The sequence below is a fragment of the Lepisma saccharinum genome, chromosome 29 (genome assembly GCF_977018435.1).
Source record: "Lepisma saccharinum chromosome 29, izLepSacc3.1, whole genome shotgun sequence".
NCBI classification, from domain to species: Eukaryota; Metazoa; Arthropoda; class Insecta; order Zygentoma; family Lepismatidae; genus Lepisma; species Lepisma saccharinum.
The window spans coordinates 13,429,189-13,490,136 of NC_139257.1; the positions used below are offsets into that span (position 1 = coordinate 13,429,189).

Genomic DNA, 60,948 nt, shown 5'->3' on the forward strand with positions numbered 1-60,948 from the left:
GAGCACAAAATATATTTTTTTTGTGGAAAGGAAAACTTTTCTGGTAAAAATCCTTTACTTTAGAAAATTCCTGAACATGATGTAGAAACACAAGAGATAATAGTGAACAAAAGTTAACATCCGGACATTGAAAAGTGAACTATAATATGCATATCCTTTAATATAAAGGCAAACACCATTGTTACTTAAAACATACCAAATGTTAACATTTAATTTAAGCAGTTGTGGCAAACATAATTTTTGCAGTCTCCACATACAGATAGCAATGGGTATTCAACACATCTCCGTTAGTTAACATATGTACTTCTGGCCATATGTGGTTCTGTGAACTATTCTACCAGTGACTTAATTAAATCATCATGTTATTTGCTGATGTGGATGAGTAGTCAAATAAATTACTGATGAATTAACAAGTGAAATGCTCGGTAGTGCATAAAAGACAAATTGCAGAAACAATAACGCAACTTTCGACAAATTGGGGGTTTGCACTTAACTTGCAAACTCATATTTTCATTTGGTTGGCACCTCCAACCCCTCCCATAGAAAAATTCCTGGATGCACCTATGCTTACACATATGCTTAAAACAAGTACAACTTTCTTGAAGTTTTTTATATTTCCTTCTCCTCGATTGCTGACCTTCCTTGCAACATTTTGGTTTCATTTTAACCACAGGAATATGTACGCAGGACATCCCAAGCCTCATCAGAAACAAGGTAATATACAAGACCATCACTGAACAAAAAATAACTCAGACCTCCAACCTCAAAGGACTGCAGATAGAGAAGAAAAATGAGCCTAGAATATATTTATACTTTTTTTGAACAGTTGTGGTTTGACTCTCAAAATGTATATCACAAGATTTAAAAACAAATAGTGCCAGTTACAATGCAAGGAAAACATATGCATACTCTTCTTACAAGTGATAAGCAAATAAAGAATACATAAAATTAGGAATTAAGTTTTGCCACAGAAAAAAATTACCCATGTGGTGATTAATGATAAAAATATTGGAAAAGCTGACTTTTATCTAGTGACATGGTCATTATACATTTCTTTTAGAGAGGGTCCTTACTTAACACATTCACATAACTGCCTAACCTGATAAGCAGCATGAAAAAGTAAAAGAATACAATACAATCTCTTAAATTAGTGTGTCACTAACAAAAAAATTCTCATATTTAAAACAAAGTCTGATTGCATAAGTTTGCAAGAATGTGACATTTTCTTGCAGCAATATAATCAAAAATAGAGTTGCGAAAAACAGCTTGACCTGCCTAACCTATTCACATATTTATTTCTGCTATAGATTCGTGATTAGGTTATGCAGATCAGGTTTATACATACAAAAAAGGTCCAAAAAGTGTTTTGTTACATGTTAGCACACATCTCCAAGCTGGCATAGCTGTTGTTATCTATTCATCTAGCCACAGTGTATGTAATGTTTATAAAAAAATGCATGACAATGGTGCTGTCCTCGATTTACATATTGTAACGATATCACAGAATGAATTCGCCGCAACGTAAATATCTTTAGATAGAGGCTGGGAATATTAGAACTTACGGCGAAAAGTATTGTAAGCCCTTTCACTATACACAGGAAAGTTAGGAATATTTTTACAAAGAAGAGGGTAAGTTTTGTGCAAAATTTAGGGGGTAGGGGTATATAGTAGAGAAAAAGATTATATTTTTAGGCCACTACTACCTTCATCAGGTGGTGAGAATAGAACATGGAACTGCTATCAAAACAGCCCTACATCTGACATGTGTACCCTAACTACTAAACCTTTTGGGAATGTAATATCCCTTTATACCTACGTCACAGGCATTGTAAGGTATTTACGGAAGGAATTTTAATGCTAACAGCCATAAACCTGACATGCCTAACCTAACAATGAAAGCATTGAGGACTGTAATACCTATTCATACCAATGCCAAATGTCATTAGCAGTAGCAGTCTAGATCGGAACACCCTGCAGTATTATTCCAGCAGGTGGCTAAAACACTTTGTCCTTCGTGATTATTTTATTTATGCTTGCTTGAAATGTTCACTGCTACAGACAGCCATGCACGGCAGAACGATAACTTGACCCTCTGTACCTCCTAGAGAAATTGAAATATTTTGCATGGTATATGAAGATTCTGTTGTTTATGAACGTTTTCAGTTGACTTTAGCTCGCGGAAATGTGTTATTGTGAAATGAAGTACGTCTGTTACCTTAGCGTGTTACTTTACCATGAAGAACAGCACGAAGGTTTCGCGCAAGTGAATCTAGCACCCAAAAACGACTATTCATAACAGTAAATTTTACGTAGTTAGGTTTGATATCAATAGTTATTATCGACGTGTTATCTCGCTATTTGAGTGTGCATACAAAGGGTTCTAATAATAAAAAGCGGCGAAAGCACTCCGAAATGGCAGGTTTTTGCTTACGCTGTTCATACTTTGTGATCTAATATTTCCGTTATTTGCTTTTTCCTCGTGCTGGAACTAAATTTATATTACGTAAAACATCAAAATCTGTCAATTAATGCAAATTTCAACGTAATTCTTGAGGGAGTACGGTGGGTAATTGCCCCAAAACGCTGCATGCATGCTCACGTTGCACGTATAAATGGGAAATAAATGTTACGATACGTGGGTAGTTCTCTACTCTCTCTCTCTCTCTCTCTCTATGTGTGTGTGTGTGTGTGTGTGTGTGTGTGTGTGTGTGTGTGTGTGTGTGTGTGTGTGTGTGTGTGTGTGTGCGTGTATGTATGTAGTGCGTATATACGTATAAACACGCACTTTCATTATTAACAAAATGATACTTACTTTCGCATTATTCTGGAACCGACTTTGTTTCCAATCATGGAGGAAGCAGAATTGCCAGTACATTTATCATCTACATTTTCGTCGTAAGAAAGAGACTAGCCTACTGTTAAAAAAGTAAATATTAATACACTTACCTCTATCTTGACAATATTGGAAATTTCTCAGCCAGGAACTCCAGGCTCCACGCTTCAAGATGGCTTCGGCTTGGCTTCGTTGATGCGCAGTGTCGTAGTCACTTTGTTTGGCGTAGTGGATGGGAACCAACGAGATGGAAATCATAGGTACTACGCTGAGACATATCTGTGCAACAAGTAACCAGCGACGAAAATGTAAGCAAGACGTAAGGTCTGAGTAACCGCGACAGGGAAACTTTGAAGTATGTTATGTAAATGAGACTTCGTAACATGTGAGAAACATGATTCTGACTTCGTGTGCTGTATGGGTTACTGGTTACATATATGTAAAATATAACTATTTTCATGATATTTTCCCTATTTTTATGTAATTTTCTAATTCGGCGTCCTTTATGGAACACCCTATACAACGTAAAAAACAAAAGTAAAATAATAATGAAGAAGAAGATATCGACAAAATCGGCATATGGTTTGCATATATAATCAGGAAAATGTCTATTTTTCGAGGCCATGCAGCGTTGAAACAATGAGTCAAACAAACAAAAAAATGTTTTCTTTTTGTAGTAATAATCTCTATACACTGTGAAAGTTTGAACGGTATACCTTTTGTATACGTTGTATATTGTATACTATTTTCGAGATATGAGACGAGAACGAGAGCTGCCCTTCGGAACCAAGACGAGAAGGAGGCGGATGAGACATTTACGTGTGAACACGAGACAATCATTTACAACTCTCAACGAAAACGAGACCAAAACTGCCATACCTCGTCTCATCTGGATACGATCCCTAATGGTGAGGTTGTGAACCAATAAATTAACGCATTCGGGGTCAAGAGATGAGGCAGCTGTTTCACAGTACAAAATTAAATATATATCCTAGAATCTGATATAATGTTATATACAACTTCCTCGTAATAATTGTACATAAACAATAAAACATTGAAATGTAGGCCTACTGTGTAGCTGATGAAATTTTCTAAGGTGTATTTTCCCTTATCTGCACAAACATATTTGATCATAATTTGCGCAACAGAAATGAAACACAAACTGAAATTGCTTATGGAAAATATAGTAAAATATGCTCTATAAACAAAGTGAAGAATATGAAAATCGAATAACGTACTTTCGTGTCACTCTGATTTTGCACTACATAGGTAAATTTCGATAAATATAAGTTTAAAATATATTTTTGAAAATTTGGTCAGTAACCAATTTTACAAGCAATATTTTTCGCATGACTTGAGGACAAGCAAGCAGCTGTACCTTTTCATTTATCTTGCACGTGAGTAACAGGGATATTTAATAGAAGAATGATCATTACAAAGCATAGATGTCTCTTATACTGTCGCTTCTTCTTCCATTATTTAAATCTGCACAGATTTTGTAAAACTGCTGCACATGTTGGATCTCCGTGGGCTACCCCCAGTAAACTCAGGCGACAAACGAGCTCTCTCTAAGTCGTGACGTATTAACATGGTTAGGCATGTTTTGAGCGCAATGCTAGCCTCGTAACTTTGGAAGTCTCGTTTATGCCTTAAACTGAACGCAGAGAAACGCAATAACTTGCAGGGGTAATTTTTCCAGGGTGTAGTTTTTAAACTTCCTTTAAAGAAAATTGAATGGGAATGTACATTGTAACATGTAACATACTAACCTAATACTGTATTCCTTGTTAAAGTAAGTAGAATGAGATCTCCAATGACTTTTCTTACTGTAGTATTAGCATTTTACCAACTAGGACGACGTTTACAAACAATGAAGTCATTTACGGCTTGTAACCACACATTCGCAATTATCTCGAAAACGGCTCGTTTGTAGCCCTATGTTTACTGAGACTTTTTTGCTTCTATTATCGTGTACTTTCAACTGTGTTAGTTTCCGCTATTACTTTCAGTATGATACACCACATATATAGCTCTCTCTCTCTCTCTCTCTCTCTCTCTCTCTATATATATATATATATATATATATATATATATAATACACACACACACACACACGTATATAGCCTTTGTTATTTTAAATTGGAATTATACAAGTATCGTTATCGGCATCGGTATCGGTCCAAAGGGATATCGGCTCACCCTAGTTTTTATTTTCTATTTTTGTATCCAGGTGTTCCCAAAATCTTTCGTATTTCAAGATTTTCCGCGGCGCCCAAGTCAGAATGTAGGCCTACCTTACACTTGCCACGCTATTAGTGTGGATAGGTTGCTTGCTTTAAGTTAAAAAATAAACATATATTTGAAATTCAGAAATATTTTATGTGTAAAAAGTACTAAATAAGCATATACTGTGAAAAAGTGTAATTTCAGTGAAAATATTGGAACATTTCTAAGCGCCGCTGTATAACCAGCCACGGCGCTCCAGGCAGCCGCGGCGCGCACTTTGGGAACCACTGGTGTAAGCGAAACATTTAAATATATGTCCTGATTTTAATTTTATGATGGTACTTTTATAAAGTGTCATATTCAACGGCATTTTGATAAGAACACACAAAGCAGTTAAAACGTTATAATTTTATAACTGGAATGGAAGTTATGTAAATGTTGGTAATATGAAGGAAATTTTCAAAATTTCTACCATGTAGGCCTAATTACCTGGAAACCCTAAATTTCAGTACAGGCTGGTCCTTATAGAACCGGCCTGATGAATTTGCTAATAATGTTGCAAGTGATACATACAACCGCTCACAATTACGACATAATGATCCGTGTGAAGTGCTGAGTCGAATGGTGTGCGCATGCTCATGGTCTGACAGGTGGCAGCACTTACGCTGCAAGATTAAAGGACACACAGTGGTGCACTTACGAACGTGTTTTCAGCGTCTAGGCGTAAGGCCAGGATTTTTTCTTCTGTGATTTACTGAAGGACAGGGTGAATGCAAACAAACCGAGTACGTTACAAGCTTAAAGGACAATATTTCGGCTAAAATCAGGAATATCACCGGAGAAACACTGCGGAGAGTCACCGCGTATATGCAACCGCGGTGGAGGCGTGCCTTCTTGAAGACGGCGGAGCAAGGTGCCAAAACGGGGGGAGGGGGGGCAAAAAACAGTTTACTTTCTCTTGTTATATAAGGTTTAGCATAGTGCGGAGACACAAATAGCAAAAAGTAGAGGTCAACTGCACCCTAATTGCAGTTAATATCTGTATTGCAGTGAAATATGATAAATTTAGATTGACATTCATTTTCCAAGGAGGCTGTGCCCCCTTGCCCTCCCCCTGGACGTCCATGATGATGTGTATTAAGTCTTATAGTCCAAAAAGTTGTCATCTAGTGTAAACATTCAGATACACGTTGCAGTTTTATTGAACTATGTAGTGAAATTCAAAAAAATATTATCCTTGTCTTAAAAATCACAATTTTTGAACCTTTTCAATGTAACCCATGGAGTACAGTCATAGACACTTCTGGGTTGTAACGATTCCATTGAAAGTCAAGGTAGTGTTACAACCCAGAAGTGTCCGTGACTGTACAAAACATGTAGCACATTGTACCTTCCGTCTGCCACTTCGCGAAGTGCATAGCAACTTCGTAGAGGCACATATATTTGGTAAATAAAAAAAGCAAAATTTCGGTACAAAAACAGAGTCAATTTCGGGATCAAAAGCGGTAAATAAAATAATATTTCGGTGTTATAGCGGTGAATAATCACATCAAAAGTGCTATATAAAATGACATTTTGGTATTAAAATTGTGAATATATTCCTAATGTGATTTAAACTCTGCACTTATTACACAAAATAAACTTATCCCTTCTAATAGCAAATTTATGTAGTTACCAGCGTTTCCTGTGTAAAGGGGTCCATTTTTGCTTCTCAAATATTTACAGCAGAATTAATCAATTTTCCGTGAATTGCATAACTCACGGGATACTTCAGACTTCAGAAAGTGTTGCGTCGATGTATAAACTGTAAATTTCGTGTTAAAGAGTATATTTAGCATTTTTCAGTTCACTTCGATTATTTCGTGACAAAACAGGGTAGGAAAATGCACCTAAACATGAAAAATGAACATTACAGCATGTTATTTCATATTTCGTGTTTTCGTCAAAAACGAAATTTGCATGCCTCTACAACTTCGTCTTCGTTAAAATCCCTTCTGCAGTACTATCCCCAACAACGAACTGTAAAATTTCTTCGCGAACATTGGGCCTCTTCCTAACAGTTTTTGAAAAAGCCTGAAATTGTACGTTTACTAGACATGTTACTTGGAACAAATACACAGAACGTATTAATAACAAAACTATCCTTCACGTCACAACTCGCAATAAATAATTTCCCGAGCACGATTTGTTGATACCTCCAGTGTGAGGAAGAACAAGTAGGTGGAAAATAAACCGTTTATCAACCATGCAAAGAAGAAAAAGGAAAACAGAAACTAACATTAAGTTGTAGGCAATTATCGAAAACCACAAACAAACCACTTGAAGAAACAAAAGAAAAAATCATAACAACAATGCTGACGAAAGAAGAAAACGGCCGCTGATCTTTATAGAGGCTGCCTTCAGTACAGGGAACCTACTCGTATATCGACACATCTTTCAGAGTAGTATCAATGCTTGTCTGTTGCATACAATAATAACGGTCCTACTTCAGTGCTTAACATTCGGCGCTCAATATGACAACATGAAATAATATGACACTCTAATGGTTAGCGTTTTGAGTTGGGCTAAAGAGCCTTGAATAACGTAGTGTAGAAAACGGCACGGTTCTGGCCTCTATGGCTGGTTCCACTCGAAAATGATCCGCTAGAGGCGCTGGTGTTGGTCTCGGTGCATGTTATTCGTCTGCTTATAATGGAAGTAAATGGAGTTTTCGCTGCAACGTCTGATTCTTTTACATGAAGCATTTCTATTAATGTGATAATTGCTATGATATTTGGTACAGTGGTCGCGAAGATATTAACGAACATTCTAGACAGTCGACCACGTCCTGTTATCGTTATACTTTCATTAATAATGCGGGAGAAAAAATACGCGTGGAATGCTCTTGGTAACAAAATTCTTATGTATGAATTAGGTTCATAATTATTATCATCATCATCATTTCTTTTAAAGATATACACACTGAAGCATTTATATTTTTTTATATTTACTGTCTATTTCCTTCCGCTTTAAACTAATCACGGCAATGATGATAATGATGATTGCATGAAACGACAAGGTTAGTGCCATCGACATGAGTGTAAGGAAACTTTCAGACCAATAGGACACGGGATGTTCACACTGATGTGACAAGTGACACAGACACTTCCAGACTGTAAAATAGCATTCATTGCGCATTAGGGTCGAAACAGCAAACGACATGTTCATATGTCGTATTCGCATGCTACTTGTTTTTTCGGTCGAAAAGCTCCTTAAAGGAAGGGTGCTCAGACCGAAGCGACGCGCTACAGGGGGAGTTCCCAACTAAGTGACAAGCGACAGCCTTGAAGCGGCACTTCAGTCTATTAGCAAGTGTTTGCTGCTAATTGTGCGAACAACATATCTACGCAACACGATAAGCCACACGTGTTGCTTTGTCGCTTGTGTGTCCCTCAAACTGGGACATTTCCTCAATAGCTTGCAACGTGTTGCCGTGTTTTGTTGTTCGCGCATGCGCGATGCAATGAGTGTCTTGCTTTAGGGATATTGCGCAATAAAGCGGCACGCGACGCTTATCGTTTGAGGATTTCACCAACCGAACGCTGGCCTGTGCTGCCCGTCATGCCTTTACGATGTGAAATGTTGCTCTTGATTGGCTCGTTTCCAAGCAACATGTGTCGCGTCTCGCTTCGGTATGAAAGTTGCCTTGGACCGAAGGGCCCGTGTCGCTTTGGTGTGAAATCCTCGTATCGTTTGTCGCGTGTCGCTTTGGTGTAAAATCTCCTTGAGGAAACTGTTCAGTCAGAGCTTGTGTTCCTACGGTTCGAAAGGATGCATTGATTACAGACTGTTCGCTTTCAAGCGACACTTGTAGTTTGTCGCCTCGGTATGAAAAATATCTCTCAGGATACTATTTATATTCTAATAACATAGAAAAATAAACTCAGAAAAATAAACTCTAATACACAGTCCAAAACCTGACGTCCGGAATCACATTCCGATGTTTCTTCTTGTGTTACGCACGCATGCTATTTATTTATTCATTTTATTTTACTTTTCTTTCCAAATTAATGCCATTTCGTGACTGCAAATCATTCCACAAATATAACTGTTTCCATCAATTCACGTACCGCCTTTCAAGACAAACAAATCTACATAATATATTCCACAAACTAACAAAGCCGCATTACTTTCATAAGAAAATTAGCACCGACACTGATCGCACTGCCATCTATGTTCTCATCCGTCTGGGGAACTAGTTTCTTGGTTCGTTTTCTACACTACGTTATTCAAGGCGCTGTAGTTGGACGTAGGGGGTGCAAAAGAAAATTAAGGGTTGCCAAGCAAACCCCTCGCGGCCCCCTGGCGCCGCCCCTGACCTGAGTTATATCTATGTCTAGGTGAAGAGAAAATAATGCGTATAACTGAGAATTCAAATCATGTATGTAACGTATAGATATCATTATTAAAATACTGTAATTGTATCTACTTTGAGAAATAAGATATAATTAATACAGGTTATTTCTATCATAAAGTGGTAAATTAACGAATCTAAAAGTTTGGTTCTTAAATACATTACATTTGCCACTTTATTAGTGAACATTCTGATACTGAAATACTACAGAAGACACTACAGGTTTTTTTTAGTATTGCTACCCAATTTCAAAACCGGCTAAAATAGCATTTCTATTTTTAATGACTGTGCAAAGTGTGGTAAAAGCTATGACTAAATCTGAAAATATTCCAGGTTTAGTTTTATGTTGATTAGCGTCCACTTCCAGTAGTAATTTTTATTTCTGGTTAAGCGTGTAACTTTTCCTCCTTCTGTTGACCATGGCCGACGAGTAGCAACCGAATATTGTCACTTCTGTGACATTTTTGTAGCTTGCTTACGTACAAATCAACTGTATTTTATGAAAATTGTACGTATAACACCGAATTACGTTTAGATGCATTACGTACAAATAAGGTTTAATTAACTAGTTCTTAAATTATATTTTGGCGAAAATCCTAGGTTCGATTCCCCGCATCTCTAAAACATGTTTTCCTACCAAATGGGTGCTACATGATGTCTTTTAATATCGTCACACCAATTTCAGTTTGAAACTTTGTTATTGTTCACTTGGCAATAAGAAAATATTTATTGAAATTATTACTCGTTCAGAGAATGTGACTGTTACTCGAGACTACTTGGAATTTAGATTATTTTTTAGTTGGTGCTAAGCCTCGATATTTACAACAAGTGCTAAAAAAAAACATTAAAGTACTGACCAAGGCAGAATTTATAGTATAAAAATATATACACTAAAAAGGTAATGTGTCCACCCTCCAATAGGGTCTTCTTCAGACGAATATTCACAATAGATTGACTCTTTCCCCTCTTCCTGTTTTTTCTTTTTCTTTTCCTCTCTCTTTTACCTTTTCTCTTTCTCTTCCTTCTCGTTCCTTTCTTTCATTTCCTTATCTTAACTCTCTCCCTTACTCCCCACTCTCTCTCATCCATCCTTTCTCCCCCCTCTCTCTCTCTCTCTCTGTGGGGGTGTTCTAAGGGGTAATCAGGGACTCCCCTCCCACTTCTTTCCTTTTCTCTCTTTCTCTTTCTCTCCTACTGTCTCCCTCTCTCTGAGTGAAAGAGAGAATGAAAGAGGCATGGGGGGAGAGAAAGAGACGAAAGAAAGAGAGAAGAAGAAGACGAAAAGGAGAGGGAGAGAGAGGGAGAGAGAAAGAGTAGAAAGAGAGAAGAAGGGAGAGAGATAGAGAAAGAAAGAAAGAGAGGGAGAGAGAAAGAGGGGAAGAAAGAAATAGGAGAAAGAGAGAAGAAGGGCGAGAGAGAGAGAGAGAGAGAAAGAAAGAAACAAGAGAGGGAGAGTAAGAGAGAGAGAGAGAGAGAGAGAGAGAGAGAGAGAGAGAGAGAGAGAGCAGTGAATATTCGTCTGAAGAAGACCCTGTTAGAGGGTTGAAACGTTACCTTTCTAGGGTATATATTTATTACACAATAAATTCTTCCTTGGTCAGTATTTTGATGTTTTATTAGCACGGAAGCAAGGCTAATCAGTGTTACCAAGTGCTACAATTGAAAATTGTTTGCTGATAAAACACACAGTTAATATTCTCAAGAAGAAAACCACTGAAATTAAATGCATAAGTTATGGGTAAAATCAGTAGATGTATTTTAATGTGTTCCGTCATTCTCGTGGCACTCTCCTCTTGTTATATGTAGATAGATACTAGTTACAAGTAACCCACTCAATGAACACTCGCACCATAAGAGTAGCTTTGAAATTGGAAGAAAATGATTCTGGTCCAAATTTTAAAGTCAAAATATTCCCACGTTATACTCGTAGATGTTATTATTAGAAACAAAGAGAATTAATCAGTAACTACAATTAATTACCTAAAAAGCATTGATATTGCACTAAGAAAATAGATGTAAAATATCTGTTTTGGATAATTACATGTTTGAATTATTGCATATTGCATATTTTTGTTAAAAGCAGCTATTATAACCATACTGGGCCAACCTTATTTCTTAACTCTAATTTAAATAGTGTAAAGGAAAGAAAGGTCGTAATCAGGTAAGCGAGGTAATTAAACACGAATGGAAATACGTATGTGTCTCAAGTTCCAAAATGCGACTACCTTAATATTATTCGAAAATAAAAAACACTTAAAATAAATGAGTAAATTGTGGTTTACATCCGCAAATTAATTTTAATATGTTCGGTCATTAATGTGCCATTCCTTTTTTTGGCCTCATATAGGTCGCACACACACACATACACGATTAAGTTTTTGGATTAACTTTCACTACTATATCTGTAATCTTGTAAAAGTCAAGGAATATCTTTCGATCCGGTTACAGGAGTTATTACTAAAATAAATTACTTTTAACTTAAATCATCGTCCAAAATTCCGTTCTGATTGTGTTTGAACAAAAAAGGCAATATATTTGGCGGCTATGTAATTTACAAGCATTGTGGAAAATTTCCCTGTATCTTTTTAATCTCCGAATATAGACTATTTGATTTTTCATTTGTTGGAAAATGATTAGTTTAATTGATATTTATTTCAACAGTTAATTGTATGCTTCCCCAGCTCAATATAAAATAAAATAATTGTATGAACGAAGTGAATTGATAAAATAAGTTGAGATAGAGTAATAAATATGGCTCGGCGCCATTAAACAAAATGAATACCCAAGTAAGTGACACAGACACTTCGGAATGCATGGAAGTTTGGGTTCCTGCTAGTGTAAGTATGCAAGACAAAAGTGATGTCTCTCAGAAAAACCTTTCACAGGATAAAATAAATACACATCACGTTAAAATATTTAAAGATAATGAAATAATAAAATACAAAAATGTCCAAGGGCCTTATGATGTATTTTTAAGAAATGCAAATGAAATTAATGGAATAAATAGGGATAGTATTGGACAACTACATATACTAAAATTAGGATAAAAACTTCATGAAGCTAAACTTGAAGGCCTAAAGACGATTCAAGCCATGAGGAAAAATCTGGCGAAGTTGTAATTCAAATCTGCGAGAAATGCTAACAACTTTCTATCTCATCCAGTTCTAATGAACAACAATTGGTTTGCTTATGTACCAGCACATAGAGTAAGTAGAATGGGTGTAATTAAAGGAATAGATACCTCAATATCAGATGATGAATTATTAGAAAACATAAAACCAACAGTTTTCAACGTACTAAAAGTGAGGCGAATAATGAAATACAAAATTGACTAAAATGGAAGTAGAATTGCTGAGCCAACGAGAATAATAATATTGACATTTGATGCCAAAACTTTACCTTCATATGTAACACTATACTATTTAAAGTTTGATGTAGAGCCTTACATTCCCATGGTAAAGCAATGCACAAACTTGTACCACTATGGTCATTTCAAATCTAACTTAAAGAGTAAATTGAAGTGTAAACGTTGTGGGTAAAATCATGAATTTTCGAGCTGTAATAATAACATAAAATTCATTCACTGTTTCCATGAACATTGGGCAACAGACAAAGACTCTCCAGAAAAACAGCGACAAAAGGATATAGTCAAAACTATGGCGCTTGAGGGTCTATCTTATCACGAAGCGGAAAAAAAATACCCAAAACTACTACCCCCTAAATCCGTAAATCTAATTGTACCCCCTGTATCCCACTTAGATAATTTGACAGACGCAAGGTGCTACTCTTAAAATAACCTATTTTCAATAACCTCAATAAAAAAATTAATTGTTTATAACTTATAAGCATTATCTTACTTACCACAGAAATTCAAACTATTGTAAACTTATTCTACTACATTGTGCTTGCTACGATTTAGTTCATTGACCAGTGTTCTTGGAATCTCTTGAAAGCTACGTTTCCATTCTGACAAATTCCAGACTCATGACGCGCAACATGCGCCGGCGCATGTTCCGCGTCATTTAGTGCACTGTTTCAAAATCAAAACTACTTCTGCAAAATACGCCCGCAACAACACTGGAGTGCAGGACCGCAGTGTAGGGTTGTGCAGTGCTTTGTAGTAGTCCAGTGTTTCTTCTCTTGTATTGTAATAATTTGGTGGTGATTTAACTTGTGTAAAGATGGACAATACAGCTATGGCGGGTTTTGTGGTTACGGCAGGCGCGTACCATGAATTTGTAAGTAAGAAAGAGGCGAAAGCGACCTACATGGTGAATTAAAAATTTTCTAGCGAAAAGAAATTCGGAAGGAGCGTATAACTCCATATTATCCACGAAACAAACACTCACGTACAACTAGTCAACCAACTACAGCAACTACACTCAAATAACAGGACGTTGTGTAGTGACGCCGCTTCAGTCCGAACAGCGAACACGTGGTTGTAGTCGCGTCGTCTGTTTCTACTCTAGTGCGCATGCCCGTGCCCAAGGAACTTGCTGCAGGCTGTTTCCATTGTCCGCGGCACATGACGCGGCGCATGCTCCGCATCAAAATCGTTTGGGCAAATTTGTCCCCGGCACTTGCGCCGCGGTATGTTGAAGACAGTTTCCATTTCAAGAAATGCTTGGCACATGCCGCGTCATGTTGCGCGGCAAATTTGTGGTAATGGAAACGGGGCTTAAGGATATAAAAATTGTTTAAAATGTGTGTCAAAACATCTATTGTCTCCTGTCCTCTTCTGAACCCCATTTGATATTTTGATAATATATTGTTATATTCAGTACACCACGTAATTCGACTAAGTATAAGATGTTCATTAATCTTGGCGAGGCATTGTTATTGTTGTTTATCTCTCATGACCAACCAAGAGAATTACAAATATTAAAAAATTACAGTACTCACTCAGTTCAAGCTGCCCTGCTTCGTGCTTCCAAATTTTTATTTCCCTTTCGACGTATCCGACTTTTATTAGTAGCTACTATTACTGTAGTCACTTCAGGCTTTGTAGTATACTTTATAGAATGTTAATAACTTACCTTCCCTGCTTTTTCTAAAATAAATAAATCAACAACGTTTAATGCATTGTCTCTGCTTTCGCTGTGTACAGTTCCACTCTTCATGATGATAACAAACACTTGATATGATCCATATTTTATGTGACGTCACAAGTAGAAAATATTTCACTAATATTTTTATTTTGTTAAAGAAAGCGTAATTTCCTTGTTATTCTATGTAATATTGCTCCTTATTAGTAATGTATATATTTTGTTTAATGTTTGTTGTATTTTATGCTGTGTTATGAGTAGTTTAATGTATCTTTGTTTGCAAGAGTGCTCTATACGAATTTGTATTTCTAAAGATGTATAGATGTCAGTTTTGTTGATAGTAACCTTTTGTAAATAGTGAGTGATTCATCTGTACTTGAATCTGTGTTCTCGAAACAGTATAAAAGCGAGGATATCGCGTAAGAAATATCACACTTTCGCCACGGATCGTCGAAGCTTTTAAAACTAAAAAGAACTCCTCGGTGTTGTGCATACATCTTGGTATGGTAGTTCGGGGCGCAAGCTAGGCCTATGTGATCATAGGTATGCCGATGGCCATGCATTGATGATATGCACAATACTGCAACCATTCTACGTCAAATAATAAAGTTAGGCTAAAGATTAATTTGGAAATAAAAGGCTAAAGAGCAATTATTGGCTCGGTTATCATTGCATATCTCTTGGTGTGGTAGTTCGGGGCGCAAGCTAGGTCTATGTGATCATAGGCTTGCCGATAGCCACGCATTGAGTTTTATGCGTTTTAATTGAGTCAATTCATCAACAAAGCGAAATCCTCGCCTTCGTTTCAAGTATAGTTGCATTATAATTGCAAGAAATAAAGAATAAAACTTTTCAGTTTATACATACGACAGTAATGTGGTTTATTTCTCTGTGCTGTGAATATTGTCTTTGCCCAACACTATCCCTGTACCTGAGAGGAGTCTGTGTACTTCACCGAGTCTCATTGTTCATCGCTGAGTATTATTAAGTTAATATTAATAGTAAAATAATACGACGCGTGAAGTATTTGTGTGCCTTAATGAAAACTTGGTACGTGTCAAGTGGCAGCTCAACGTGTTGGCTCGATTTTGTAGTGTACAAGGGCAAGACAATTGTTTAAAGTTGAGATTAATTGTGCAAGAACACTGAACTTTCATATTTATAGAAAAGCACAGAGTTATTTCGTTTCGAAATGGAAAAGAAGCATTTGCGAAGCGCAAATAAAAATCTTGCTTCGAGTTCAGAGCTTAATGTTCCCGATTGTTGTCGGAACATTGATAAAGATAAAACCACATTTGTGTGCAAGAAATGTACAAAGCTTTTGCATTATGAATGTTGTGGCTTAGATGTTCGATCTGAAAGCCACGAAGCTACCGATTTCGTTTGTAAAGAATGTGAATCATTGTCTACAACTATTACATCAGATCCATTAAATATGTTTGAAGCTTTAAAAGCCATGATTGAAGGAATTAGCAAGCAGCAAGTTGAAAGTATGGAAACATTGCAGGCTGATATGTGTAAACAGTCTGAAGCACTGAAAGCTGATATGTGCAAACAGTCTGAAACATTGCAGGCTGATATGTGTAAACAGCAAGCTGATTCCATTAATAACTTGAAGGCTGATATCTGTAGACAATGTGCGCTATTAAAGGATGATATCGGTAAGCAGCACGATGAATCTATGAAAGCTTTAAGAGCCGAAATAGGCGAGATGGTCTGTGAAATACAACAGCTAAAGTCTGAGAACGAGAATACTAGGCCCCGATTCTCTGAAGAAATTCGGCAGGCTAGAGAGATGGACTTTGATGAGTTCCGACGTAGCTTGGCAGCCGATGTTAATAAAGCCACGGAAAGTGTTCGCATCGATGTAGAGGGTATTAATTCGAGATTCACTGAGGAGTGCAATAAGATTATTGAAAAACAGCTGACGATGGAACAGATATTGGCCGAGGCCGAGACAGACAAAATACAGTTCCGGGCTGAGGTCCAAGAAAATATTAGTCAGATTTCCGTCGTTGTGTCTCAAAGAAGCAAGGATGTTGAGGAAATAAAGACTCAGGTAGAACAACTTACGAATCAGTTAGAGACTATGCACGTTTCCCGGCAAACGGAAACAGAAACTGGATCTCGAACAGCTGGTCACCCGTCTGCAGTTGTTGAGAGTGCAGTGTTGCCAACCATTAACATTGAACTAAATGAAGCGATGGACAGAACAGGTGGAGAGAGAGCTAGAAAAGACAAACAAGTATGTCGCCCACGAGTTACTGCTGATTCAAGAGCTAATGAAGTGGTCTCTGCAGTTCCACCTACCTTTAGTCTTTCGAGCGATGATAAAGGTTACAGACAGCGTGAATCTCCCAGGTCACGGCATTGTCGTTATGAGGAAGGGGCAAAGAGGAAACGTCTAGCAAGGAAGAAAGATCGCAGTTCCTCTTCTTCCAGCACCAGCTATGACTCTCAGTATCAAGCGAGTATCAGGAAGCGAACACGAAGGCATGGAAATGTGAAAAGCGGGTCAGTTGAGTCGCCACCGCGAACTCAGCGATCAACGACGACAGGAACCCCAAGGATGGCAGACCTTAATTCCTTGTCCAAGTTCAAGGGAGACCTGGAGGCCCAGAATGCTGAACAGTATTTGAAAGAACTCAATATCAACTTTGATTTAATGCGAGTTCCATACGAATACCGATTGGAAATTATTCCTCGGTTATTCAAAGGCCAGGCTGAGCATTGGTTTCGAGCAAATCAGTTGGAGTTCAGGTCCTATTCCGATTTCTGCCGCCGTTTTCGCAAGCAATATGCTTCTGAAGAGGCCAAAGAGAGGCAGCTGACGGCTGTGAGGTCTCGTCGATATTCAAAGCAGTCTGGCATGAGTATGGAAGAATACGCATGGTCCATTTACTCAGCCTATCGCAATCTGTCTGCCCGTTATGTAGAACCCGAGATAGTGAACTTAATTATCTCTCAGCTTCCATATAGAGCCCGCAGTCTGAGTTTGGCTAATTCTCCTCGAACTGTACGACAGCTTGCTGATTTTTTGAAAAGGTTCGAGGTGCTTGAAGAGCAAGACAGTTGGAAGCCTGTGTGGAATAGGGAAGGTGCAGGCCAGGGAAATGCTCCCAGACAAAATAGAAGTGGAAACCAACAACCCAGAGTCAGACAAGTTATGCAGAACCAGAGGAATGGATATTCAAATTACAACAGACGACGTAATCCTCCTAGAAGGGATGGCAGGAACAACTACGCACGTGGGCCGCGTCGTTCCAGATCTGATCCAGAAGACCATTCCCGTGACTCTTCACGTAACGCCTCTGAACCCAGTAACTTCAGAGCGACGGCGCCTCCGTTTGAACCTTCTGTTTCACGTTTGACGAACGAGCAACGTCAAAGTGTCGACATAACAAGAGACTTTTGTTGGGCACCATCGACAAGTGCTAATCCGAGTGGTATGCAGTCGGATTTAGCCAGTCGCCCAACGTGAATTCTTCGTTCCCGATCACGGTTGGGCTAAAATCTTGGACTTCTCTGGGAACCGATAACAGCGATATAAATAGTGAAGATAATCATCTTTTTGTTGTGCTGACTCTCAATGAAGGAAAACAAAGTTTAGAGAAAGCACTACAACAGGCAGTTAGAAAGGAAAATTTACCCAGGGCTCCGTTAATTAAAGCAACTGTAGCAGGCGTCGATTTTATTTGTGTTCTGGACACTGGCAGCGAATGTAATCTCATGAGCTGCGCTATTTGGAAGAAGATTAAAGAGAAACTGCCATCATTGCAGTTACAAACATGTCCAGATGTTAGGCTGACTGATTTCACTGGGAGAAACAAAACTAGAGTTGTAGGATGTAGACAAGTATATCTGGAGATTGCTGGAAGAAATTTTTTGGAGGACATGTTTGTCTTGAAGGGTCTCGAAGCTGACTTTATTTTGGGCTACCCATTCCTCAGGAAATATGAAGCAGGAATTGACCTACAGCGCGAGAAGTTATCCCTCACCGTAGACGGAGTTCCGGTAGAGCAGGACCTCGTGAATAATGGATCTTCGAAAGGGACGTATGTAAGAAATGTCCGTGAAGATTCCCATGTCGATCAGTGGACGGCTAGTCCTGACGACATTCTGCAGAAGGTCAATGCGAATGAGATTTTATGTGAAAGGGGTAGAAGCCAATTGAAAGAAGTCTTATTGAAGCATAGAGATGTATTTTCCGAGAGACCAGGTACTATTAAAAACTTCCAGTGTGAGATTGAACTCACCACCACAGAACCTGTGTATCGATCTCCATATCCCATACCTATAGCAAAAAGGAAACTCCTGGAGGAAGAATTAGAAAAGTGGAGACAATGGGGTGTTATAATGTCTTGTAATTCCCCTTACTTGAACCCTTTAATTGTAGTCGACAAGCCTGACGGTACAGTACGCCCATGCATTGACTTCAGAAATTTGAATAAAATTATACGTGTTCCATGGAATTCAGTTGAGCCCATTTCGGATGCCTTACAAAAATTTAAAGGTGCTCGGTATTTTACAAATCTGGATCTGGCTTCTGGATATTTACAGGTCCCTGTAAAAACTGACTGCCAACCATGTACTGCCTTCTCCTATAAAGGACGTCAGTGGATGTTTGCTCGAATGCCTTTTGGTATCTCTAGTGCTGTGTCAATTTTCATAGCTGCCATGCATGCAGTATTTGGTCCTGAAACCGAAGAGTATCTAACTCAATATATGGATGACTTGCTGATTTTCGACAAAGAACTCTCCAAGCATCTCGAACATCTGGACGAAGTGTTGCAGCTACTCCAAGAAGTGGGGATGACTGTGAACTTGCGAAAATGTGAATTTGTCAAAAAGGAAATTACCTACTTGGGTCACATTATTTCTGGAGATGCTATCAAAATCCAACCAGACAAAAATTCAGCCGTTAAATTATTTCCTAAACCTAAAACTAGAAAGGATGTTCGGAAATTTCTTGGCCTCGCAAACTGGAGACGGAAGTTCATTGAAAATTTTGCAGCTAAATCTGAACCGCTCACCAAGCTGTTAGGTAAAAATCAACGTTGGATTTGGGGAGACGAGGAAGAACAAAGTTTCCAGCTACTAAAGAATGAACTTGTAAGAGATGCTGAATTAGCACAGCCTGATTTTGAACAGGAATTCTGTATCCAATGCGATGCTTCTGGGAAAGGATTGAGTAGTATTCTTTTCCAAATGGATGGTGAAGAGAGAAAGGTCATTCAGTATGCAAGCCGAAAACTGAAGGAGAACGAACGCCATTACTCCATCCATGAGTTAGAATGTTTGGCCATAATCTTTGGAGTTGAGAAGTATGCTGTTTATTTGAAAGGCAGGCCCTTCACTATCTACAGTGATCATAAAGGGTTGGTATGGTTACAAGACGCCCGTAACTGGAACAGTCGTTTGACTCGCTGGTCTTTAAAACTCCAACAGTACCAGTATAAAATAGTATACGTCTCTGGTCGCCAAAACGATCTGGCAGATATTTTATCTCGGTATCCTGCTAATGATATACCCCAAATTCATCCTGAAAATACCCAGCAGACACTCAGAATAAACTACCTGTGGGCCGAAAGAGGAGAAATAGATGACGTCGACAAGTGGAGAGAAGCACAATCTGAAGATGAATTCTGCAAAAATTTACTCCAATCTCTAAATTCTCAGGGACCTAACCTCAGATTGCATCGTTCCTATCGCGTTCAAGAAGGAATTTTATTTAAGAGAGGATCAGACAATCAGTCCCTTTGGAAATTGTGTGTTCCTGTGGTAATGAAGCAACCTCTCTTGAAAGTAATTCATGATGAAGCTGGACATTTTGGAGTATCCAAGACATTGAAGCGACTTGCAGTACGATACTTCTGGAAAGGCATGAAGGATGACGTGATACAGTACATCCGAGATTGTGAAATTTGTGCCCAGAGTAAACCAGACAAAATGGCGATACTCAAAGAGACCCTTCATATCAGTCCCAAGCAACCTCATGAGATGCTTTCTCTGGACTTGATTGGGAAGCTTCCTCGGTCTAATGGATACCAGTACATCTTGAGCCTTATTGATGTGGGTACACGTTTTGTCTCCGCATATGCTTTACGGACTGCCAGCACCACAGAAATTATAAACACGCTTCAGAGAGGATATTTTGCTCACTATCCAAACGTTACGTTTACCCTGAGCGACAGAGGAGCTCAATTTACCTCTAAGCAGTGGAAAGAATTTACCAAAAGCCGTGGTATCCATCATGTTTGCACAACAGCTTACAATCCAAAGGGGAACATGGTACAACGAGCAAATCAAGAGATAGTCAGATTACTTCGTTTATTTTGTTATCGAGAACATCAGACTTGGTCTCGATACATATCAAAAGTTGTTTGGTTAATTAATTATTCCATTTCTGAGACTACTGGATATTCACCTGCTGAACTATTTTTCAACCATCCCGTACCCAGAGAGATCCTAACCCATTTCAATTGGCCCGAACGGGAAGAAGTCCAACCGGATTGGAAGTCCAAATTATTCTTAGCCCAAGTCAGGGAGAAGAAGAAGCTGTCGAAGAATTTAAAACAGAAGGGAAACGCCAAGACAGTGACAGTTGGAGACTTCGTGATGGTTAAAAACCATTCCTTAAGCTCCTCACTAGACAGGACCATTCAAAAGTTATTTATGTTGTGGATAGGACCTTATCTAGTGGACAAAGTGGAAAATAATGTTGTGACATTGCTAATTCCAAGGACTAAAGAATTATATGATAAGGTTAACTTGGATAACCTAAAACTGGTGCGTTTTTCGGAGGATAAAATGAAAGAGTTTGTACTTTAAAACTAAGTTTCCTCCAGGTAGATGACTTCCTTCCTGAAACTTAGTTTCCGAAAGGAAGGGGCAGATGATATGATCCATATTTTATGTGACGTCACAAGTAGAAAATATGTCACTAATATTTTTATTTTGTTAAAGAAAGCGTAATTTCCTTGTTATTCTATGTAATATTGCTCCTTATTAGTAATGTATATATTTTGTTTAATGTTTGTTGTATTTTATGCTGTGTTATGAGTAGTTTAATGTATCTTTGTTTGCAAGAGTGCTCTATACGAATTTGTATTTCTAAAGATGTATAGAATGTCAGTTTTGTTGATAGTAACCTTTTGTAAATAGTGAGTGATTCATCTGTACTTGAATCTGTGTTCTCGAAACAGTATAAAAGCGAGGATATCGCGTAAGAAATATCACACTTTCGCCACGGATCGTCGAAGCTTTTAAAACTAAAAAGAACTCCTCGGTGTTGTGCATACATCTTGGTATGGTAGTTCGGGGCGCAAGCTAGGCCTATGTGATCATAGGTACGCCGATGGCCATGCATTGATGATATGCACAATACTGCAACCATTCTACGTCAAATAATAAAGTTAGCCTAAAGATTAATTTGGAAATAAAAGGCTAAAGAGCAATTATTGGCTCGGTTATCATTGCATATCTCTTGGTGTGGTAGTTCGGGGCGCAAGCTAGGTCTATGTGATCATAGGCTTGCCGATAGCCACGCATTGAGTTTTATGCGTTTTAATTGAGTCAATTCATCAACAAAGCGAAATCCTCGCCTTCGTTTCAAGTATAGTTGCATTATAATTGCAAGAAATAAAGAATAAAACTTTTCAGTTTATACATACGACAGTAATGTGGTTTATTTCTCTGTGCTGTGAATATTGTCTTTGCCCAACACTATCCCTGTACCTGAGAGGAGTCTGTGTACTTCACCGAGTCTCATTGTTCATCGCTGAGTATTATTAAGTTAATATTAATAGTAAAATAATACGACGCGTGAAGTATTTGTGTGCCTTAATGAAAACTTGGTACGTGTCACACTTGCCCCCTGAAAGAGCCATAAGTTTCTTACAATGCTGCACAATTTGGCAACGCAGCTGTGAGAATTAAATCCCTAATACTAAAAACCAGAGTAGATTCCTCGCGGGCTGCTCGTAAGTTCTGGGCGTCAGAAGGAACACGCTTCGACTTGTGCGAATGGGCCGTCTACGCGAGAGAATTGCAGACGCTGGTAAAGCAAAGCAAATGGCAGGTGATGTGTCATGGGAACATGGGATGTTTGAAGGTGGTTTGTTCAACGAATAAGTATAATAAAAATAATTGCATTACAGATTTGTTTTGGGTGTATACGTGCTAATGTGCGAAAAGGCAGAATCAGCTACGTTTTATAGTTATCATTATTATTCGATATTTCTTAGTACTGTTATATATTATATCCGTATCTAATTTATCATAAATTTGGACATTTTATTCCTAAACTTTCAGAGTAGTTTACTTACTTTTTCATAACGAAATAATATAATCTACAAAATAAGTACATTACACTTATTCATTTCTCTCCAAATACTTTGTTATTGAACATGTATCGCGTATTAGAAGAAATTAAATGTATCCATAATACATTAGCATCAAAACCCAATACAATCAGAATTATAAGTATATTTTATTTATCTGGTTACTGTGGAAATAATAACATTTAATAATCAGGTATAACTACATGAAGCTATTGAATATTGCTATTTTTAACCAAACGTTTAAAGGCATGCTTAATGAAACACATGGTAAAATGGTAGAATCCATAGAAGACAATGTACCAAATCAGAAACGTTCCAAAGTTCTTGACTGCGTAATATCTTACATTGAACACTTATTCGCCTTCAGCTTATTTTTCATCCTCGCATCCTCCAGGGACGTCTGAATATTCTAAATATAGATGAAAAAATGTTGTCAGTTGCTTAAAGATAATCATTATGTATAATGCTATTCTATTCAAGATATACTTAACTTTTTTAATTGCTGGCAAAAATGCAAATACACATATAAGCATACAGTTCATAATTCGGAGTTTCACTCTGAAACTAGACTAATGTCGTTCAAACCAAATTTTAAATGAACCAATTTAATATGACTACATGATATCGCTTGAGTAAGATCAACATTTTATATTGGGTTTAGTAGTTAGTAAGATCTCTCAATTTCGAACATTTGAAATAAAGATTGTGTAAATACTAGATTACTTCCAATATTTTAGATTACACACACACACACACACACATACATCTCAAAATAGCATTCCGCTTTGCCATAGTTTCAAATTATTCGAAAAGAGAATGGATAGGCTGTCACAACTATTTCTGATCTACTTTTCGATATTTTACCCTTTTCAAAATTCATGTTGCATTGCTTTCTTAGGTTATGAAGATAAATTGAAGTGCAATGTTGTACAGTGGGATCCATGAGTATTACCGTGCAAATTGTCCATCACCGTGTTCGTGTACTTTATTTGGCCCAATAAGAGCTTCAAGAATTAAGAGAAAACTCAATGGAAGCTGTTGACAACTTCTGTACAGTGTCTCTCAAAAGTTTTAGGACAACGACATTTTAAACTAGGCAACCCAATTTACACAAGGCGTCGGTGGGTTGCGTGTAGATTTAGGCTCAATTTCAGGGTTGCCACATGCACAATAGATATTTATAAAATACGCGAAAGGGATAAAAACAAGTAATATTATATAAAATTATTAAAAATATCACTATTATATCGAAAGTGACAAAATTCTTTCTGAAAGAAAAAATAGGTTTTCTAGTATTTCATCGCTGATGAGTCTACAGAAAGGAAAAGAGGCGAGAGAAAGCGAAAGGTGACAAAGGAGAGGAGAAAGAGAAAGCGAAAGGAGAAGAAGAAAAGTAGAGGAGATACGAGGAGTGGAGATGAGTGGAATGGAGATAAGATGCGAGAAAAGTAGGGAAGGCGATATGAGATAAAAGCAGAGCGAGCAGAAGGAGGGGAGAGGAGACGGAGAAGAGAAGAACAGAAGGGACTGAAGAAAAGAGGTAGTTGCAGAAAATATCGTCTCAGCATCAAGAATTGATGCATTGGTCAAATTATCGACATGAAACATTCAATAACATTTTGAAATGTATCGGAGAATGTATTAGATCGGTTCGAAATGCCTTTTGGCTTAGTTCAGAGCAAGGTAAAATCTTCCATGTAAGATCTTTGATTTTACCTGCGATTATACCACTAAAAACATGAATGTAATTAGAATATTTATAAGAATTATCCAATTTTTGTCCACTTCTCGGTTCGTTGAAATGGAGATTTTGTATTTTAATATTTCCCTTCCTCCTCCCATCGTTAATTCCAAACTGAATCATTCCGTTTCACACGGCATGGACAATGAACACAATGGGATAGGTCTAAAACTTACGAAAATTTTCTGCCACCGGAAGGGTTTGACCATCAGATTGAAAGTCCTGAACGTTAAACACTACCCTACAAGCTTTCGCTCTTGAAAGTAAGTAGAAGGAGTTGACCAATGTGAAATGTAGATGCAACTCTCCTCCTACATGTAATGTGCAAACAATACTTGTTTGTAACAAAGAAAACGAAGGTAGTACGACTCGGTGAAAACATTTAATGGAGAATTGCACATGATGAGAACTTTTCATTCGATATTTGCGGAGGTATCCTTGCATTGAACTTGAGTGGGAAAAGTGGTAAAATTAGTATGTCCTGAATTGCCACAAATATAAATAGTTATTTCATTAATATTTGTTAATGTCTTTGAAGCAGTACACAATTATCGTTAGAGTATCATAATTCACGATCTTATACATGAAAATATCCATTTGAATGTGTGTCAATTTATTTATTTGTTTATTTTTTTTATAAATTCCATATGCAGAACAATGTAGCCACTATACACTGCTATTACAAATAATGGGCCCGTTCCGAAAGTCGCACGAGTTTAACGCGTTAAACGAGTTATGGCAACTGGCCGTTCCATAAGTGCATTCGTGCGTTTCGTGAGGTTCATTTTGCTGTCCCAAAAGTCGATTCCGTGCGTCTCGTGCAAGAACGAGATTCACCAAACACACGGGCCAGGAAGCTGGTTTGTTCAGTGAGAATCGTCTGCTGCTTGCAGACAACGCGGGTGCATGATGGCCTTCAAACTGCACTAGTTCGGGATTTGTATTATAATTTTAACAGAGAGCGATATGAAGCAACATGCACAAGGTGAGTGTGCCTGAACTGTTCTTACAATGTGATAAAAATGAGTAACAGTATCCGCAGTATAGTTTATTTCTGTCAGAAGGAAATGCCTTCCGCTGGACGCCATGCGGAAATTTTTCATAAACAAGACGCTGCGCCTGCGCTTTCGTCTAGAGCGCCCCATAAGTCTGTAAAATAACTGGTTTCACCAGGTTCACAAGCCAAGTTATTTTCGTTCGATTCGTTCGTTTCGTTATGACTTTCGGAACGCACCCAATTACACCGTTTGCGAACTACCAAATCTGCGCAACGTTAGACGTAAACAGGCGGAAAATTTTATTCATAAAATCACTTCACATTTGACAGTATTAGTCAATAGAGACTCATTTGACACTGTGTTAAGGTGCTGGAGTAAATACTTCTTAATTTTCTTCGTCGAAGAACAACAATTTTTAAAGTAGAGTAACAGTCGTTCTGCTCTTTCTCATTTCTTCTAAATATTCTTCCACATTCCTTTTATTGGGTTAAAAATAAATAATAATATTGCTTGCATTTCTGTCATTGACGTAGACCAAGCCCATACGTAGGATTTCTTTGATGGAGGGGCCAGACCCAAATATATATATATATATATATATATATATATATATATATATATATATATATATATATATATATATATATATATATATATATATATATATATAAGAGAGAGGGGCTGTTGGGCAAAGGATATTATTATTATTGTATATAAGAGAGAGAGAGAGAGAGAGAGAGAGAGAGAGAGAGAGAGAGAGAGACAGATATTACAAAATAGTTCAAATAGTGCGAGCGCCTTGGAAAGTCATGATAATTCTGTGTTTAGAAAATAATATATTTATAAATTAAATGTTGCGTACTAGGAATTATTATTACAATAAAGAACATGTCTAGTTGCGAGTTATGGAAAAGCAATAATAAAGAGACATTCTCGCATCACGATTGCAGTTCGAAAAAGTCAGGACAGGGATTGAAAGTAACGCACTGTCCTGACTAAATCGCTGAAACGGATCGTTATTTACATCCACCTTATGCTCAGACAGGTTTATTGACAATCGTGAACTTTTCGTTTAGTAGATAATATTTGGTTTTAAACGACGGGAGAATATTGTTCAAATTTCCTTTCGTGCTCTTTTGAGAGAATATATACTTCTACAATAGCAATCGCGTTCGGAAACGGTGAAAAAAAATGACTTGGTTTTCAAAGGCAGACAAGCTTGGTAGCGTAGCTTGCTCGCTTTCAAAGTGACTCACTCACGTTATTCAAGGCCGCTTCTTATCGCAAAACACTGTCCGTCAATGCACAGTGTCTGCACCCAGCAAGTTACAAGTGACCAGAGTCGAATTTGAAAGAGAATCTGAAGAATGATAGATTTCATTAGAGGCGGCTAGGTGGGCACTAGCTCAACATGCAATAGTTTAAGTCATAATTTCTGACAAACAAGAAATCTTATTGAATAAGTATTGGGATAGTAATACGTCTATCCGCTCCTTTTAACAATGCTGTATTCCATTTGTTTATATTAGCAACTTGGTCAACCGGAGGTTATTATAAGGAACTATTTCGTAGATGTCCATGTAACCGTTATAAAATTACAAATAAAGTATATTCACAAGCTTAGATATACTAACAACGAAGAAATAAATTCAGAGTTAAATTTGAAATGCATGTGTATAGAGTAATTCTAGAAGTTCAGAGCTATATCAGAGTATTGAACTTCTTTTTTGCAGGATAACGTTTACAATATTCACGCGACAGAATAATTAAGAACTGTTGCTCCAAGGGAAACAAAGGGCGTAGTGTATTGGTTAGAGTTCTTGAAAGCATTGGTTACGGTCCCAGGTTCGATCCTCCATACTAGGTGTTCTTTTTTTAATTCTCCTTTTATTATAAACCAGAGCATGGTAAAATTATTTGTAATAGCAGTGTAGTAGTATCATTGATGCTATAACAAGGACCACTTATAAGTGTAGAAAAGAAGAGGTTATTTGATTGAACAACCCGATTTGCCTACACTTAAAACAATGCCAAGAGGGGCTTATACCCCAATTCTTCAAGTGTAATATGCTCTGAATTTTTAAGAATTTTGAATTCTAGTGTAGAAAAGATGAACCCCCCTCAGACAGATTTGCCTATACTTAAAACTATGCCAAGTTCCTATATCATCTTATTGTTTATAGTGTGTTTTTCTGTCAAAATCCCAGGAATCTTGAATTCAAGTGTAGAAAAGATGAGCCCCCCCTCAGATTGATTCCGCCATGTGTACAAAGACTGAATCTCTCAGTTTGTTGTCTATAAGCTTGTCAAAAATATGTCCCCTTGACATTGTATTGGCTATACTTGAAATTAAGCAAAAAATATTTATATTTTCATGCAAGCAAAACTTCCCGATCAATACAATAGGACAAGAGCGGGCATGCATAATTAATTGCTTGCATGTTCTTTCTAATCTTTTGATCAGTCCCATGTCTCGGCCAGCAATAAATCATGCACGCCTGGGAGATTATATTTCTTGTATGCCAGCAGATATAATCTACACTGTGCCTTTTCAGGGAAAATTACATGCCATCCATCATGTCATTAGCTCAAAGAGAAATTCTTAGTAAAGGGAATATTGGCCTCTTTCTGTACGCCTGGGAGATTATATCTGCTGGCATGCAAGAAATATAATCTACACTGTGCCTTTTCAGGGGAAATTACATGCCATCCATCATGTCATTAACTCAAAGAGAAATTCTTATCTACGCTGTGCCTTTTCAGGGAAAATTACATGCCATCCATCATGTTATTAGCTCAAAGAGAAATTCTTAGTAAAGGGAATATTGGCCTTTTTCATGTTGTCATGCAAGCTTGAATTGGACGTCTTGTAATAATATAAGCCCGAGTGTGTAACTTACAGAAATATTCATTGCATATTTCTGTATTCCTGCAATGCAGATGTGCTGTAAGAGCTTCCCTGCAATAGGCAGAAATACTGTAAGAGCTTTCCTGCCACGAGCAGAAGTGCTGTATTTGAGCTTCCCTGCCACGAACAGAAGTGCTGTTAAATTTGGGTAAGTAATATATATAAAAGCTTTCCTGCTGCGAGCAGAAGTGCTGTATTTGAGCTTCCCAGCCACGAGCAGAAGTGCTGTTAAATTTGGGGGTAAGTAATATATATAAAAGCTTTCCTGCTGCGAGCAGAAGTGCTGTATTTGAGCTTCCCTGCCACGAGCAGAAGTGCTGTTAAATTTGGGTAAGTAATATATATAAAAGCTTTCCTGCCACGAGAAAAAGTGCTGTATTTGAGCTTCCCTGCCACGAGCAGAAGTGCTGTTAAATTTGGGGGTAAGTAATATATATAAAAGCTTTCCTGCTGCGAGCAGAAGTGCTGTATTTGAGCTTCCCAGCCACGAACAGAAGTGCTGTTAAATTTGGGTAAGTAATATATATAAAAGCTTTCCTGCCACGAGCAGAAGTGCTGTATTTGAGCTTCCCTGCCACGAGCAGAAGTGCTGTTAAATTTGGGGGTAAGTAATATATATAAAAGCTTTCCTGCTGCGAGCAGAAGTGCTGTATTTGAGCTTCCCTGCTGCGAGCAGAAGTGCTGTTAAATTTGGGGGTAAGTAATATATATAAAAGCTTTCCTGCTGCGAGCAGAAGTGCTGTATTTGAGCTTCCCTGCCACGAGCAGAAGTGCTGTTAAATTTGGGTAAGTAATATATATAAAAGCTTTCCTGCCACGAGAAAAAGTGCTGTATTTGAGCTTCCCTGCCACGAGCAGAAGTGCTGTGTTATTTGAGCTTCCCTGCAATAGGCAGAAGTGCTGTAGACATAATTCCATGGCCTATATGTTCTATAATCAAAAGGCCCCCAGGTTTCAAACCTGGTAGAGTGTATAGACCTCCCTGACGGCAAAGTGTTGGTATTATTGTCTTGTAATCAAGGGGATTCTGTGTTTGAGTCGGCCCTCTAGAATTGCTCTGTGACTCTCTCATTTCTTACATCATAAACATATGATTTCTCACCTATGAGAATAACACTACATATGGTGTCATCGGGGAGTGTATCGTGGAATTCACAGATAATTTTAATGTTTGTCCTGTCATTAACCACAACTTGTTTTCTTTTTGAAGTGTTGATGACAAACATGGGTCTCTGTGCTTTGAATTCATCTGGTGTGTAATACATGTCAGTATTGCCAGTAGTGACCCTTTTGTATGATGTAAATGCTTCATATAATTTAAGGAAATCATCCTTGGACATGTCTAAATTATAATTTTCTCTAGGGAATACCTCATTTCTGCCATTTTTAAGATATATGTTCTTGATGTTGCAGTTATCAAATTTACTTGAATTTTTTCCTGATTATTGTGTCTTCCAGTCTGAAACAGTACCACCACAAAATCCGGCATGTCATATTGTATACTGGAGAATGAATTTGTGGCATCAAACTCATAATAGGTACCAGATGCAGGCTTCTGTACACATTGATATGTATAAAATTGTAAAGGAATTTGTGGATTTTTTAGAATATCTGCTTTGTATTTAAGAGCATAACTGGCCTCATATTCAACAACCGGGATTCTTAGCTCCATAGTCTGAATAATGCATTTGCCTGCATCTGGTAGGGTATTAGGCAGAGCTTCCCCTGTAGAGTTTAATGTGCTGTACCTCATCAAAGCATTATTATCATTGGCAGCTCTTCTAAATGTGATTCTTAATCCACACTTCCACATAATATCTTTGTAATCTGAGAAGAATCCTGGCAACAGGCGCATGGGGAACAGCACTGTGTGGCTCTTGGATAATATTTTATCACCAGCCTCAAATCCACCTATTTTGTAGTAAGAAGCCTCGGTTTTGGATAATTTTAGTGTGGCCAAAGCTGTGGAGGTAATGCCGGGATAATCTACTCTGTTTATAACAACACCATGTTTTCTGATCTCAATTTCAGAGAACAGATGTGGCACAAAATTATACACCAATCTTATGTTTGAATTTGCCGGATAATCGGTACCATCGAGCTTTACAACATCAAATTTGATGTATAGATCTGCTCTGTGGGGGTGTATAAAGCCATCCCCTACATCAAGATCAACCTCAATCTCTGTGTTGGGTTGATTTAAATTTGCAAATGTCCTCCTGTTTGGAGGGAATGATTGTAGCTCATAACTCTCAATATTTTCCATTTTCTTCCAGTATGTATTTTTATTTAAATATTAATTTCTATGATAGCAGTTGTTGTGGCTCCAGCAAAATCAACTAATTCTTCTTTTTCATTAGTGACCATCAATTCAATGTTATCTATTCTATTATGACACACAGGAAAATATAATGTTGGGGATGGATTGTAGATGATGGGCTCCATAAATTCAGAATTAGGTTTGAATGTTGCAATGATGCCAGTTTGTTTGTGAGTGCCTATGCCATTTGATTTGGTGATCATACCCTCGGCCACATTACAGTGAATATTTAGAGTCTCTATGGCTAAGAATTTAGGTATATTAATAGCAGTGTGTTTGATGGCCGGTTCAAGTTTCGTATTGTTCTCAAAGCCTAACAGCTCTCCTATAGTACCCAGATCCACTGTTTCTGTAGCAGATACAATCTCTACTCTGTGAGTGACAGAATTTTGAGTTAAAACTATACCTCTGGGTAATTGAGCATTTAGAGTGGACAGATTATACTGCCCTGGAGTGATGACAATTTTTTGATCCCCAACTGCAATTGTGTTGTTGTGGTGTGTAATATTAGGGATCAAGTACATGCCATAAAATGCTCTGAGAGCTATTGTTTTGGGATACACTATATCATCATGTAATTTGAGTTTCAATATTGAATTTTGGCTGGTGAGATGGAATACCCCCATGATGTTTCAGATACCACAGGGCTTTTTGAAAATTTTCAATTGATGATTTATTTATTTGAGACATATATCTAACAACAGATAAACACAAATGTCCACAATTAACATCTTTGAAATTTTGAACACGGGCATTATTGTAATAAAGATTAGCTGATTTTAGATATTTTACTAAATTTTCAGGTGGAACACCTCCAAATGAATCAAACACAAATGCCTCATCTTTTAAATATTTAAGATAACAGATCCAGTGAGTGCCCTGATTTTTGTACTTATCCAAATTAACAATGCCACACTCCTTGTTGAGTGGTTGTTCTGGTAAAGAATTAGACATGTACACACCTCTAAAATTTTTGATGCCCAGTGGCTTGATTAAAGCTTCAATATCTTGGTTTGTAAGCGGCTCTTGTTTTTTTAAACTTATTCATGGCTCTCTTAACACCTTTGCCTTGTTTCTCAATAGCCAGGTTATGGCGCTTCAATTCATCTAATTCTGCCTTATTTTTCTTGGCATCTATTACTGTTTTTGCTATGGCAGCTGATCCCAAAGCGAAGCTCCCAACAGCCCCAAGTGCTGCTAAGATGGCCGGGATAGTAAATATGAAGCCACCCACATGTGATTTTTTTCTTGATTGCTGTAATTTTTTTAATTGGGGGATACTAAGTAACAATTTCATACCATGGCCCTTGGCAATACAAGAGCTTTTTTTCTTGCGCTGCTTTTTGGTTAAAAGATTATTAATAGGCCCAAGAGATTTAAGACCTGCATAAAGTATTTGATACATAACACCCTTGGCCTTCATTGTAGGTTTATTATATACATATTCACAACCCCCACCCCAATTTTTGTTTGTTATTCATAGCTATGGTGGTCCCCAATGCTGCTATTTTTTCACTTAAAGAAGCATCTTTGCTTACAAATCTACCAATTGCAGCCTCTTCTAATTTCTTGTCTGCAACATGTCTCTTGTCAAGATCAGAATGTGTGTTGTATGCTATGTCATGGTCTCTACAAGCAGCATCTAGGGGATTAACACCAGGATCACCTCTGTTTAATCTATGGTCCAATTTTGTACCGGGACCACAATATTGATAGCCTGGAATGTGTAGTTCAAATGGCAGCTTGTTTATAATGTCATTAACAAGCCCCAACCCTCAGAAATATTCCAAAATTTAGGTGGTAGAGTATTAATAATTTTTATAAGATATCCAATCCCCTTAGTGTCATTCACTATAAAATTAGAAAATTTGGTGCTTATCATGTCCATAATTCCAACCTTTTCATTGTAAAAATTGTGGTTTCCAGCATTTTCCTCCCCAGCTATCACCAGCAACCTATCTACAAGTTTCCTGACATCATCAACCCACACAAATTCTTTGGGCAGGGTGTTGTATTGTTTGATTCCACTGCCAGTCTTGATCTGTGACCATATGGGCTTGATTAAATTGTTGTATTTTGCTCCACTGCTAGACTTGACTCTTTTTTGTGTGGGATCATTGTTCTGGTATAGAGCATCTGATTTTATTAATATTTCTTTGTATTACTCATAATCTTGATCTGTATAGCTGCCAGGCCTTTTCCTAGTCATCAGTTCCCACAATCCAGGTGTTCCGGGATACTTAACAAAAGCACCTTTTTCTCCGAGACGAGATTCTGAATAAACAATCAGATCATCTCCCATAAATGTTACTCTGAAATTGCCAATTCTATGAATGATGCTACCATCACGCTCTGTGTCAGCATATAAGCCAAAGACCTCATCTTTGTTGTCTTTAGGTGTGCTTAAATATTTTTGAGCAAGAAGATTCAATTCAATAGGATCCAGACTAGCTTCAATTCTTCTAGGACCAACAGGACTAGGTGTATGAATACTGAAAAGTGGGGTGAATGGATAATCTAATATGTTTCTTGCAGCTACAGGTACAAGCTCTGTGATCAAATTTTGATTTTGCTCTGTAACAGTTTTGATATTTTTACCTAATTCACTAATAGCATCAATAATAGGCTGTTCTGTGCGCTTGTGTTGCTCATAAAAACCTCGGTTCTCTGATTTCCATCCCTTAAATCTTTTTACAAGATAATCTTTTAATTTAAGATCGTCAATAATTGGCCTTTTCATGGTTATTTATTTATGTTTCAATGTCTAGAAAATTGTTGATTTTATTTCTATATTTGCCACTATTGGGTTTTCTTGTCATATCAATTGTGACAAACCCATAACTGTCCTGGTTCCAGCACTTACTGCAAATCTTAGAAAAATCATTGTAGCTCCCCACCTACATATTCATCATGTATATGTTTGAGGTTGGTATGATCTTGATGAAACACACATATAAAATTGCTGTTGTCTCGGATCTGCTGCTTCGGTATTTTTGAAAAAGTCTGTGCCAGGTAGAAGCAATCAATGTTTTTGTGCCGGCCCTGTGTAAAGAAATTTCTAACCTTGTTTTGATTATCCAGTATAATGTCATCAAACACAACAACAGAATTATCGAGACATTCATGGAGTGGCTTAACATCTGGTTCAAAAGTGGCTATATCCAGTCCATCATATAGCTTCATCAACTGCTGATATTTTAATTGTTCTAAGCTCTTAGAGAAGACATACAAGTGCCTGTTTTTCCAATCTAACCAGTTGGGTGCCAATAAAAAATTATCAACCATTAGTGTAGTTTTACCACAAGCAGATGGCCCAACAATAAGACACCTAATATTATCAGGCAGCAATTTTCCATTTCTCTTATTCTGCTGTTCAGGTTCTGGCAGCCTTTTTATAACATCCCAGGTGTTCATATTATTATTTTGTCTGCATCGATCCAGCTGTGTTCTGGAAGTCCTAGCCATTTGACAAGTAACTTGTTGCCTTTTCTGCGGATGATTTTTTCTATGAGATATGTGTCAGGCTGTTTAGTTTTGCTGAGCTCTTCTTCATAAAACCTGCCTTTGAGAATTTCTCCTCGGTGGTCTTTTATTATATATGTGTTAAGAGTCCCAAGTTTAACTTGAACCACTGTAAATAATTCAGTGCTCCAGTTTCTTGTAAAGCCTCTTTTGAATAAGTGCTTATATTTGCTGATTCTTACTTGATCACCCACCCTGTATTTGGCTTTTCTTGTTGTTGGCTGGTATCTAGGATAATAAACAGTGCTGATCAATTTTTGCTCATCAGATGAAGTTACTTCAGAGGGTTTCATGTTGATTGTGGAATGGACAGAGTTGTTATATTTTTGTAGAAGTTCTGGAAGAATATTAATCCATTTATAATTACCTTGAAGTGTGAATTGTTTATACATATGATTTTTTAGGGTTCTGTTGAATCTCTCTACAATTGAGGCCTTGAGATCACTGTAACTCGAGTAATGTTGTATTGACTGGCTTTTAATAAATTGTTGGAACACTGAATTATAAAATTCTTTGCCATTATCTGTTTGCAATTAGCGCGGTGATCTTCCACTCTGATTGATGATTGTCCTGAAGGCTTCTGTAACACATGTTCCAGTTTTGGATTTGAGTGGCACAGCCCAGGCAAATTTTGAAAATGTGTCTATGACAGTGAGTAGATACTTGTAGCCCTTGTTGATTTTGTCTAAGTTTTTCAGCTGTCCACTTGCCATCTCAATCAAGTCGCTCTGCCATAAATCATCTATGCCTTTTGTGACTACTGGCAGTCTCTTATAATTATGTCTGGCTTGTCTGTGTAATTCATCAACAATAATTTGTCTAGACATAATATGTAAACAAGAATATTGCAACTATGGGGTGTTCAGCAGCTGATACTACAGGATTTTCTAAATATAATTTGTCCCCTATTTGTATTTTAAATTCCAGAGAGCCATCATCTTCAACTTATGCTGTTTCTAATGTATTGGGATCTGTAAAATCCTCTAATTCTACACGGGTGATTTTTGGTTTGTTATCAGCATTTGTTATTGATAAGGTAGGGTAGTGGTGTGCCTGTGGTTGTAGCCAATATTTGATCTTGATTGGTCTAAGTGTGCCCTAAACAAAAAACTGATAATAAAATTGTGCAGGGGACAGCATATATATTTTGCCACCTGGTGTAAATGGTGAATCATATTCTTTGTTGGGGATGCTGTACAATTCAAGAATTACTGTATGTTTAGGATTTTCAATTATGCCGGTTATTTCTTTTTCTGCTGTAAGCAATCTACTTGTTACAGATTCAAGGTGCTCATTGATGGTCCTAACAACATCATCATGGCCTGGCTTGATTTTTATGTCCACAACAAGTTTTTTGTATTGTTGCACTATCTCTTGTAGCTGCGTGGCAAAAACAGACAGAGCATTTGCTTGATTGGATTCCATGGTCCCTAGCTGTTGCTTGATATTAGCTACAATTTACTGTAAATTTTCAACAACTGCCAATTTTGAATTTTGAGCAGTAAGATCATGGACTTGTCTTCTGATATCCTCAAACAGGGCATGCAGTTCATTAATATGTTGATTGGTTGGTAGAGTGGCCACTGTCTGAGTGAGTTGTTTGATCTCTGCCTGGATATTCTTGATATCTTCTGATTTCAATATGCGATTCACAGCTCTCTTAATATTTTTAAGTTCCTGTGATGTAGGAAGATTTGATATAGTATTTTGCAAAGATTCAAGTGCCAATTTCACATTGTTTAATTCAGAAGCATCAGGCACACCACGCATAGCATCTTGAAGCAGGTCTATATCTGGCTGAGAGGGTGTTGATTGTTGTAAAATTTCAAGCTTTGTTTGGATATCATCAATCAAGTGATGAAAATGAGATAGCTCAGATTCAGTGTTGAGGTTTTCAAGCTTTGTGATCTGTTGCTGGACACTAACAAGGGTATCTACAATACCGGGCAGGCGGGATTCTAGAGTTTCTTGTACATTTGTCAAATCACTTTGCACTGCTGCTATTGTACCTTCAAGATGGGTTATGGTACTTTGAATATTTCCAAAATCTTCATATGTTTCAAGCTGCAGCTTAATGTTGGCAACACTGCGAGTTATTGCACTCAAAGCATCAGAAGATGGCAAGTTGTTCATAAAATTTTCAAGTGTCTCAATTTTTTCTTTAACCTCGGCTATGGCATTGTTCAAGGGGTCCAGATTAGGTATCTGGAGTGACTGAATCTGTTCTTTTAGAGTGGAAATCACTAGATCAAAATCTTCTTGTGATTTTATGCTTTTGACAATTGTTTGGAGCTGTGCCTGGACATTATTTATTTGCTCTTCCAATTGTTGTTTCAATTGCTCAGAGTTGGTGGCCTGGGTCTTAAATTTGGCTTGAAGAGCTGCTACAGCCTCTTCTAAACTTTGAAAATTATCCAATGTGGCCAAATCAGTATATTTCTGAAGCAACAATTTGAGTTCAGAATCAATTTTAAGAAGAGGGTCCATGCATTGTGATTGCAAATTTGTAATTTCTAATTGAAGACTGGCATTGAGTGTGGTTTGTAAAGCTTGTAAATCACTTCTTAATTTCTTGACTCTGACATCAAGCATCAGAATCTCATCACTGTGATCTTCATGTCTTGTATGGCCAAATATATCATTAGGCATTTTGTTTTAGTGGTTATTTATTATTGAATATCTAATTCTTAATTCTATAAAAAAAGGTATAAGCTTGTCATAGGATCCCGGGACTTCAATATATAAGCAGTCACCAGCAGAAACAGTATATACAGTGCCAGAAATCATGTTTGAGTGCTTAATTCTGTAAATATTTCTCCCTACTGCAATCTTGACATCACCCTCAGGGGTTGTAATAAATTGTAATTGTCCACCTACAGGTAATTGGTAATAATTTAAATTGTTGTTAAATATGTACAATGTTTTACCTGTTTTATCATCAACATCTGTAAGTATGCTGTTCAGATGAATAATTAACAAACCACTCAGTTTAGATATTATATCAGAAGAGGGTTGTGGTGTTGGCAGGTCCATAATAGCCTGTTTTTTGAACCCAAATAAGTTCATAGGCATGTTTATTTATTTCAAATCATGCTCTGTAATTGGGCATTGATTCCCACTTTTCAAATCACAATGATCCCATTGTAGAGTATGTATGCCACATGACAAAATACATCTCTTATCATCATGTGGGTCCAGAGCCACTTTTCTTACAATATTGCTAGTCAATAAGTGATCCACACTCTGAATTCTGGATTCTGATGTTCTGATTGTGCTACATGATTTGAGGCAATTTTTGTAATCTTCAAATTCAAGCTCTTGGTCTACAGTTACTCTGCCAATGCCCTTGGCTTTTTTTGCAACAGCACCACTACATGTTTCAAAACTGTACATCATGGCCCTTAACCCAGCAAATGCCACAATAACATCACCAAGTGTCTCATCTTTTAACTTGCCAGGCACCTTTTTGTTGTGGGGTTGAATCCTTGTATGTTCACTGCTATCAAAATATTCAAGCAATTCAGGCTGTGACATATCTTGATAAACATCTTCTGTCTGAATATCAAGAACAAAACTATCTGTGTCCATGTACATCAGTTTTACACGATCCTTATAAAAAGGCTTCAACACATCATAATACAATTTTAACATATGTAATTTGGCCAATTCCAATATCACAGCCCCTACATAAATAGGCTTATCAAATTTAATTTTTGGTTTTTTCATGTTGAAGAGTGCCATATTTTCATCATAAATTCTTCTATAATTGAAATTAGGCTTTGCAACCAATTTTTTGCTCAGGCTGGGGTCAGTAATTATTTTAACATCGGTATGTTTTCTGACATTTTCAATAGTTTTGCCATACACAGAATTGACCATCAATTTAAACAATGATTTATCAAATTGGCTCATAGCAGATGTTCCAAGCTCTGTGTTTGTATCAATATATGGCTTCAACCATCTTGAGTGCCTGAACCTAAAAACTTTGCCAATTTTGGTCACTTGAACACCATGATGCATCAGGAACTGGAGTGTTTTGTAATATATGACATAACCCTGTTTTGGCTCCAGTGTCATCATCAATTTCTTCTGTTTAGAGCCAGGTGAGCACTTAACCTCAGGAATTGGGGGCAGATAAGAAAATGTGTTGTGTAAATCATCAGGAATTGTCAGATCAACCTCTAAGAATAGGCCATAGTCACTGTCATCAAAATCCTTAAGATCTTCAATATTGAAATCTTCAACCCACTCAAGCCCTGCATATGGCAGTTTATAAATCATAGCGTAACCATACAGGCTGTTGGCATCTACATACAGTATATAATTTGATGGCAGTGCTGGATCATAATCGGGCATATATTTGTTATTTGCTCTGGCATATCTCTGAGAGCATTGCCCCATGCCTCCTCTTATACATTGCTCCATAAACAAGTACATATCTTGATCTTGGATCAGATCCAATTGCATTTTAGTGTTTAAAAACATTGCAGACCATGCTAGGCCCGGAGCACTGTAAAAATACATTGGATCCAGCTTATAATTTTGCATGGAAGATTTTCTAAATGCCTGAAGTATATCAGCTAAGAGAGTGACATCAAGTTTTAAATATGCCATTTGATAATCACCAAATGTCTGGCATTTTAAATTGTTCCACATCAATTGGGCATGGTGATAATCTTCATCAGTGATTCCAGATCCTCTGATTTTGCTGTAAAACTCTTGTTGTGGTGGCAGAGCACACTCATCAAATTTAGAAAAATCTGTAACATAGTAATATGGATATACACCCTTCCGCCTAATTAATTTCAGGTCCTGATTTGGAAACATGGTACATGTGATTTTGAATTGATCATCAGATAATTGAGTGGCCAGTGTAGCCAGGCTAGCAGATAAAATTCTGTAGGAATCAAGAAATCTTAAGTGAATAGGAACACCATTAACTTTAATTATTTTGCTAATAGATATATATTTTTCATCATTTTCTGCTAAAATATTTAAATTCTCCTTGTCAAACCCCTCGTACCTGATCAAATGGTGGAAATCATAATTGGATGCACCATGGCAAAATATAGGGACAAATTTTGGTCTCTGGATCTTAATATTACAGCTATTACACAGGGCCATTAAGAATTTACCATCTGTATGAGAATGGTGATGTACCTTGATATTTGTATCTGAAAATTCAGAATCACATACCGGGCATTTTTCTGCATTGTTGAAATCTTCAATCTGTTTCTCTGTTAAAGGCAACATGGGTTTTGATTTCAATAAGATATTAGATGCTATGTCACGGCACTCAATTTCTATTCTATGTGCAAATTCTTTGATGGCATCTGCTCCCATGTATGAATCTTTTTTACTAACAACACCATCCTGTACAACAACATAATAAAAACTAGAAGGTTCATGTAACTGGTATGGTGTAATTGAAGGTTCATCAGGATCTGGGCTACAGAATGCAAGAGGTTTGAGATTTGATTCAAAATCACAGACTATATATGCTTTGTGTTCCAACAAGGCCTCAAACTTTTTGAATTTGGCATTTTCACTTGGCATTGGCATTACCATATGAACAGGTTTATGGTTGCCACAATATTTTAAATGTTCAATTAACTTGTTTTTAGCAATTTCCTCATTTTTTTCACGAACCGAATGCACCATTTTTTGACCATCAAATACAGTTAAACATCTTTTGCACAACTTAAATATTCTATTAGATTTGTCTAGTTGTGTTCTGACTAAAGCTTCAAGATTATGTATCAGAGTGTAATGGTGTGTATCATCCCCTTCAATTAAGAGCAGATCAATCGGAACAGCAGAATCATCATCAAATGTACTGATTCTGAGAGGTGCTATCAAGCAATTGCCACGGCCAGTGGAACAAATAAATACATTAATAGATAATTGTTTACCATTGATATCCCGGGCCTTTTTTTCAAATTTATCAATATTCTGAACAGACATTGGATATTCTAAACCCTCCATTGCTTCATTAAAATCATTTTCATGTTGTTTATAATAACTTATTCTCTCAGGATGCCTTGAAACTGGAAACAAAGCAGCTAAAATACACCACAAAAAGCATTTCTGGTCGGTATTTTCTATGTTAACCACGGCTTTTTTGTTTTTAATATTGACAGGTAATGGCAGATATGTAGATCCTTGTAATGGGCTGAATTCAGAAATATTAACATAGAGCTTGTGTGGAGAACCGCATAGGCTCCATCCAGACTCTTTTTCTGCAAATTCAGAGTGTTTAATATTCAATTGATCTATCAAACTGCTTATTATTTTGTCTGAATTTGCATTTGAATATACAGGTACAGTTTCTGTTATGTGGGGCTGTGTAAATTTTGTGCCATTTGGTTTCTTATATTGTGTAAACAATTTGAGAGACAGCTTATAAGAGCCATTTTGTGCATTTAGAATTGCCTGCACATCAGAATTTATACTGTTCAAAAAATTCTTAATACCACATTTTTGCTCTGATTCAAACCGGTAATCCCTAAGTTGGCCATTAAAACTGCTATGGATGGGTTCATAGCGTGGCTGCTTTGCCGGTCCAGCATTAACAGGTGCTTCGTGCTTCCTTTTCAGACCAGATGTTGATGGTTGTGAGGGCAATGTTGATGACTGTACATAAGAATTACACTTGTGCCATTTGTAATATGCCTTGCTTAATATTTTATGTCATCTTGAACACATTTTTGTGGCCTTTCTGCATTTCTTAGGCTCACAAATATGCCGGTGGCTAGACCATTTAGAACTAGATATATTTTTTTTGCATTGATTGCAATATTTTTGATTTGGCATTTTTATTGTTTATTTATATAAAATTTCCTGGTCCAAAAAAACAGAACTATGGACAATATGCCAAAACAATTATAACAGCAGTTAGTGGCTGAGCTGGTGCTTTTATACCCAACAGCAATAACTAGGCTCTGGTGATCCCCAATATAAAATAATTTTGCTCTTTTATGCTGTTGTACAACACTCTTTACCAGGTTTCAGATCTGGGAGCTATCAGTTGTATATCAACTAGCAGTAATTATTCTCAAAATCTCACGTGTGGAGATATTATTTTGCCACATGTATTTCAATCTTACACATTTTATCAGGACTCAAACCCGAGCCTCTTGTTTACAAGGCAACAATATTAACACTTTGCAATCAGGGGAGGCCTCACATTTTATGAGGACTTAAACCCAGAAGCCTCTTGATTACAAGGCAATAAAAACCATGGGGATATGCACCACACTCTACTGGGTCTCAGAACCCAGGAGCTATGAGCTTTATATTAATATACATGGCGGAATCAATCTGAGGGGGGGGCTCATCTTTTCTACACTTGAATTCAAGATTCCTGGGATTTTGACAGAAAAACACACTATAAACAATAAGATGATATAGGAACTTGGCATAGTTTTAAGTATAGGCAAATCTGTCTGAGGGGGGTTCATCTTTTCTACACTAGAATTCAAAATTTTTAAAAATTAAGAGCATATCACACTTGAAGAATTGGGGTATAAGCCCCTCTTGGCATTGTTATAAGTGTAGGCAAATCGGGTTGTTCAATCAAATAACCTCTTCTTTTCTACACTTATAAGTGGTCCTTGTTATAGCATCAATTATACTACTCAGTGTATAGTGGCTACATTGTTCTGCATATGGAATTTATAAAAAAAATAAACAAATAAATGAATTCACACACATTTAAAGGGATATTTTCATGTATAAGATCATGAATTATGATACTCTAACGATAATTGTGTACTGCTTCAAAGACATTAACAAATATTAATGAAATAACTATTTATATTTGTGGCAATTCAGGACATACTAATTTTACCACTTTTCCCACTCAAGTTCAATGCAAGGATACCTCCGCAAATATCGAATGAAAAGTTCTCATCATGTGCAATTCTCCATTAAATGTTTTCACCGAGTCGTACTACCTTCGTTTTCTTTGTTACAAACAAGTATTGTTTGCACATTACATGTAGGAGGAGAGTTGCATCTACATTTCACATTGGTCAACTCCTTCTACTTACTTTCAAGAGCGAAAGCTTGTAGGGTAGTGTTTAACGTTCAGGACTTTCAATCTGATGGTCAAACCCTTCCGGTGGCAGAAAATTTTCGTAAGTTTTAGACCTATCCCATTGTGTTCATTGTCCATGCCGTGTGAAACGGAATGATTCAGTTTGGAATTAACGATGGGAGGAGGAAGGGAAATATTAAAATACAAAATCTCCATTTCAACGAACCGAGAAGTGGACAAAAATTGGATAATTCTTATAAATATTCTAATTACATTCATGTTTTTAGTGGTATAATCGCAGGTAAAATCAAAGATCTTACATGGAAGATTTTACCTTGCTCTGAACTAAGCCAAAAGGCATTTCGAACCGATCTAATACATTCTCCGATACATTTCAAAATGTTATTGAATGTTTCATGTCGATAATTTGACCAATGCATCAATTCTTGATGCTGAGACGATATTTTCTGCAACTACCTCTTTTCTTCAGTCCCTTCTGTTCTTCTCTTCTCCGTCTCCTCTCCCCTCCTTCTGCTCGCTCTGCTTTTATCTCATATCGCCTTCCCTACTTTTCTCGCATCTTATCTCCATTCCACTCATCTCCACTCCTCGTATCTCCTCTCCTGTCTTAGATTTCCGACTCCACTGCAATCTTCTCCTCTTCTTTTCGTTCTTATCTTTTTCTCTCCTTTACTTTACTCTCCACTCCCCTCTTCTCGTCTCCTCTTCTCTATTCTTTGCTCCATTTTCCTCATATGTCCTAGAATCTTTTTCCATTCTCCTCACTACATCTCCTCTCGTCGTCTATGCTATCTTTCTTCTCTCCTCTACTTTTCCTCTTCTCCTTTCGCTTTCTCTTTCTCCTCTCCTTTGTCACCTTTTGCTTTCTCTCGCCTCTTTTCCTTTCTGTAGACTCATCAGCGATGAAATACTAGAAAACCTAATTTTTTCTTTCAGAAAGAATTTTGTCACTTGCGATATATTAGTGATATTTTCAGTAATTTTATATAATATTACTTGTTTTTATCCCTTTCGCGTATTTTATAAATATCTATTGTGCATATGGCAACCCTGAAATTGAGCCTAAATCTACACGCAACCCACCAACGCCTTGTGTAAATTGGGTTGCCTAGTTTAAAATGTCGTTGTCCTAAAACTTTTGAGAGACACTGTACCAGCATACATAAACATTCATCGCTTAAAAACATATAGGATGTAAGGGAAAAATTAATGAAAATAGCCATGGACAATTTGCCGAGAAATACTAGTGGATTCCATTGGACAATATAATAGTTTTGGAAGAAATGAGGTAGCTAATAGTATAAGGAATGTTTTGAACAATAGATTTGTTTAAATAAAGAGACCAAAAGAATGGAGTAATGCAATATAAATTTTTAAGATATTCTCAATATTCTCTCCCCTAAAGAGTTTTTGTTGCTAAAATTATCCAATATCTTATGAGAAGACTTGTATTAGACAATACTACTTGAATCGTTTAACTTCCTTTGCACATTCAGATGAAAAGCATGACTCAAGAAATTGCTAAGAATTCTATCTGCACGAATTATTCATTAAAAAGTGGAAAAGAGGAAAGGAAACATGAACAAGGTGAAAATTTTTGACAATTTTTGTTTTAATGCCTATTCTATGTCATTTTTTAAAAACCTTCAACAGAAATTGCGCTAAGAAATCCTGAGTAGTTATGAGTTGATACATTTTGATATTATGGAAGACTACTGAAGATAGTGTACAGCAATAGCGTATTTCTAAACAAACCGAGATTAGAATAACTGTACCAATTAGAATCGAAACAGAATGAGCATGAAATGATTGAAGATAGAAAAGTACCCATAAAATGCAGGACTCTTTCGGTAGCTATCACAAACTTCCTAATATTTAATGCATATAAAATTGTATTTTCATCCCTCATTTAACATTGATAAATTAATTAAACTATACGCAAAGAAGTATACTTACTTTTTCAAAGGATTATGCATATGTCGGTTATGATTACGACCTGTAAAATAGAACAAGATATGCTCAGTGATTTTGCTTTATTTTAATGAGACATGCATAATTAGCAATGTTTTCAGTTCCTTCTGCTTTAAAACTTCATAAGAAGTGGACTGTTTGAGGTATAGTTCTTCTACTAAGTATTTACCTTTGATTTTACTTATATATTATACCTGTCTTCAAATTAGGAACAAAATCAAGTTGTTCTTAGTTTTATGACGACGCCTGGAGTGAAGACGACTGTTCTTCTAGGATGAAAAAAACACACTATTTCCCGGATCAAAGTATCAGGCGTCTAGCGCAGTAGGCGTGATTATTTTCACCTATAGTACTAGCCAGTAGTAGAGTCCAGAAAACACACGAACACTAGTTAAAAATTTAAGCATGAACTTAAACCATCATTAAGTGAAGTGCAACATAAGGGAGTAGTCCTATTGAGTTGTTAAATAAAATTATTGAAAATATACTAATAAATATACATGAATAAAGATTTAGAACAATTACATTCACTGAAATGAAAATTGAACAAGATCACAGAAAATTATTTTTTGTATTCTAATACGTACGATCTATTAAGTACTTTGATATAAAATACTCAAGGATCCTTACAATACAAATAAGTCTTTGCCTCTACTTTACCCATATTTCCTTAAAGAATATAATACAAGTTGAATAAATACCGTTCAAAGCAAAATAACTATGAACTGTAATGTGACTTCCACAACCAGTTAACAATTGCTCATCTTTAAATTTACATTATTTTTTTGTAATTCAGTGAATTTTGCTACTTACAACTCATCGTCAACAGTTTATTCTGTTGTTATGTATCCACATACACGGCATAATCCTGTAATTGTAAAACTCCTAATGCGGCAAAAATTAAGATTCAGCTTCTTTTACCTCAAGCAGCACGAAGGAATTAGATGAGATCAAGCCGTGTACCATGAAAGTATCCAATGAGGCTTATTGATCCTTAGTACTTACGATCGTAGCTACTTCGCAGGACAGGTCAGGAGGTATTTTCCATTAATCCCATTTTCCATCACGGTACTCCATCAATAGTTGGAGTTTGATTGGAACTTCTATTGTCAGGACACAGATTGGAACGCAATGGGATTCGGTTACAGACGGCGTGGCCAAATTTTTCGAGCGCCATCGTGCAATATATTTCAAAACTTGTCACCTTTTTGTACACACGCCAGTCTCAGGAAAATTGCTTTCTACAGCACTGCGTTTAACTTCACGTTGTGCACTGTTCACTTCCTCTCTGCGAACTCCCTCTTGTAAGCGAATTACTTAAGAAATATCATATTCCTTTCCTCCGCGAAAACTGTAGCGTCGTGCAAACTTCACTTCTCGTAGCGAACTAACTTCTTTTCCTTCCTTTCTCACAGAAAAAGAAAGATAAAAACCACACACTACATCAGAAAACATAATTTTTACCAAACACAGCAATAGATGTTTGCATTCAGATTTCAGCACCAAGACTTCCTACTTCTAAGAACAGAAAAGCAACTCTCCCTTCGAGCACAAGCCGCCCATTGTTAACAATGCAGTTGTTTATCAAAAAACATTCCAAGACTGTGTGTGATTGTTGGTTCCTAACCAGCAAAAACGACACTGCAAGCTTAAACAGGGTTCCTCATTTTGAAGAACCTGACTGCAATATAAATTTCGTTCAGATTGCTTCATGAACCAAAATTAAAAGAACTTATCAATACAGAAATACAAAAAAGATAATAATGCAGATATTGTAGACATCTCTGCATTATCAGCATATCACTGTTTATTAAATACTGTGATATATGGCGCCCATCATGGGCTGAACCCACATGACATCAATTTATAAAGAGATTCAAAATACACATTTCGGATTATAATTAGTTACATTACATACCACATAGTCACATGATTACAATCATATTTCTGGTAGTTACATAACACCAACATATAAAATATAAATGTAATAAATGATTATGCATCATCACACCAATTTGATTTGAAGACAGAAACATATAAGGCGTTGCGGATACGAAGGGCGAACTCAACAAACGTGCATTGTGAGGGAAATGCGTTTCTCGTTGTCAGGCACACTGCGAACAACACAAATACTTGGAAAGAGTAGATCGGAATGTTTCATGCGTGATTTCCAAAGTTTTGTTTGTGGAGTTATCACTGTGCCTGACAACTTGAAAAGAATTTCCCTCACAATGCACGTTTGTTGAGTTCGCCCTTCGTATCCGTAACGACTCATATGTATATGACAAGTTTCTTACATATTTTGTCACAAGCAGATATTCATCGAAAGTATGATACCGTCACCAAGAGCAATTGATTTATTTTAATCATCGTAATCCATACAACAATCTCAATCTCTCAGGAACTATGCTTAGATACTGTTCATCTGATCATACATGGAAACAGTTCCACCAGTGATAGATTCCAAATGATGTAACAGTATGAAGTAGACAATCTTCTTGAATGCTTCTATTATGAAATGCAAAATCAAATCCTATATATTATATAATTACGAACCTTTTCAAATTGAATCAATTTCCACAGTACATATTTTAAAAAAATGAACAGGAGAATTGGAAAATCTGACGAGAACTCTTTGAGGATCCCCAAACCAATTCAACCATAAAAATTTCCTATCTTCATTGTACCGGGTGTCCGAATTGAAAACCCCTAATTGCAAATGCTTATATTAAACATAATATACAGGCAAGAACAATGTGATAGGTGGTATAGGTAGCTTAGCTGTGAAAATTTTAAATAGGTAGTGCATAATAAGGATTCGTTTGTTTTGTATTGTCCCAGGTGGTGAAAAGTGAAAATGACAACCAATGCTGAAAAGGCGCGAAATGTGTGGTTGTACGCAGAAGTGGATCCATTATTGCAGCTCAACAACGGTTTCTTGAAGAGTATCTCAGAGACCCTCCAGATGCCAAAAGAATCAAGGCATGGAAAGCAGCGTTTCTAGAGACAGGATCTGTCGCTAAGAGGCATGGTGGTGGCCAATCACCAACATCAGAGGAAAACGTTCAGCGCATTGCAGATGCATTTGCACGAAGTCCCAAGAAATCCGTTCGTACGGCGTCAAGTGAGATTGCTCTCCCAAAATCCACAGTCCACGATGTGCTTCACAAGCGTCTTAAGATTTATGCATACAAATTACAAGTTTTACATGAGTTGAAAGCCAACGAAAAACCGAATCGAACAACATTTGCCGAAGACATTCTTGAGTGCATCGAGATCGACAACTTTTTAGCCAAGGTTCTCTTTTCAGATGAGGCAACATTTCACCTAAGCGGTATGATCAATAGACACAACGTGCGAATTTGGGGTAGTGAACATCTTCGAGAGGTCGTGGAGTATGAACGCGAAAGCCCCAATTTCAAAGAGTGATGTGGATTAATGGTGGATGAAAGCATTGGACCATTTTTCTTTGCAGAAGAAATTATCTCTGGTTTCACATATCTTGATATGTTAAACTATTTTGTGTTACCTCAGATAACACATCGACACCCAAACCTGCTTTTCGAGCAGGATGGAGCACCTCTACACTGGCATTTGGCAGTCCGGAACACATTGAATGAGGAATTCTCACAAAAATGAATTGGGAGAGGTGGTCCAATTCCTTGGTCATTACTCTTCTGGATTTCTTCCTGTGGGGGTATGTTAAGGACATGGTCTATGCAACAGAAGTGACAACTATGGATCTCCCGACTGCCAATCTCCCTTCCACAATCCTCCCTAGAGGTGTGGAGATCTACAACCGGTAATAGGGTGACATGAGGTCAGCACGCCAAACCCCCAGTCGTTGTAGGAGATTTACGAGACCGGATTACGCTACTCACTCGTAGCTCTCCAATTTGCTCACGATGGTGGGTTGCCAGCGGTCCTATACACAGTCCGAGAACCCAGAGACTGAACCCAGGTGAACTTAAATTATGCCGTCCAGCATTCGGATCCCAAAGCACAGTGCCTTAGACCCCATGGCCACGGACCCTTTCCATCATGCAGAGAACAAATGAACTTATTTAGTTCTTGCCATTTATACCACCATTCAGAGTCTTTGCTTTCAAGAGCCTTGGAATTTTTGGTAAAGTTAACAACATAATCGAATTAGCTTTATCCTTAAGACTTCAACTGCTTCTACAAGATCTTTATTAATTTCAACCAGCCGAAGACCCTTCAAAATATCATTGGTACCAATCATGAGAACTATGGAATCACACTCTCTAAATCATGCTTTCAATCTTCCTTTCAAATGTCCTGCCGTCTGACCATTAATTGCCAGGCCAATGTGGTTGCATCCATATTCACTTCTATCTGCCTTCAGGTTTCCAATTTACTAACCACCCTGACCATAATTTTATAACATATCCAATTTTCCTTGAACTATAACATCTGTTCCTTCAGGTGAACTTTCATGGTTACTATTTTATCTTTGTGTGAGAAAGTCTTCCCAGGAGGCTTTGTTAATTTTCAGTGTTAAATTTTCCAAACTTCGAGTTTTTATTTTAGCACACTTGTCTACCAAATATAATAATAAAAACGAGTTTCAACAGCCCTTGAGAGCCGCCCGGGCCTTCTTAAAGAGAGCAGGCCTTACGCCCACATGCCTTAGCAGAGGTGAGCCAATTAGGGGAAAGTTGCCCAAATCGTACCAGTTTTCAAACAAATGAAGGTAGCTGCAAAGGAAGTAACTTAAAGTAAACCAGCTAGTAAACGGAACTTTTACTTCTCTTCATATGTCTTTGAAAATTTTTATTCCAATTGGAAGTACCAGTAAATTCAGAATTCCAAATCCTTGCAAATGGTACGATTAAGGCAACTGGTCTGAAATCGCACCGCTGTTTAAAACATTAAGAAAGAACATGTTTCAAAGGCTCAAAGACTACAAAATACAGTGGCCAGTTTTCTATTGACAGAATGTTCATTTAGAGCCACAATCATTCCAATTAGTGATATATCAGTTCTCCAGTATAAGAAATAAATAATGGAAAATGATAAACAAGCAAACATATTCTCGACATTCATTTTCAAGCTTGAAAATGTAAACACAACATTGGACTGTAGTTTATTTGCAAACATCACAAATGTAGAAATGCAGTTCCTCGTTTGAGAGCCCATAACACGAATAGTGTGCCCATAACTTGCACTTGATGCATTGCACCATGTTTTCTTCCACAGTTTCTCCGCATAGGAAATAATACCATTAACTTGGATTTTAACTACCTTGGTCACATTTCAATTTAGCAACACTTGAGCCCAGCGTCGACGAGGTTTCTCCAACACCCTTGCCAAAGACGAAGCGGGACGGGGATCGCTTGCAGTCGACCTTTTTTTTTTTTGGTGAAGTACGAGTAGGAAGGTGAGTGGCCCTGCAAGAACTGCATAAGTCACTCGAAAAGCGGGGAGAAAAACGAGCAAGCCTCATGTTTCCAACGCGGATCAGCTGTGCTTCTTTGCGTGCCCTGTGAAGGGTGCAGCCCCTTTATGTTTGCAGCCAACATGACAGGAAATGAAAAGTCTGCATATGAAAATATGTTAAAATAGATCAATTACATTCCAAGGTGTATAAAGGCATTGATAAACATTAACTTAAGATATCAAAATTTCTTTTAAAAAAAAAAAACAACGCAAGCGGCGCTTGCTCTTCCTTCCTTTACCGCACGCTTCTGATCCCACCCTACCAGTTCATAGTTATATTTAGGTCTCTACAATCAAAATACATTAGCTATTAACATTGTAAAATAGTAAGTGAAATGATAACAAGAGTTGATCTTTCATAGGAGCAAAGGTAATGCCTTTATGCAAATTCAGAAAGAAAGATATCTTTCAGTAAATCTTGGCAACCTTCTATTTCTCACCTTTGAATGCATTCGCGTGATGATCTTGGTTCTCTTCAATCACTATTTGGTAATAGAATATTATTATCGAATATCACATTTTAACCAAATTAAATTTTGACACAAAATTATTATAAGTGGAAATAAAATATGTTATCTATTAACGAGCATAATAAAACCTTTACAACTATTACATGAATACTGAATGAAAACATGGCATGCAGTGCATTACGCCTTGACGTGAGGTGAGGGTTAGGGGTCACATGCTCTCGTTCTATACCATACTGAAGGTGATGTGATAAACTCTACTATTCCACATCCTTTGCCTCAGGGTGCCTATTGATTAGAGGCTGGGTGAGCCCCAGCGCTGGCCTGCTTCTAGTATATTTGATTTTTATAAGAGCGTGCATACATTTCGACATATAGATTTTACATGGAATGATAATTTCAAAATTCATAGTGACTTAATGAAAAAGTATATTTATGATAATATGTTCAACAAAAACGTTACTTACCAAAATGATGCCACATACTCAAGGAGCATTCAATCTGAGAAAGCTGTAAGAATATAAAAATATAATTAATATGCTACCTTTCTATATTTAAAATTCAAATTATAAATGATGCAACTTTAAATAGCTCAAACATGCAAGATTTATGGCAGCGAGGAGTGTAAATAGAAACTACATTAAAACCTCGTTAATTCAAACTAATAGGAAAAGATAAGTTGACCGCTTTAACGAAAGTCCGGATTAACAGAAATAACATAAAAATGTAGAAAGTGCATTAAAAGTCCGTTTATAGCAACAAAACACGTTTATTATGGTGTATTTAAAGAGCACAAGCCTAAATACACCATACAATACAGTACAAAGTCTGCGGAAAGCAGATTTTCATTCGTAGTTGACTGCCTTTTCTTTGGGAAGTTTTCGTGTTGACTTCTAGCCACATTTAAAGCCTTGCCTTCTGTTTTTCTTTGTTTTTTTGCCTGTCCGGATTAAGCGAAGTCCGGCTTATCGGGGTCCGGATTAATGAGGTTTTACTGTATTCTCTGCCCGTCTTCTCTGTCGGTCTATCTGTCTTCCTTCTGTCGTCTGTGAGAACACCTATTCCGTCATCCTGGAACCGCCCAAGTTAGGTTAGTTCATTACTTTTTACACGTGGCGGAGTGGTTAGCACATTGCGGTACGCTTGGAGTCCCGAGTTCGGATTCCGTGCCTGGACGTAAATGTTGTTTCTGAGTGTTCCTTCATCAATTTCGTTACATCATCACTCGTTCTCATCGTCGCGATTAGCCAAAAGTGGAAGATAAGCGACGCTAAATAACAAAAATTGAATCAAAATCAAATTACATATTACGCCATCTTGGAATCACCCTCTCGCCATCTTAAGTTAATATGTATTATAATCAGGGTTGGCAAAATTTGTGTTTTTTGAAAGAAACAAACAAACAGTTTTATGTTTTAAAAATGTTTCAAATGTTTTAAACAGTGTTTCAAACCAGAATTAAAAAAAAACATGCTTCAAGCAAATAAAACGTTTAAAACATAATGCCAAGAGAATTGATTTTCTATTAATAAGGAATTTGTTAATCAACCAAGGATGGACTGTGCTCCAATAATAAAGTAAACGCTTGACTTACTTCTTAAATCTCGCATGTAGGCTGTTCGAGAAGCTTCAACTAACCCACAGTTGCCAGGTCCACGTGTTAGTTACTGTTTTTTTTCAATACGACATTTTATTGTGAATGCAATTGAATATTGACATTAACAACAGTGTGCACATTTTGCAGTGTGTTTAGTGAGGAACATATCAGTTTCATCCATGTAGTATTCAATTTCAAAAATATTCTAAACACCAGTTAAAAAACATAGTCAGGTGTCTTAAACGTATATTCATCACGATATGTTTCTTTGTTAATTCAATATACATTTTCAGCCGCTGAACAGATTTCTATGCACAGTAGGGTGGAGTGAAAATGGGCTAAAAAATTTTTTTTTTGAATTTCAATTAGCTAGATATGTCAAAAGGTGCCAATAGATCAATAGAACACTGTGTAAAAATTTCAAGACTTTTGAACAATATTTTGATCGCCCTTCGCAATCTTTTATTTTGCAATACTAAGCGACAATACAACGATATAACTATATAGTCAGTCAATAGTGACTATTAGTCAGTTTAGTCACCTTAAAACTCAGTTAATGCAATCAAATGCCACAAACAGTTACAAGGTGAAGTGAGGGAAGTCACGTTTCGACTCGAACGTTACAAGGTGAAGTGAGGGAAGTCACGTTTCGACTCGAACGTCGGCATTAGCTGTCGAGAAGCGATGCGTGCACGGATGAAGCCATCTCGCGATTTGTGTCCACAAACAGCTTTCGCCACCTCGGTCACAATCTTCACGTGTCTTTCCACAGCCTGTGTGCGGTTGGGGAATTTTGAGAAGGTGAGAGTTGGAGTCACCTCCGTCGTGATGAGATCCCTGAGCTCAGTGTCCGTCATTGCCTTGATTACGGGAAGGTCCGAGATAGGGCAGACGGCCCAGTCGATCACGTCGAAGTATTCTACAGCGTCAAAATTGAGTTTTGCGGTTACCTCCGTATTTGTCCACTGGGGTCTGCTGCAGCTCTGGCCTTCATCACTCGTTGCCAGACCAGCTCACGTATGTGTGGTCGATCTTCTTGTGCTTAGGGCTGAGGTATCGTCACTTGATGAGCATCTGGTGAAGGTGCCTAGCTCCATCTTTGCTTGACCAGTGGGCTTTTACGGCGAACCACGTTGGAGCATATACGCGAATGATGAACGTCACCAGCTTTTTCAGATTCTCTGACGGTTCCATGTTGCTTACATATAATCGGAGGATTCGATTGGCTGTCGTTACCCATCGTGAGTGATTCAGGCAACCTGGGTTTCGCATTGCCAGATTGACGCTACATTCACCTTTGCCAATGCTATTGCACGTTTTCAGTAGATAGCGCTGATCTGTGCTCAACTCCTTCGGGTCAACATTGGACAGTTGCTCGGTCAGCTGCACTGGTGCAAACGAGGAGACAGGCTGTTCGCTACACGTCACTAGCCGCTTTCCGATATCTCCACAGAATCCGTGCGAGCCTGTAGTCTTGCCATCGAGTGCCTGGAATAGATGGCGCAGGGGCAGCTCATTGGCATGGAGCAGACATACCAGCCACTGCAGAGGACGCTCCAAGGTTTCTTCCAGTCGGAGGATAACGCCCGCTGTGTGTCTCGTGTTCACATTTGTACCATCACACCCTACAACTTTAATGTTCTCTGTCTGCGCATTCCTCTCTTTGAAACTAGCGACTATTGACTCAGCTATGTCTTTGCTGGAGCCTGATGGCGGAGTCGTGTGGCTGAAGTACGAAGAACCAGGCTCTGTGATGATGCTTATGCGTTATTCCGTGAGGGTTTTTCTGTGTTACTTGTTGTCGTCGCCGAGAACTTGTGTCAAAGTTTGATCCTTGTGGCCATCAAAGAATACTGCATTATGCCAGTGTGAGTGTGGTGAAACTGGTCATCATTCTGCTGAAGTTCCTTACGAGTTTTGCTGCGTTCTCGGCGGATCTTGCTTCGATCGATTACTTTAGATCGGTTGATTGGCGACACGAGACCAAGATAATGCAGAACTGATGTTGCTAATACGGCAGCCGATCCATCCGAGACTCGGATCCGATCGCAAGCTTTAGCGAGTGAAGGTAGAAAGATTGTCATTTTCTTACATTGGCGATTCTGCTTTGGCTTAGTCTTGACTGATTCTGTATCTGGAATGTACTAATCGCCAGTGGCACTGACCGACGGGTACGTGTCATCTTCGGCACTGTCGGCAGAATCGGCTTGACCTTTACTCTCAACGGTCCTCTGCTTCTTCATTCGTTCGAGATTGGCTTCCTCTCTTTCAGCTTTCCTCTTCAATTTTGACGTCTCCTCTTGATCTATACTGCTGATTATCTAATCATTTATAGTCCTCTTTGGTCTTCAAGGAAATGACGTTCCTTTGCCGGAACTTTGAATTCTTTCGCGCATTTGCAGTTGGAAACTATGTCGAAGCACTTGCATTTGCTGAGATCAAACAGACTGTTACCTCTGTCGCGAAAGTCCGAGAGTCTCCGTTGGTAGTTGGGTTGATCCTTTTTCCCTTTGTAGACTTTTAGGATTGTATTGTATTGTCGTGGAACCATCTGAGTTTTTCAATCGCTTGTGCGTGAGTTACTGTTGGAAGTGAGGCCCTTTCCCAGATCTCCTCGACTTCATAGCACAGTTTGTGAGATATGTCCAAAAATGATGGGTATTTTCCATTGTCCGTCCTCAGGTCTGATCGCAGTTGAATATATTTCTTCATGAGATCGGTGTAGGTCGGCAGAATATTGGTCGGTAGGTTTCGTGGAGAGCCAAATATCTCTTGTTACTGCCATCTCTCTGAAAATGGAAGTTCTGGGGATGGGGATATCCTGAGGATAACAGGATGTCCCCAGGATATCCCCATACAATGTGTAGGTAAGCTTAAGATGGCCAATACCTTCTCAATAAGTAGCTCGCTTAGATTCGCTACTTAATAAGCCATGCTGAAATCAAACTGAATCAGGCTACAAAGTTATAAAAAGGGTTAAAATGCCAATTATTTCAATAAGGTGAAGGGCGATCAAAGAGTTGACAGAAAATAATATGATTTTGCAGGATTCTTACTATGGACAAATGGCACATTTTCCCTAGTCTAGCTTATAAAAATAAAAATAAAAGTTTTTTCACTCCACCCTAATGCACAGTAAACAGAACGACACGCATTGAATGAAAAGGCTAGTTATCAAAATATGTTAAGTATCAAAATATGTTTTAAACAAGGGTGAAAGAAACATGTTAAAAACGCTTTAAACGTTTCAAAAATTTGTGAAGAAACAAAACCATGTGTTTTAAACGTTCAAAACAAGTTGTTTAAAACACATTTGCTATATACGTGCCAACCATGATTATAATACAATATCGTTCATCCCTCGTTAGATTTTTCAGTTACTCTCTCTCTCTCTCTCTCTCTCTCTCTCTTTGTGTGTGTGTATGTGTGTGTGTGTGTCTCCTCCACGGTTGTATGATTTATAATAAACAATTTACATTTATTACGTTAGTTTATAAAGTAATACGCTGCAAGATGTGACGTCATCACGTGATTTAAGTCAGTTCATGTCGTAATACGTTTCTCTTGTTGCCTTCATCCCTCCCTTCCATCTGACTTAGGTTAATCCAGCAGCTTCATTTCATGTTCATTTCATTTATGTTCAGGGTTGTGTCTACTGCACGTAGTTCCACTGTGTTCCGTGTGAGGTCGCGGTGTGCATTTCTGCGTGCACTCCATCACGTAGTTCCGCGCGCCACCACCAATTTGACTATATAAGCAAGAACGGGAGCATTCTGCTTCAGTTCTCGGCCGGCCATCGATCACCAAACACTTCTGGAGACCCAAGTCTGGAAGCGGCAGAAAAAAAAAAAAAATCAGGATAATAAGTGTTCCAGCAGATTCCCACCTAGTCTGTCCATAGCGGCTTCGGCTGGTATTTTCAGACCGTAAGTCTGACACTCGACTTCGGCCAAAGCGTATCCTCGGGCTGTATTCCTGCTCATACCAGCTACAGCTGTGTGGTTTGTTCCGTCGGACCTTTGGGTCTGATACTCGCTTTGGCTTAAGAGTACCCTTGGAATCCTTGAACTGTCCGTACCGTCCTGAGCCGTGACGTGGTACCTTCGGTCATTTTGTCTGATACATAGCTACAGCTTGAGAGTACCCTCCTCATTCCTCCCTCGACGGGTAAGGTCTGCGTGGACCCCATGTTAACTTTGACCCAAATATAAAATTTGGTCCCTTTCCTCCCCAGGCATCTCATTTACAAGGAATAAATGGATGGTCCCTGCCCTACTTTCATCGAGACCAGGACCTAAGGAGCCGTCGGTAGTGAACAAAAGGTACTTAAGTGTGCTGCCAATTGTGAATGTTGGTGTAGTGAACAGTGTGACGGCGTTAAAAGTATAATAACATGTTAAACCCAGCATGTAATCCTTGGGGTTTTATGGAGTTCCAGTGCTACTGGCTGGAGAAGCAAACTTTTGCGTTAAAGCTAAGTACGTTGTTGCTGCAGGGTTATGGTTTGACCAGTGAACGTTGCAATTTGATCCATCTAATAAGGATTCCATTAAGCGTTGGTATACGCAATTCCTGGAGAAAAGTTTCCTGGTCAAAGGCAAACACTGGTCGCTCATCATATTGGGTTGAAGCAGTGGATAGGGTGCGGCAAGCCTTCCAGCGCGGTCCAAGGAAATCAGTAGGAAAGCGTACCTTGAGTTGAGAAGACCACACACTACAGTATTGGATGTGATTGTAACTGAAAGCTTACAAGTTTCAAATTGTACACGCATTCAGTGAACAAGACAAAACAATTCGCTCTGTCTTTAGCGTGGACGTGCAGGAATAACTCCTCAGCCACGCAAATCGCATTGTAATGAATCTGTAAACTTGAAACATATCGTAAAACACTAGTCTTAAGCGTGGTTTGTCACCAAGAAGAACACCAACTCACGGTGTCTCAACATTACTTTAATAGCACCGGGATCGAACATTGGGATGCGTTACTTCCCAACAAGTAGCTTAGGCTTCCGTAGAGCTTGCGAAGGATGTTCAATTAACATAATCTAAACAAACACTGAAATAAAAGGTGGCACACACAATTTGATTTTAATACCTTCACGACTAAACCAACACGGCACGTTCATGATTAATGAATAGGATTTACCTGTCTCGTCCAGTAGATGTCATCAAATAGGTGTTTCTTGGCGTCGTGCGCACATAAAGTCTTTCAACTGATTCCCGATAAGTTCACTCCGAAAGGAAGAGAATAGAAGAGTCAAGAGACAGACATTGGCAGACTATGGTATTCCAACGAAGATATTAAACCTAATACAAGATATGTACGAAGGTTTCAGGTGCAAAATCCTACATGAAGGACAGCTTACAGAATACATAGAGGTTACAAATGGAGTGAGACATGGGCTGCATTCTATCTCCGATAATATTTCTGCTAGTACTAGATGCAGTAATGAAGAAAACAATAGGTTGCAGGAAAAGAGGAATGCAATGGGGACTCAAAGATAGACTAGAAGATTTAGATTTTGCGGATGGCATCCGCTTATTAGATCAAAGACCAAGCAACATGAAGGAGAAAGTAAAAAGAACACAGGAGGAAGCAAAGAGGAAAAGAAAAATTGAATGTTTGTCATGAGCTGGTTGAACAAGTAGAGTCATTTACATATTTAGGAAGTGTCATAACAAAAGAAGGAGGTTGAGATGAAGACATACAAAATAGAATCAAGAAAGCCAAGAAAATAGAATCAAGAAAGCCAAAGTGGCATTTATAGAACTGTATCCCATTTGGAAAACCTGCAATGTTTCTAGAAAAACAAAAATAAGGATTTTTAATACAAATGTAAAATCAGTTTTACTGTATGGAAAACCAAATAAGCTAACACGAAAAGGATACAAACCTTTATTAATCGCTGTCTCAGGTGTATCCTAAATATAAAATGGCCAGAAATAATATAAAATGAAGAATTATGGAGAGAAACTAAACAACAGCCAATTGCAACCCAGATAAAAGACGAAAATGGAGTTGGTTAGGACACACCTTACAAAAACCAACTGGAGCAATAGAGAAAGTAGCCTTAGACTGGAACCCCCAAGGAGCCAGGAAAATAGGACGTCCGAAGAAGACATGGAAGAGAACAGTAGAAGAAGAAGCAGCCGAGAAAGGAAAACCATGGAGAGAGGTCAAGGAGTTGGCACGTCACAGAGCCAAATGGAGGTGTTTCACTGAAGCTCTATGCTCCTGATGAAGCAAAAGGAAATAAGTCAAAGTAAGTCACTCCGAATGACATCTCCCTTGTCCAGAAATCGTTAGAGTCCAAAAACTGGGTGTTCTCCTGAACTTTGACTAACAGACTCACACCCAACTTGGTCCCAAGGTCAGCCCTTTCTTCCCATATTCAAAATTCAACTCCCTTCTCTCAATCTCCAAACTAACAACTGTTCTCTCTCCGCAAAATCACAACCTCTTAACCTCTCTCCCCTGCTCCAAGCATTCGTTCATTCCCCTCACTTAACTTCTTCACCCTTCTTCTTTTACCATTTAAATCTTCCAAGAATGCACAATATCTCCTACCTTAGTTGACACATTCTTCACTTTTCCTAGCTGCAGAGTGACTGAATTACTCAGGAATGCTAAGGATGATAGGATATGTTAATCCTCCGTTGGTATACGTGTGAGCGCGGCGCTCACCCTGGGGTATAATTGCACTTCTCTCAGGACCAACGAATGGTATCACATTCTGGTCTTGTCTAGCTGTCTTTTGTAATGTCTAGGGCCAGATGATACCAGTTATAGACTGTAGCATTGTTCCGTCTGCACAGACACGCAATTTTCATGGCAGTCCGTGATTTTTGAGCGCCACGTTCACACGTATACCAAGTGCGTAACCATTTACTGCAAAGATATTTTATTTCTGTGTACACTGAATTTGCGTTGTATCACTGTTTTCGGTCTTGATTCTGCGGTAACTATTTTATTTGACTCCATTCATTTATTACGGCTGAGCCTACTATTTCTGACTAAATGTACTTTGAAATCAGATATTTGTCACGAATGTAGAACAGCAGTTCCGAGCATGGTATCATAATAGATAATAATTTCAAGATTATAATTTTGTTATTAAAGCCTATGTGAAAATAATTTTAACTGATAAATTATATATATTAGGCAATACATATTCATAAATTATCTTCAATACCATTAAAGTAAATTTATATTCAACAATATGACAAAAACAATAAAATTCATGTGAGTGCGCCACGCTCAACATATACCTACCTCGTTACTTTGGAACGCAGGGTTTACAAAACTTGGACGGATTATCTAATTGTTTTGAAAATGGCACATTATTTTCCAAACATCCGTTATATATTTAAATGTATCTTTAAAGAGACATCTTACCTGTAAGAAAATAAATACAGTCAGAAGAAGAATAAGAAGGATCCTCATTGTAAACTATTGTTGACAAATGCCAGAGTGAAATTCCAGCAATAGATACACTGAACTAACTGTGCGTCTCGTAATGGCCATACAAACATCGTATCAAAACATGAAGTTAAAGAACAATAGATAATTCCAGTTTTCAATACGATTTGAGATTTTATTTGTGTCATAAAAATCTTATTTCTTTTTCATAGTGAAATGTGAAAAATACTTCCAGAGTCATAAAACTATTTTCTTTTTGAATGTTGTATTTATTTAAGAACTATATATTTTTTTAACGTTCAATAATTTTCATTGAATTACATCACATTCTCCTATTTATACCTACATGTCTAGTTTATATATTGTTCAAATACTGTACATTTGCCAATTCATTTTCAGACTCTTTTATTGGATGCAGTTATCTTCCCTGTTTTATTTTCTATGTAAATAAGCACATCGAAGGTTGGAAGTATTTGTCTAAAGCCAGAAGCGATATCGTAGTTCTTCTCGGCTGAATTGTTTCATGGAAAGAGGCACTACAGTATTGGCCAAATTATTGGCTGTAAAAAAGAAGCTCATATAATTGTTTTCAATGTGTTCTAACGAAAGATATGTTACGATTGTTATAACTTTTTTATGGGATTTAACTGTTTGTCTGCTTCGATATTATCTTCTTTCAGACAATCCTTCCTTTTACTGTATCCACATTCGCAAAAATGTCTGGAACAATACCTACATTGTTTACCTTGTTATTTACGCTATTTGCTTGGTTATATGACAAAGGAAATAATATTAATTCTGATTGTTGTAAGGGTGTTCTTTATTTGTATCTCCAGAGCAACATGTAACTTTATAAACCACGTGGTTTGAAGTTTAGAAATAAGAGTGATAAATGAATTGACAGAAGCAGTGATTAAAATAAGTTCAAAAAAAGCCAAAGGTGGTGATACGAAGTATATGACAGTACCTACTTGCAGTGTGTATAACAATGCAATGTGTTATCACAAAACATTAAATCTGTCAAATTTCTCTACATAAATTGAATTTATGTGTGTTTCATTTTTCAATCAATGAGTCCCATAATATGGCCAATACTGTACTCTATATCTTGCAATGGTAAATTTCTCGTAAGGAATAGACGGATTTCATCAAATTTACAGGAGAAATTGCTTACCGAATGCAGTTTCTATATACTTCTGGAAGTTCGGGAAAGTGTTTTCTCTCATCGTTCATTGAGAAGAGAGAAATAGGAAGAGGAAAAGTAAAGGAAGGAAGTAAATAGAGGACAGAAGTGGATACGAGAAGTAATGAGGAGAAAGGAAAAAGATTCTAGGAGAGATGAGGAAAATAGGGCAAGCGGAGATACGATAAGGAAAAAGAGATGAGAGAAGAGGAAAAGAGGAAAGGAGAGGAGAGGAGAGGAGGAGACGAGAAGAGGGGAGTGGAGAGTAGAGTAAAAGAAGGAACATGAGAAGAACGAAAAGAAGAGGAGAAGAGTGCAGTGGAGTCGTAAATCGAAAACAGGAAAGGAGATAAGAGGAGTGGAGAAGAGTAGGATGCAGACAAGATGCGAGAAAAGTAGGGAAGACAACATGAGATAAAAGCAGAGGAGAAGGAGGGGAGAGATGATGGAGAAGGAGAAGAGA

At 37.7% G+C, this 60,948-nt stretch overlaps 1 long non-coding RNA gene across 1 annotated transcript; it reads right to left on the minus strand.

Annotated features, from left to right (window-relative positions):
• Positions 1 to 22,969: 22,969 nt before the first annotated feature.
• On the minus strand, positions 22,970 to 59,419 carry LOC145981351 (uncharacterized). Its single transcript, XR_014440958.1, has 4 exons — positions 59,279 to 59,419; positions 50,753 to 50,795; positions 44,344 to 44,383; positions 22,970 to 23,248 (listed from the first exon to the last, which is right to left on the minus strand). It is a non-coding gene; the product is annotated as an uncharacterized LOC145981351 (long non-coding RNA).
• Between the last annotated feature and the right edge of the window lie 1,529 nt (positions 59,420 to 60,948).